General features: G+C 44.9%; 1 protein-coding gene and 1 pseudogene across 1 annotated transcript; both read right to left on the bottom strand.

Annotated features, from left to right (window-relative positions):
- Positions 1 to 22,486: 22,486 nt before the first annotated feature.
- LOC139230615 (nuclear factor 7, brain-like) lies at positions 22,487 to 29,465 on the bottom strand (annotated as a pseudogene).
- A 9,951-nt stretch (positions 29,466 to 39,416) lies between these two features.
- On the bottom strand, positions 39,417 to 58,939 carry LOC139230614 (nuclear factor 7, ovary-like). The gene is made up of 6 exons (XM_070862432.1): positions 58,520 to 58,939; positions 58,339 to 58,434; positions 58,012 to 58,245; positions 43,931 to 43,953; positions 43,727 to 43,842; positions 39,417 to 39,979 (listed from the first exon to the last, which is right to left on the bottom strand). The coding sequence occupies exons 1-6, from the start codon at positions 58,937 to 58,939 to the stop codon at positions 39,417 to 39,419; spliced, it is 1,452 nt and encodes a 483-aa protein (XP_070718533.1).
- Positions 58,940 to 72,089: the final 13,150 nt, after the last annotated feature.

The following is a 72,089-nucleotide window of genomic DNA, read 5'->3' as shown; positions in this document are numbered from 1 at the left end:
CCAGAGCACAGAGGTGAACACCTATCAGGGCTGGGAACTCAACATCCAGGGGTATTCAACATTCAGGAAGGATAGAATAAAAGGAAAAGGAGGTGGGGTAGCATTGCTGGTTAAAGAGGAGATTAATGCAATATTTTGGAAGGACATTAGCTTGGATGATGTGGAATCTATATGGGCAGAGCTGCAGAACACCAAAGGTCAAAAAGGTTAGTGGGAGTTGTGTACAGACCTCCAAACAGTAGTAGTGATGTTGGGGAGGGCATCAAACAGGAAATTAGGGGTGCGTGCCATAAAGATGCAGCAGTTATCATGGGTGACTTTAATATGCACATAGATTGGGCTAACCTAACTGGAAGCAATACGGTGGAGGAGGATTTCCTGGAGTGTATAAGGGATGGTTTTCTTGACCAATATGTCGAGGAACCAACTAGTGGGGAGGCCATCTTAGACTGGGTGTTGTGCAATGAGAGAGCATTAATTAGCAATCTCGTTGTGCGAGGCACCTTGGGGAAGAGTGATCATAATATGGTGGAATTCTACATTAGGATGGAGAATGAAACAATTAATTCAGAGACCATGGTCCAGAACTTAAAGAAGGGTAACTTTGAAGGTATGAGGTGTGAATTGGCTCGGATAGATTGGCGAATGATACTTAAGCAGTTGACAGTGGATGGGCAATGGCAGACATTTAGATACCACATGGATGAACTGCAACAATTGTACATCCCTGTCTGGGGTAAAATTAAAAAAGGGAAGGGGACTCCACCGTGACAATCAAGGAAAATCAGGGATAGTATTAAAACCAAGGAAGTGGCATACAAATTGGCCAGAAATAGCAGCGAACCCGGGGACTGGGAGAAATTTCGAACTCAGCAGAGGAGGACAAAGGGATTGATTAGGGCAGGGAAAATAGAGTACGAGAGGAAGCTTGCAGGGAACATTAAGGCGGACTGCAAAAGCTTCGATAAATATGTAAAGAGAAAAGGGTTAGGAAAGACAAACGTAGGTCCCCTGCAGTCAGAATCAGCGGAAGTCATAATGGGGAACAAATAAATGGCAGACCAATCGAACAAGTACTTTGGTTCGGTATTCACTAAGGAGGACACAAACAATTTTCCGGATACAAAAGGGGTCAGATGGTCCAGTAAGAAGGAGGAACTGAGGGAAATCCTTATTATTCGGTAAATTGTGTTGGGGAAATTGATGGGATTTAAGGCCGATAAATCCCCAGGGCCTGATGGTCTGCATCCCAGAGTACTTAAGGAGGTGGCCTTGGAAATAGCGGATGAATTGACAGTAAATTAAAATATTCCATGGACTCTGGATCAGTTCCTATGGAGTGGAGGGTAGCCAATGTAACCCCACTTTTTAAAAAAGGAGGAAAAGAGAAAACAGGGAATTATAGACCAGTCAGCCTGACATCGGTAGTGGGTAAAATGATGGAATCAATTAGTAAGGATATCATAGCAGCGCATTTGGAAAGAGGTGACATGATAGGTCCAAGTCAGCATGGATTTGTGAAAGGGAAATCATGCTTGACAAATCTTCTGGAATTTTTTGAGGATGTTTTTAGTAGAGTGGAAAAGGGAGAACCAGTTGATGTGGTATATTTGGACCTTCATAAGGCTTTCGACAAGGTCCGACACAAGAGGCTAATGTGCAAAGTTAAAGAACATGGGATTGGGGTAGTGTGCTGACGTGGATTCAGAACTGGTTGGCAGACAGGAAGCAAAGAGTAGGAGTAAATGGGTACTTTTCAGAATGGCAGGCAGTGACTAGTGGGGTACCACAAGGTTCTGTGCTGGGGCCCCAGATGTTTACATTGTACATTAATGATTTAGACGAGGGGATTAAACGTAGTATCTCCAAATTTGGAGATGAAACTAAGTTGGGTGGCAGTGTGAGCTGCGAGGAGGATGCTATGAGGTTCCAGAGTGACTCGAATAGGTTAGGTGTGTGGGCAAATGCATGGCAGATGAAGAATAAAGTGGATAAATGTGAGGTTATCCACTTTGGTGGTAAAAAGAGAGAGACAGACTATTATCTGAATGGTGACAGATTAGGAAAATGGGAGATGCAATGAGAGCTGGGTCTCATGGAACATCAGTCATTGAATGTTGGCATGCAGGTACAGCGGGCGCTTAAGAAAGCAAATGGCATGTTGGCCTTCATAGCGAGGCGATTTGAATACAGGGGCAGGGAGGTGTTACTACAGTTGTACGGGGCCTTGGTGAGGCCACACCTGGTGTATTGTGCACAGTTCTGGTCTCCTAACGTGAGGAAGGGCATTCTTGCTATTGAGGGAGTGCAGCAAAGGTTCACCAGACTGATTCCCGGGATGGCAGGACTGACATATCAAGAAAGACTGGATCAACTGGACTTGTATTCACTGGAGTTCTGAAGAATGAGAGGGGATCTCATAGAAACGTTTAAAATTCTGATGGGTTCAGACAGGTTAGATGCAGGAAGAATGTTCCTAATTTTGGGACAGTCCCGGACCAGGGGTCACAGTCTAAGGATAGGGGGTAAGCAATTTAGGACCGAGATGAGGAGAAACTTCTTCACCCAGAGAGTGGTGAACCTGTGGAACTCTCTACCACAGAAAGTTGTTGAGGCCAATTCAATAAATATATTCAAAAAGGAGTTAGATGTAGTCCTTACTACTAGGGGGATCAAGGGGTATGGCGAGAAAGAAGGAATAGGGTACTGAAGTTGCATGTTCAGCCATGAACTCATTCAATGGCGGTGCAGGCTAGAAGGGCCGAATGGCCTACTCTTGCACCTATTTTCTATGTTTCTACATTCGAACACATGAGAGAAAAGATTGAACTTTGTGTGTGTGTAGATTTCCAATTGTTGGGTCGGTGCTTCTTCTCTTCCCAGAGAACAGTGGACCTGTGAATCAAGGTGGCCACTTATGGTGGGTGCTGATTGATGGTACTCCTTCAGGAGAGAGCTGGACCTGTTTTTGGCTGAGGAGCAGTTTATCTGGTGCCTGAGATAGCTACCCTGATGGCCGGGTCAATGTGAGCTCCTGCATTACTTTCCATGACCTAAAGGAGCCGAAGAGGAGCTTTTCAGATTCTATCACTCCCCCCACCCTCAGGAGATTATGTGACTCCCTGGGGGTTTGGAGTGTCTCTGTGACGACACATGAAGGCATCACAACTGTATGGGGCAGTCTGGAGAGACCCGATGATCTTTTCTGATTTTTTTCTTATGTTTGCAATCCAATATTATATTGTGTTGATGGGAAATGAAAGAATCTGCTCACAGGACAGTATCAGGCAGTATTTAGATTTAATCCGTAAACTGTGGATCTAAAAACAATGTTAAACAGAGAATGAAAGAAAATCTACAAATTTATATAGCGCCTTTCACAACTACTGGACGTCTCCAAGTGCCTTGCAGCCAATGAAGTACTTTTGAATTGTAGTCACTGTTTTAATGAGGGAAACACAGCAGGCAATTCGCGCACAGCAAGCTCCCACAAACAGCAATGTGATAATCACCAGATAATCTGTTTTTACTGATTGAGGGATAAATATTGGCCAGGACACTGTGGATAACTCCACAGATCTTCTTCGAAATTGTGCCAAGGTATTTTTTCCGTCCACCTGAAAGAGCAGAAGGGGCCTCGGTTTAATGTCCCATGCAAAAGACGATATCTCCGACAGTTCCCTCGGTATTGCACTACCTCCATATTGCACTGGAGTGCGAAGCCTCAATTTTTGTATTCAAGTTCCTGGAATCGGTCTTAAACCCACAACCCTCTGACTCAGAGTGTGAGTATGCCACCCACTGAGCCACAGCTTACACTAATAATAATGCACAAGAATAGAAATTGATAGCATTTTGAATGTGGGTTGTTTTAGCAACTGTTTCGCATGGCAAATTGAGTAGAGACAGAGAGCAACAGAGCAAAGAATAGTGTTAAAGGAGCAGGTAGTAAATGGCGAGATAATTCAAAGCAGAGTTATTATATGGTGGCCTCTTATCAACAAGAGCAGACATTGACGACGAGATTCAACACTGCCTCCAGTGCGTCAATGGAGCCTTCCGCCGCCTGAGAAAAAGAATGTTTCAGGACCAGGCCCTCAAAACTGCCACCAAGCTCATGGTCTACAGAGCTATAGTAATAACTGGACTCCTGAATGGCTCAGAGACATGGACCATGTACATTCGACACCTCAAGTCGCTGGAGAAATACCACCAACAATGTCTCCTCAGATCCTACAATCCCCTGAGAGAAAAAGGCACCACCATTAGCGACCTCGGCCTGGACAACATCCCCAGCATTGAAGCACTGACCACACTTGATCAGCTCCGCTGGGCAGGTGACATTGTTTGCATGCCAGACATGAGACTCCCAAAGCACACGCTCTACTCAGAACTCTTCCATGGCAAATGAACGAAAGGTGGGCAGAGGAAATGTTGCAAGGACACCCTCAAAGCCTCTATGATAAAATGTATTATCCCCACTGACACCTGGGAGTCACTGGCCAAAGACCACCCGAAGTGGAAGAAGTGCATCCGGGAGCACACTGAGCACCTCGACTCTTATTGCCAAGAGCATGCAGAAACCAAGCGCAGGTAGCAGAAAGAGCATGCGGCAAACCTGTCCCACCCACCCCTTCCCTCAACGAATATCTGTCCCACCTGTGACAGAGACTGTGGTTATCGTATTGGAGTGTTCATCCAACTAAGAACTCATTTTAAGAGTGGAAGCAAGTCTTCCTCGATTCCGAGGGACTGCCTATGAGTGAGAGTGTAGCAGAGACCTGGCTTAAACATTGGTAGGAATAAGAACTAAACATTTCTGGCTACAATGTATTCAGCAAGGAATGAGAAGAGGAAACGGCAGGAGAGGGGGTGGCAGTATTGAACAAGGTTAATATCACTTCTACAAAGGGGCAATACATTAGAGGTCATCTATTTGTTTAGAGTGAAGGGAAAGAAAAGGTGCTGTTATATTGCTGGGCGTTTAATATAAAATCTCAACTAATGAGATGGAGATAGAGGAGCAACACTATGGGCAAATTTCGGAGAAATCTAAAAGTAATAGAGCAATGATAATAGGGGACTTCAATTACCCTAATATAGACTGGGGAATAAACAGAGTAAAGTGCAAGGTAGGTGAACAGTTACGAAAATAGGTACAGGAGAACTTTCTTTATCAATATTGTAACTCCTTTTAAAGGTTCTTGGTGAAGTCACCAATAGGCAGTAGTCAACGTGTTTGAGCAATAAATCAAAATTTATTAAGCTGAGAGCTTAATATACTTAACAACAGGCGATAGCTCAATGGGTGGTAAGCAGCCCTTGGTCTCTGGAGCCTCTCCGACACAGCTGATGTCGCCTTCAGTCTGTACTTTGTTCTTCCAGTAGGCTCTGTGTGACGTTATTCCTTGAGTATCGATGTTTTAACCTATTTCTTAACAAAAGTTCACTTAGCCTCTGTCCATATATGGTCCTTAACAAAATCACATTGGCTAATATCCATATACGGTCTTTAACAAAATCAACTTTTTTAACTGCTTCTAATTGTCAAAATACCATTGTCGCTCAGACCAGAGGTTATATCTTGGAAAATTAATGGAGGCAGGCATGGCCATCAACCCAACTTTTTCCATGTTATATATTCTTTCACCTCACTGGAATTTGCCTCATCTCTTTTACTCCTTCTCCACCTTCTTCTTAGTTGGTCCCTCGTGTCGAGGATGACGTGCTTCCACACCAAACAGAGATGAGTTCACAGATGTTTCAATGAAGGATCTGATATTTCAGATCCCGAGCTAAATATTGAAGGGTGGAAGATGCCTGTGCGTGGATTGTTTTAACGTGTGGTGAGCGTCGCACATCAGCCACCACACGGGGCTTGACAGAGCTCGGCCTTTATCCAGTGACAAGGGTCAACCAGCATGACTGGAGACCCGCTCTGCTGCACGGATTAGGGCGCTCACATATCGCAGTGTGGGCTGGCCCGTGCTGCCCCTGGGCCTCAGCTCTGCTGGGCCCTGAACTCACGCCTCTCCTGGGTCGATCTGTAATCTCTCGCCTCTCCTTGCTCTGACCTTGCCACTCCTCTGCTGCTTTCATCCTCTTCTGCTGTACCTGTGCACGCTCCAATCAGCAACCTTGATTTTGGTCATGTCCAATCCAGTCATCCTTTGCCAAGTTATTGCCCTCCTGCACCAGCTCGCACTGCTCACTGAAGTGGCATGCCTCTGTGCTGCTCACGCACCACCGCAGCTCTGCTCCTTTTATGGCCCCGACCTGCGGCTGGTGGTTTCTCGCAGGTTGGGGCCGCCACACTTTGCAAACAAGCAGCTCACAGTCTGGTGCTAAAGGCATATCTCAACCTGTCTCTCTAGTCTTGGTTAAGACCAGACTATCTCACTTTAATCTAACAGATGGAGACCCAAACTCCCATGATTATGCCTTATGTTATGTTCAATTATACTAACTATCTTTCAAACATCTTTTTAATTAGTTTTGTTGAACGAACTCTAATTTAGACTTTGCATTATGTGGTATTTACCAATTGGACCTTCACTCACACTCTGTGGCTGCTTGATATCTGAGCTTAGTCAAAACTGCTTTTTGACTACCTTTGCGTACATACGAACTGTCTTTAACATTTCCATGTCCATAGAGAATCATGGGTAAGATGAGTTGGTCAATATCTACAACTAATATATACATACATGATTCGTATCTAACAGCAATCTCTAACACCAGTCTTTCATACAATCCCCTCCTCGAGCATGAAATGCTTTAAACATTGATTCCTCGACTACCTTAATCTACTTTCTGACAAACATCATTGTAAATGTAACTTACGAATATTCATAGCACGCCTAGAAACTTTACAGATTACTCTGCGCAGATAGCATTTCATTATCAATAGGATAAATGTTAATATAATTCGGATAGCTAAGATTACATACATATCATTTTATACAATGGTGTTGTCCCATGTTATTTGTGGTTTTTCACCAACTGAAACTTCCTGGAGTCATAATCTCTCTCTCTGTGTTCTATCATTGCTTTCTCGATTTGGCCATTGTTAGTAGGGAGACTCAGAAATGAAGGTTTCCCCCTTTCTTATAGTCCATTCCTTTGAGGAGGAGGAGCAATCTCTGACCCCTTATTCGAATTCAATTCACTGATCCGGTGCTCCAATACTGCCCCTCCTGTGGTATCATCTGTTTAATCTCTTTTTCCTTTTCTTACCCCATCTGGGGTCACCACTACTTGCTTCGGATCTTTTCCTTCGGTGTGCTTTATTACTTTTTTTAATGCTGGTCAGCAATAGGCATATGTTAAATACACTATCATTGCAAGTTGGAGACCTACCAGAGCGTGCCAAATAACGTGAGACAAATGTTAGGGTGTGCTGAGATATTAAGCCAAATATCCCACCAGTGTGAATGTTGCACCAATTGTGCCACCTAATTGTGAAGCTTAAACTTAAATATGAGCTGGCAACAGCAATCGAAAATTTCAGCAACTGATGCTTTACGAGTGATGGAATTTTTATCTTTACAAAATGGCAAAATACAAAAGAACTTTAGTGAAATCACCGTTCAACACCCTAGCCAAACCACCTCTCCCCTAAAAGCTATTGCAGCTGTTGATCCATCAAATCATTCCACCCACACTAACTCCGAAACCCCAGTCCAGAGAGGCACTCTGTCCCTATTTCCAGGTGCACTCTAGCCCACGTGCAGAGACATTCAACTACTGATCCCAAGCTTATTGAGATACTGGGCGAAATTTCCCCGGACCCTGGCCCAGCAATGAAACCATCTCCAATAGTTGGAATAACGTTCATTCATTACTGGCCTTCTCAGTCTGCAGAGAGGTTTCCCGCTTGATAAACTGAACATACTTTGAATGGATGGATCTGTTATGGCAAGGTCCTGTCTGACTAACTTGATTAAATTTTTCTAGGAGGTCGAGAGGCGGAGCGACAGCGTCCCAGGCCTACTAAAGGCCAACATGAGTCGGAGAGGCCCAGCGGGAGGTCGAGAGGCTGAGTGGCAGCGTCCCAGGCCCAGCTTGTGCAGCTGCAACTGGGAGAGAAAGCATACAGAAGTAGGAAGAAATCGAAAGGTGAAGTCAAAGCCAACGGGGTAAGTGATTGGCTGGTGATTGGTAAGTAGCTTTTCTTTTTCGTTTTATATCAGTAAGTAACCTGTTAACATTGTTGTCGCCAAACTTAGTGTATATAAGGGTTAAGTCATGGCAGGAGAGCTCAGACACGTGATATGCTTCTCCTGTACTATATGGGAACTCAGGGGCACTTCCGGTGTCCCTGACGACTACATCTGCGGGAAGTGTATCCAACTCCAGCTCCTGTCGGACCGCATTGCAGAATTGGAGCTGAAGGTGGATTCACTCTGGAGCATCCACAATGCTGAGAATGACGTGATTAGCACGTGTAGCGAGTGTGGGCTGGCCCGTGCTGCCCCTGGGCCCTCAGCTCTGCTGGGCCCTGAACTCACGCCTCTCCTGGGTCGATCTGTAATCTCTCGCCTCTCCTTGCTCTGACCTTGCCACTCCTCTGCTGCTTTCATCCTCTTCTGCTGTACCTGTGCACGCTCCAATCAGCAACCTTGATTTTGGTGATGTCCAATCCAGTCATCCTTTGCCAAGTTATTGCCCTCCTGCACCAGCTCGCACTGCTCACTGAAGTGGCATGCCTCTGTGCTGCTCACGCACCACCGCAGCTCTGCTCCTTTTATGGCCCCGACCTGCGGCTGGTGGTTTCTCGCAGGTTGGGGCCGCCACACTTTGCAAACAAGCAGCTCACAGTCTGGTGCTAAAGGCATATCTCAACCTGTCTCTCTAGTCTTGGTTAAGACCAGACTATCTCACTTTAATCTAACAGATGGAGACCCAAACTCCCATGATTATGCCTTATGTTATGTTCAATTATACTAACTATCTTTCAAACATCTTTTTAATTAGTTTTGTTGAACGAACTCTAATTTAGACTTTGCATTATGTGGTATTTACCAATTTGACCTTCACTCACACTCTGTGGCTGCTTGATATCTGAGCTTAGTCAAAACTGCTTTTTGACTACCTTTGCGTACATACGAACTGTCTTTAACATTTCCATGTCCATAGAGAATCATGGGTAAGATGAGTTGGTCAATATCTACAACTAATATATACATACATGATTCGTATCTAACAGCAATCTCTAACACCAGTCTTTCATACAATCCCCTCCTCGAGCATGAAATGCTTTAAACATTGATTCCTCGACTACCTTAATCTACTTTCTGACAAACATCATTGTAAATGTAACTTACGAATATTCATAGCACGCCTAGAAACTTTACAGATTACTCTGCGCAGATAGCATTTCATTATCAATAGGATAAATGTTAATATAATTCGGATAGCTAAGATTACATACATATCATTTTATACAATGGTGTTGTCCCATGTTATTTGTGGTTTTTCACCAACTGAAACTTCCTGGAGTCATAATCTCTCTCTCTGTGTTCTATCATTGCTTTCTCGATTTGGCCATTGTTAGTAGGGAGACTCAGAAATGAAGGTTTCCCCCTTTCTTATAGTCCATTCCTTTGAGGAGGAGGAGCAATCTCTGACCCCTTATTCGAATTCAATTCACTGATCCGGTGCTCCAATACTGCCCCTCCTGTGGTATCATCTGTTTAATCTCTTTTTCCTTTTCTTACCCCATCTGGGGTCACCACTACTTGCTTCGGATCTTTTCCTTCGGTGTGCTTTATTACTTTTTTTAATGCTGGTCAGCAATAGGCATATGTTAAATACACTATCATTGCAAGTTGGAGACCTACCAGAGCGTGCCAAATAACGTGAGACAAATGTTAGGGTGTGCTGAGATATTAAGCCAAATATCCCACCAGTGTGAATGTTGCACCAATTGTGCCACCTAATTGTGAAGCTTAAACTTAAATATGAGCTGGCAACAGCAATCGAAAATTTCAGCAACTGATGCTTTACGAGTGATGGAATTTTTATCTTTACAAAATGGCAAAATACAAAAGAACTTTAGTGAAATCACCGTTCAACACCCTAGCCAAACCACCTCTCCCCTAAAAGCTATTGCAGCTGTTGATCCATCAAATCATTCCACCCACACTAACTCCGAAACCCCAGTCCAGAGAGGCACTCTGTCCCTATTTCCAGGTGCACTCTAGCCCACGTGCAGAGACATTCAACTACTGATCCCAAGCTTATTGAGATACTGGGCGAAATTTCCCCGGACCCTGGCCCAGCAATGAAACCATCTCCAATAGTTGGAATAACGTTCATTCATTACTGGCCTTCTCAGTCTGCAGAGAGGTTTCCCGCTTGATAAACTGAACATACTTTGAATGGATGGATCTGTTATGGCAAGGTCCTGTCTGACTAACTTGATTAAATTTTTCTAGGAGGTCGAGAGGCGGAGCGACAGCGTCCCAGGCCTACTAAAGGCCAACATGAGTCGGAGAGGCCCAGCGGGAGGTCGAGAGGCTGAGTGGCAGCGTCCCAGGCCCAGCTTGTGCAGCTGCAACTGGGAGAGAAAGCATACAGAAGTAGGAAGAAATCGAAAGGTGAAGTCAAAGCCAACGGGGTAAGTGATTGGCTGGTGATTGGTAAGTAGCTTTTCTTTTTCGTTTTATATCAGTAAGTAACCTGTTAACATTGTTGTCGCCAAACTTAGTGTATATAAGGGTTAAGTCATGGCAGGAGAGCTCAGACACGTGATATGCTTCTCCTGTACTATATGGGAACTCAGGGGCACTTCCGGTGTCCCTGACGACTACATCTGCGGGAAGTGTATCCAACTCCAGCTCCTGTCGGACCGCATTGCAGAATTGGAGCTGAAGGTGGATTCACTCTGGAGCATCCACAATGCTGAGAATGACGTGATTAGCACGTGTAGCGAGTTGGTCTTGCTGCAGGTAAAGGGTCCACAGCCAGATAGGGAATGGAAGACCAACAGGAAGAGCAGTGCAAGGAAAGTACTGCAGCGGTCCCCTGTGGTCATCCCCCTGCAAAACAGATACACCGCTTTGAGTACTGTTGAGGGGGATAACTCATCTGGGCAGGGCAGCAGCAGCCAAGTTCATGGCACTGTGGCTGGCTCTGCTGCACAGGAGGGCAGAGAAAAGAGTGGGAGAGCGATAGTGATAGGGGATTCAATTGTAAGGGGAATAGATAGGCGATTCTGCGGCCGCAACCGAGACTCCAGGATGGTGGATGGTATGTTGCCTCCCTGGTGCAAGGGTCAAGGATGTCTCGGAGCGGGTGCAGGACATTCTGAAAAGGGAGGGTGAATAGCCAGTTATCATGGTACACATTGGTACCAACGATAGAGGTAAAAAACAGGATGAAGTCCTACGAGACTAATTTAAGGAGCTAAATTAAAAAGTAGGACCTCAAAAGTAGTAATCTCGGGATTGCTACCAGTGCCACGTGCTAGTCAGATTAGGAATAGCAGGATAGCGCAGATGAATATGTGGCTTGAGCAGTGGTGCAGCAGGGAGGGATTCAAATTCCTGGGGCATTGGAACCGGGTCTGGGGGCGGTGGGACCAGTACAAACCGGACGGTCTGCACCTAGGCTGCACCAGAACCAATGTCCGAGGAGGAGTGTTTGCTAATGCTGTTGGGGAGGAGTTGAACTAATATGGCAGGGGAATGGGAACCAACGCAGGGATACAGAGGGAAACAAAATGGAGACAGAAACAAAAGACAGAAAGGAGATGAGTAAAAGTGGAGGGCAGAGAAACCCAAGGCAAAAAACAAAAAGGGCCACTTTGCAGCAAAATTCTAAAGGGTCAAAGTGTGTTAAAAAGGCAAGCCTGAAGGCTCTGTATTCGGAATAAGGTGGACGAATTAACTGTGCAGTTTGCAGTTAACGGATACGATGTGGTTGGCATCACGGAGACATGGCTCCAGGGTGACCAAGGCTGGGAACCCAACATCCAAGGGTATTCAACATTTAGGAAGGATGGACAGAAAAGAAAAGGAGGCGGGGTGGCGTTGCTAGTTAAAGAGGAAATTAATGCAATTGTAAGGAAAGACATTAGCTTGGATGATGTGGAATCGGTATGGGTGGAGCTACGGAATACCAAAGGGCAGAAAACGCTAGTGGGAGTTGTGTACAGACCTCCAAAAACAGTAGTAGTGATGTTGGGGAGGGCATCAAACAGGAAATTAGGGGTGCATGCAATAAAGGTGCACCAGTTATCATGCGTGACTTTAATATGCATATAGATTGGGCTAACCAAACTGGAAACAATATGGTGGAGGAGGATTTCCTGGAGTGCATAAGGGATGGTTTTCTAGACCAAAATGTCGAGGAACCAACGAGGGGGGAGGCCTTCTTAGACTGGGTGTTGTGGAATGAGAGAGGATTAATTAGTAATCTCGTCATGCCAGGCCCTTTGGGGAAGAGTGACCATAATATGGTGGAATTCTACGTTAGGATGGAGAATGAAACAGTTAATTTAGAGCCCATGGTCCAGAAGTTAAAGAAGGGTAACTTTGAAGGTATGAGGAGTGAATTGGCTGGGATAGATTGGCGAATGATACTTAAGGGGTTGACAGTGGATGGGCAATGGCAAACATTTAGAGACCGCATGGATGAATTACAACAATTGTACATTCCTGTCTGGCGTAAAAATAAAAAAGGGAAGGAGGCTCAACTGTGGCTATCAAGGAAATCAGGGATAGTATTAAAGCCAAGGAAGTGGCATAAAAATTGGCCAGAAATAGCAGCGAACCCGGGGACTGGGAGAAATTTAGAACTCAGCAGAGGAGGACAAAGGGTTTGATTAGGGCAGGGAAAATAGAGTACGAGAGGAAGCTTTCAGGGAACATTTAAATATACTGCAAATGTTTCTATAGATATGTAAAGAGAAAAAGGTCTCCTGCAGTCAGAATCAGGGGAAGTCATAACGGGGAACAAAGAAATGGCCGACCAATTGAACAAGTACTTTGGTTCGGTATTCACTAAGGAGGACGCAAACAACCTTCCGGATATAAAAGGAGTCAGAAGGTATGGTAAGAAGGAGGAACTGAGGGAAATCCTTATTAGTCTGGAAATTGTGTTGGGGAAATTGATGAGATTGAAGGCTGATAAATCCCCAGGGCTTGATGGACTGCATCCCAGAGTACTTAAGGAGGTAGCCTTGGCAATAGCGGATTCATTGGCAGTCACTTTCCAACATTCCATAGATTTAGATCATTTCCTATGGAGTGGAACCTAGCCAATGTAACCCCACTTTTTAAAAAAGGAGGAAGAGAGAAAGCAGGGAATTATAGACCGGTCAGCCTGACATCGGTAGTGGGTAAAATGATGGAATCAATTATTAAGGATGTCATAGCAGCGCATTTGGAAAGAGGTGACATGATAGGTCCAAGTCAGCATGGATTTGTGAAAGGGAAATCATGCTTGACAAATCTTCTGGAATTTTTGAGTATGTTTCCAGTAGAGTGGACAAGGGGGAACCAGTTGATGTGGTGTATTTGGATGTTCATAAGGCTTTCGACAAGTTCCCACACAAGAGATTAATGTGCAAAGTTGAAGCACATGGGATTGGGGTTAGTGTGCTGACGTGGATTGAGAACTGGTTGGCAGACAGGAAGCAAAGAGTAGGAGTAAATGGGTACTTTTCAGAATGGCAGGCAGTGACTAGTGGGGTACCACAAGGTTCTGTGCTCGGGTCCCAGCTGTTTTCATTGTGCATTAATGATTTAGACGTGGGGATTAAATGTAGTATCTCCAAATTTGTGGATGACACTAAGTTGTGTGGCAGTGTGAGCTGCAAGGAGGATGCTATCAGGCTGCCAAGTGACTTGGATAGGTTAGGTGAGTGGGCAAATGCATGGCAGATGAAGTATAATGTGGATAAATGTGAGGTTATCCACTTTGGTTGTAAAAACAGAGAGACAGACTATTATCTGAATGGTGACAGATTAGGAAAAGGGGAGGTGCAACGAGACCTGGTTGTCAAGGTACATCAGTCACTGAAGTTTGGCATACAGGTACAGCAGGTGCTTAAGAAAGCAAATGGCATGTTGGCATTCATAGCGAGGGGATTTGAGTACAGGGGCAGAGAGGTGTTACTACAGTTGTACAGAGCCTTGGTGAGGCCATACCTGGAGTATTGTGTACAGTTTTGGTCTCCTAACTTGAGGAAGGACATTCGTGCTATTGAGGGAGTGCAGCGAAGGTTCACCAGACTGAGTTCCGGGATGACGGGACTGACATATCAAGAAAGACTGGATCAACTGTGATTGAATTCACTGGAGTTCAGAAGAATGAGAGGGGATCTCATAGAAACGTTTAAAATTCTGATGGGTTTAGACAGGTTAGATGCAGGAATAATGTTCCCAATGTTGGGGAAGTCCAGAACTAGGGGTCACAGTCTAAGGATAATGAGTAAGCCATTTAGGACCGAGATGAGGAGAAACTTCTTCACCCAGAGAGTGGTGAACCTGTGCAATTCTCTACCACAGAAAGTTGTTGAGGCCAATTCACTAAATATATTCAAAAAGGAGTTAGATGTAGTCCTTACTACTGGGGGGATCAAGGGGTATGGTGAGAAAGCAGAAATGGGGTACTGAAGTTGCATGTTCAGCCATGAACTCATTGAATGGAGGTGCAGGCTAGAAGGGCCGAATGGCCTACTCCTGCACCTATTTTCTACGTTTCTATGTTTTTTGTTTCTATGTTTCTAGGAGGTAACCAGGAGGGTCGATGAGGGCTGTGCTTATGTTGTAGTGTATATGGAATTTAGCAACGCATTTGATAAGGTCCAACATAGCAGACTGGTTTCGAAAATAAAAGCCCATGGGATCCAGGGCAAAGTGGCAAGTTGGATCCAAAATTGGCTCAGAGGCAGGAAACAAAGTGTAATGGTTGATGGATGCTTTTGTGACTGTCAGGCTGTATCTAGTGGGGTTCTGCAGGGCTCCGTGCTGGGTCCCTTGTTTTTTGTGATATAAAGCAATGACTCGGTTTGAATGTTGGGGGTATGATTAGGAAGTTTACAGATGACATCTAAATAGGCTGTGTGGTTGATAATGAAAAGAAAGCAGCGGACTGCAGGAACGTCAGCTGGGTAGATCAGTGGCAAATATAATTCAATCCAGATACGTGTGAGGTAATGCACTTGGGGAGGACTAACAAGGCAAGGGAATACAAATTAAATGGTATGACACTGAAAGTGTAGAAGAACAAAGCGATCTTGGAGTGCAGGCGCACGGCCCTCTGAATGTAGCATGCCAGGTAGATAAGGCGTTTAAGGCGGCATATGGAATACTTACATTTCGTAGTCGAGGCATGGAATTCAACAACAAGGACGTTATACTTGAAGTTTATAAAACACTCGTTCAGCCGCAGCTGAAGTATTGTGCGCAGTTCTGGTCACCACGTTGCAGGAAAGATGTGATTGCATTGGAAAGGGTGCAGAGGAGATTTACAAAAATGTTGGCTGGACTGGAAAATTTTACCTATGAGTAAAGATTGGAGATGCCATGTCTGTTTTCTTTGGAACAAATGAGGCTGAGGGGAGACCAGATTGAGGTGTATAAATTTATGAGGGCCTGGCTATACTGGAGAGGAAGGACCTGTTTCCCTTGGCAGAAGAGTCAACCACCAGGGCACATAGATTTAAAGTAATTGGGGGGGTGGAGATTTAGAGGATATATGAGGGGAGATTTCTTCACCCAGAGTGTAATGGGGGTCTGGACCTTACTATCTGAATGTATTGTAGAGGCAGCAACCCTCACCACATTTAAAAAATACCTGGATGTGCACTTGTTGTTCGGTAACCTACAGGGCTGCGGACCAAGAGCTGGAAAGTGGGATTCGGCTGGATAGCTCTTGGACTGCTGGCGCAGACACGATGGGCCGAAATGGCATCCTTCCGTGCTGTAAATGTCTATGATTCTCTGTTATGTTAGCCTTCGCCTTCGCCCAGATTCTCTGTAGCACAAAGGGCGCAACACATTCACTACTCCTGGATCATGTTTCAATTTTGAACTTGGATGAGATTAGTTCCCTGAAAAAGAACACCACAGTAAGTTATCAACGAGGGAGAACCCTCAATAATGTTCCCAATGTTGGGGTAGTCCAGAACTAGGAATCTTTATGAGACAGAGAACACTCAACCCATCTCACCTTGGAATCTTGAACAATTTTGACCTGCAAGGTATGGACTCGCGTTCTTTAATCAAGCCAGAGAATGTATTGCATATCATAAAGATATACAAATTAATACTCAACAAAGGCAATAGATATACAGCGAGACTTGGGTCCGACGGTTCCAGCTTCCAAGCTCTGTGGGGCACCATCTCCTGTTCTTTCTGTGTTCTATTGACCGTAGTCGATATTCTTGGTGTGCCAACGATTTTCTGTAGCCTCAAGTTTACCCCCCTTGGGGTGCTGGTGCTTCACCACATTAGATCATACATCGATCGGCCGAACTGATTGCATTATAGACGAATGCTGTTCCACGTGTCCTCCTGATGTGTCAGCATGTACACCTCGTACAGGTGGTTCCTGTTTTCTGCTTTTGCTCGCGACTCAAAGTTCAGAATTCGTCTAACTGCCACTCTGCGGTTTCACAACCCTCTGTTCGGATCTTCAATTCTCGCAGACAAGTACAGATTAATTGTATTGCCTCTACCATTGTTATTACACAAAGGTTAACATTGAAAAACATGTCTCTCAGCAACAGTCATGCCCATTACACGTCACCGCACTTCAGCAGATCCTAATTCACCAATGCAAGTGCTTACAGCATATTAGATTAGCCTTTCCATGTTGCTTTGCGGTTACGGTTCCGCCTTAACAAAACAAGTAATAATACAAAGTCCGTATACAAAGCAAGCAATAGCACAACGTCAGTAACGCAGAACTATATTTAAGACAACGGATGTGAATCTATAAAACTCCTACAGCTCCCCATCTCCAGGTTGAATTGCTATTCGCACTGATTCCTCGCACAATGTATTGAGGTATCAGCAATAGGTCACACGCTCCCACTTGCAGTCTTTCGATACCTTCAGCACACGGACTGCAGCGGTTCAAGAAGGCGGCTCACCAGCCCTTCTCAAGGGGCAATTAGGGATGCGCAATAAATGTTGGCCTCGTCAGCGACGCCCACATCGCATGAACGAATTTTTTAAAAAGAGAGAGGGAGACGGACGGGCACGTAGACAGAGGGACGCCTCAAGGTTCAAAATAGGTGCTTTTTGTCTGTTTTTCCCATTGCTGCCTCGTGGTGACGCTGTTGTCTGTTCAGTTACAGCAGACGCTCGGTACTGCCACAGATTCCTGCAGCGGTTCCCAGTAATGTACAATGAAAGTAGTCCTGCCTTCAACCCAGGGACCGGGGGAGGCAAACACGCCCAGAGACAGGTATTTTCAGTTTAGCCCGATGCAAACAAAGGGACATAGGAACCTCAAGCCGAAAAAGACGGATGACCAACAAGTTCCCCTTCTACCATCGCGGCAGTCGCATAATAGAACAATATTATAGATGGTGACAGTCATAGCAAATCTGTCTGCGGACTGAATACATCAAGAATGATTCGGCCCTTTCCTACTTAGAGCCTTGACATTGACCAGCTAACGGAGACCAACCCAACCAACTATCTACAGACTTGTGACTTATTTAGGTTTCCATATGACTCAGGAAGAGCAGGAGACAGATAGTATAATGTTCCTTTTTCTTCCGTTTTTATTATGATTCTGCAATATAGGCTCCTTTACAATTCTCTTACAGTTTTCTTTAATTACAATCAGATCGTGAGTTAATTATTGTATGAAAGCGATGTTCACAACAGGTGCCAGCTGAGGCTCAGTGGACAGCACTCGCGCCTTTGAGCCAGAAGGCTGTGGGTTCATGTCCCACTCCAGAGACTTGAGCAACGCAACATAGAATCATCGACATTTTCAGCATGGAAGGACACCTTTTGGGCCCATCATGTCCGCGTTGGCCGACCAAGAGCTATTCAGCCTAATGTCACTTTCCAGCTCTCAGTCCATAGCCCTGTAGCTTATGGTATTTTAAGTGCACATCCAGGTGAGGTGGTGAGGCTTCTGCCTCAAACACCCTTTCAGGCAGTGAGTTCCAGACCACCAAATCCCTCTGGGTAAAGATTTAGCCCCTCATATACCTCCCCCAATTACTATAAATCCATGTCTCCTGGCTGTTGACCCCTCTGCCAAGAGAAACAGGTCCTTTCCTTTCACTCTGGTTAGGCACCACCTAATTTCATACACCTCAATCAGGTGACCCTCAGCCTCCTCTATTCCAAGGAAAACAGACCCAGCATCTCCAATCTTACCTCATAACCAAATTCTCCAGTTCAGGCAACATACTTGCAAATCTCCTCTGCATCCGTTCCAGTGCAATCACATATTTGCTGTAATGTGGTTACCAGAGCTGAACATAGTACTCGAGCTTCGGGCTAAACAATGTTTCATATAGTTCAAGCATAACATCCTTGCTCTTGTATGCCGTGCATCGACTAATAAAGGCATGTATTCCATAGGCCTTCTTAACCCCCTTATCTACCTGATCTGAAACCTTCAGGGATCTGTGGACCTGCACTCCAAGGTCCCTTTGTTCCTCTACTTTTCAGTGTCATACCATTTAATATACATTCCTTTGCCTTTTTAGATCTCCCCAAATACATTACCTCCCACTTATTCTGATTGAATTTAATTTGCCGCTGTTCTGCCCACCTGACCAGTACATTGATATCTTCCTGCAGTCTGCAGCTTTCATCATCATTTTCAAACACACAGTGCCATCTGCAAACGTTTTAATCATAACCCAAACATTCAAGCTCAAGTCATTGATATATACCACGGAAAGAAAGGGACCCAGCACCGAGCCCTGCGGAACTCCACTGGATACAGCCTTCCAGTCACAAAAACACCCATCAACTATTACACTTTGCTTCCTGCCTCTGGGCCAATTTTGTTTCCAACTTGGCACTTTGCTTTAGATCCCATGGGCTTTAACTTTCTGTGACCAGTCTTCCATGTTGGACCTTATCAAAAGCTTTTCTAAAATCCTGATACACTGCATCATATGCACTTCACTCATCGACTGTTCCAGTTATCTCCTTGTAAATTTCAACCTAGTTAATCAGACACGACTTTACCTTAACAAATCCATGCTGACTCTCCTTGGTTAATCCATGTCTTCCCAAAAGAAGATTTATCCTGTCCTATAATTTTTCCTATAATGTTCCCACCACTGAGGCTAGGCTGACTGGCCTGTAATTATTGGGTCAATCCCTTTCTCCCTTTTTAAACAAAGGTACAACATTAGCAATACTCCAGTCCTCTGGCACTACAGCTGTTGCCAGAGAAAACTGGAAAATGGCGGTCAGACTTCCTGCTTTTTCCATTGTTGCTTCTCTTAACAGCCTGGGATACATTCCATGGAATACTCTCCACTTGCCTGGATGAGCATAGCTCCAACAACATTCAAGAAGTGAATTAACACAGCGAGTAATCAGGAAGGCAAATGGAATGTTGGCAATTATTGCAAGGCAGATGGAGTATAAAAGCAGATAAATCCTGATACAACTATACAGGGCGTTGGTGAGGCCACACCTGGAATACTGCTTACAGTTTTGCTATCTATATTTAAGGAAGGATATGCTTGCATTGGAAACTCGTTCAGAGAACGTTCACTAGGCGATTCCAGAGATGAGGGAGTTGTCTTATGAGGATAGGTTGAGTAGGTTGGGCCGATACACATTGGATTTCAGAAGAATGAGAGGTGATCTTATTGAAACTTATAAGATAATGAGAGGGCTTGACAAGGCGGATGCGGAGAGGATATCTCCACTTATAGGGGAAACTAAAACTAGGGGACATAGCCTTAGAATAATTTAAAACTGAGATGAGGAGAAATTCCTTCTCTCAGAGGGTTGTAAATCTATGGCATTTTCTGCCCCAGAGTGCTGTGGAGGCTGGGTCATTCAATATATTTAAGGCAGTGATAGACAGACTTGTGAGCGATAAGGGAGTAAAGGGTTATAAGGAGCGGGCAGGGAAGTGGAGGTGAGTCCTTGATCAGATCAGCTAGGGGCCAAATGGCCTGCTCCTGCTCCTATTTCTTCTGTCCTTATGTTCTTATGAGAAGCTCGACACCAACCAGGGCAAAGCAGCCCACTTGATTGGCACCGCATCCACCACATTGAACATCCACTCCCTCCTTCAACGGCGCACCGTTGCTGCAGTGCGTACCATCTACAAGATGGACTGCAGCAATGCGCCAAGGCATCTTTGACAGCACCTCCCAATCCGGCAACCTCTACCACCTAGAATGATAAGGACAGCAGTCGCAGAGAAACTCCATCACCTGCAAGTTCCCCTCCAAGTTACACACCATCCTGATATGTAAATATCTTGCCATTTCTTTAACGTCACTGGGTCAACATCCTGGAACTCCCTCCTTCACAGCACTGTGAGAGTACCTTCACCACACGGACTGCAGCGGTTCAAGAAGGTGGCTCAGCGCCAGGTTCTCAAGGGGCAATTAGGGATGGGCAATAAATGCCGGCGTTGCCAGCGACGCCCACATCGAATGAACCAATAAAAAAGAGAGACACGGACAGATGGAGAGGCAGACAGAGGGACTCCTCAAGGATTAAAATAGGTGCTTTTTTTCCGTGTTTATCTTTCTGCCTCGTGGTGATGCTGTTGTCTGTTCAGTTGCAGCAGGCGCTCGGTTCTGCCAGAGATACCTGCAGAGGTTTCCAGTAATGTACAATGAAAGTAGTCCTGCCTTAAACCCGGGGAACGGGGGAGGCAAACTCGCCCAGAGACAGGTATTTTCTGTTTCGCCCGAAGCAAACAAACGGACATAGGAACCGCAACCCGAATAATACTGAGGGCCACCAAGTTCGCCTTCTGCCATCGCGGTCGTCGCATAATAGAACAATATTGGAGATGATGACTCATCATAGCAAACCTGTCTGTGGACTGACAGCCTCAAGAATGATTCGGCCCTTTCCCACTTAGAGCCTTGAAATTAAACAGGTAACGGAGACGAACCCAACCAGCTGTCTACCGACTTGTGACTTATTTAGGTTTCCATGTGACACAGGAAGATCAGAAGACAGGTAGTATAATATTCCATTTACATCCATTTTTATTAAGATTCTGCAATATAGTCTCATTTACAATTATCTTACATTCTCCTTTAATTACAAACAGATAGCGAGTTAATTGTTGTATTAAAGTGAGGTGTACAACAGGTGCCAGCCGAAGCTCAGTGTGCAGCACTCTCGCCTCTGAGTGCGAAGGTTGTGTGTTCATGTCCCACTCCAGAGACTTGAGCTCCTAATCCGGGTGGATACTGAGAGAGCGCTGCACTGTCGGAGGTGCTGACTTTTTGGATTGTAAAATCCATTGTTTTTTTCTCAAGATCACGATATTACTGGAAAGACGATCAGCATTGGTTCGGAATAATCTGAATTCGATCATTCTGAACAATCGTTCTAAATACCGTGACATATTCTTTCACATTTCAATTTCATCAAATTCCGCACAAAATTACCATCCGGTTTTTGCCATGCGGACAGTTAGTGGTTCAAACACAACATTATCAGAGCAGAGGGAATCACATGTAGACAGAACCATGGGTGGTCCCCAGGCCAGAGAGGATGGCAATAGCATAGGCAGTAGGGTGAAAGGAAAGTATAGAGTCTATTTTGGGGTTTTGAATCAGTGGCTGTTCCAGACTCGCTCGATAACTCAGGCTTTGCCTGGAGGGCTGTGAATTTCTGGTCAACGGCTCGCCATTCTGCTTCAAGACGGAAAATTTTCGGGTTCCGTTCGGCAGCAGCCGCTTCCCGAAGCCCAATGGATCGCCCTCCCGATCCAACTCCCCCAATTCCCCAGTTCCACACCAGCTTCATTCAGCCCGAGTTTACATCCGCCTGCTTTCCGCCTCAAAATGCGATCCACCCCAAATTGGCATCCCAATTTGGCAGACACGGGTGCAGGAATTCTGGGCAGAGTGTCTCTCCTCAGAATGAACTCCCCCCGCACTGGGAACGGGGCCTAGTTTGTGATGTTCCCCAGTGAGTGCTGCACAGATTGCACCAACATCCCATACTCTCTGCTCCTTAATGAAGGCCCTGAGCTGTTTATATTCAATGGCTTGACGGTTCCGCTAAAACCGCAGCCAAAGGAAGGTCACAGGGAATAAAGTTAAATGTCTATGTGGTAATATCTCCAGAGGAATGCCAGGCTGTGGTCCCTGGAGGGAGAGACTCTATCCCAGTACAGGTTGGGCGGGGGTGATATGTTGCAGAGTGAGGATGGGAGGGTTATTCAGTGACCCGGCCCTGCTGGGGTTACAGGCAAACACTGATTACAGACTGAGATACAATTGGAAATGTTCATCACACAAATACACCCGGGGAGGGAATGGAGTCAGAAACTGGAATTGGAGGGAAAATGATGGAAACAGACCCATTAATGTTAGTGACCTTTAACCCCGCAGATTATCAGCGGTGCGGAGTTTTTCCCGCCATCATTCGGTCCTGGATTGAAGATGGGAAAGATTCTCTCAGTGAAAGTCTGGGTGAAAGTGTGGAGATGGGACATGTTGTCCGCATTGTAAAATGACACCTGTCCGCCCTCATAGTCCAGGTACACCCCGATCTTCCGGGGCTCCACACTCGGGGTGAGGGGGGTCCGTGAGGGGAGGTGCCGGCGGAATAGACACTTCCAGCCTTCAGCCGCACTGTCCAGTATCCGGTCTCTGGGCTCAGGCCGAATATCCCTTTCCTCCCGGCAGACTCTCGGGTCACTCCCACAACCCACTGAGTCTTGTCCCTCACCTCCACCTCCCAGTAGTGTCTCCCTGATGTGAATCCCTCCGATCCCAGGACAAAGGGCCAGGGATCGAACCTCTCCGGGGTGTCAGGGAGCGGCTGCCGTTTGTCTCCGAGTCTCACACTGGTCCGGTCCTCAGACAGGATGAGCCGGGGACTCGCTGTGTTCGGATCCAGAGTCAGAGAGGCTGGAGCTGGGGGAAAGTTAAAATAACACAGTCAGTGATTTAAGCCGCGATTTCCGCTGTCTCGGCGGGTCGGTGGCGGGCGATGTCGGTGACAGGTCCCGGACTCGCTGCTGGCTCCAGCCCGCTGTCCGAAATGATTCCCCCTGATTACACCTGTTAAGCACCGCTCAGCGGGTTTGCCGGCCAATTGAAGGCAGCGGGTCTGATGACGTCTGGTGACGTTTGACCCATTGAAAAAATGCTATTTTCCCGCACCAAACGCACCCATTGCCCCCTCGAATAATTGCCCGATCATTTCTTGATGAGATAGAATCAAACTGAGTGACATTCCTTTCTAAATCCTCAACCTTGCTGCATATTATTGAAAAATTACTTTGTCTCAGTATTGATCAGCACGTCTGGCCCGCTGAACAAGACAGTAGAAAAATAGATCAAATAAGATGTAAATACATTTAAGATAGAAACGACAAGTTAATGGATAAACTAATTAAATTCACAGAGGATAAAACCCAAGGAGTGCAAGACGAGCATTAAAATAAATGATCAAAGATATGGCACTATTATATATTACAGGTTTTCATATTATAATAATGATATAGAGGCATTGGAGGAGGTGTAAAATAGATTTACAAGGAAATGGTTCACAATGGCGAGAGGTTATCATCATCAGGAAAGATTGAATAGGCTCTAGAAATGGGAAAGCTGAGGGGTGACATGATAGAGGTCGTTAATATTATGAAAGGGTCTGATAGGGTAGATGCAGAGAAAACGTTTCCACTTGTGAGGAGACAAAAACTAGGCACCATAAATACAAAAAAGTAACTAATAACTAACAGGGAATTAAGGAGAAACTTCTTCACCCAGAGAGTGGTGAGAATTTAGAATTCACTACCACAAGTAGCAGTTGAGGCAGATAGCTCAGAAGCATTTAAGGGGAAGCTAGCTTAACACATGAGGGAAGGATATGCTGGTCGGCTTAGATGAAGACGGTTGCGAGGAGTCACGTGTGGTGCATAAACACTGGCTTGGGCCTGTTGGGCCAAATGGCCTGTTTCTGTGCTTTAAATACTTTGTCAAATAAATCATCAGGCTGGGCCATCGAAATATTGTTTGCGAAACAAAGGGGCACACATGGCACCGAGAAGGCGGGGGAAGACCCATAGAGGGAACAGGTTGGGGGAGATGGAGCCCCTCAAAGTCGGGGAGTGCCGTGGGATGGGAGGTGGAGAGTTGTTGCCTGGGGTGGAGGAATCACCAATTCCATTATATTTTGAACCTGTTTTGTGACGAGCAATCTGGGTATTTTTCTAATGCTAGTGTCATCTGTCAGTCTAAAGAATAAGAACATTGTTCTGTGAATGAAATACCATACACTCCTGCATCTTATGTGGGGTCAGAGACATTAACACTGATTTCACAAACCATTTTCAATCTCCTTTTGGAGATTATTTCCTTATATTTTTGTTCTTAATTTAACAAATACTGTAGCTGTATTTCATTATTTCAATGTACTCACGCAACGAGACTGTTGCAAATTCTGAAATTGGGACGATGAAAACTCTTTACCTGGGCTGATGTTCTCTATCATTTCTTTCCATGCTGTGTACTGACCGGGTCCTTTGAATGTTCCCAGCGGCAGATTCCGGCCGTCCAATGAAAGGAGACGATCACCTTCACTGATTCTGAAAATATGAAACATTCAGCTCTAGAATTCTCGCAGTTTGTTCCTTTAATAGATTAAATAACAATTCAGTCGCGAGAACCTCATAACTTCTCTTCCGAGAAGCTGCCTCCTGAAATAAAACAGAAACACAGACCTGAGTTCACAGGGAGCCTCTGGGGGAAGCAGTTCAAAATTCAGCATCATACACTGCACGTGACACCAAGTGTGAAATAGTTCATAAATAAAAACAGAAAATGTTAAAACAAAAATCTCTGTTGGTCAGGCAGCATCTGTGGAACGAAACACAGTCAGCGTTTCGGGTCTGTGACCCTTTTACAGTGGAAACTTTCGGCAGGGGCACTGAAAGGGGATTGAAGGAAAGAACAAAAGGGAAGGTCTGTGAAAGTGTGAAAGGTAGCAGTTATTTGAGACACAAAGGAGATGATGGCAAAATTGAGATTGAAATGGCACAATTTAGGAAAAAATGAGAATCTAGATGGGGTGTGAATGGCAGAATAATTTCCAGTTGCCATAGGAAAGAGAGAACCAATAAAGATAAAAAGGGGGCATGTTGGTTTGTTAAAAATAAACGGAGGAAAGAGAACAAAATATAGGCAGAGGTTCTTTACTGAAATTGTTGAACTCGATGTTGAGTCCAGAAAGTTGTGAAGTGCCTGAACGAAAGTTTGGAAACGAAGAGGCTGAGAGGAGACATTGAGGTGTACAACATTGTGGAGGTCATGGATATAGTGAATAGCAAGGGCTTATTTCCCTTGGTGGAGGGTCACTTACGAGAGGGCATAGTTTTATGGTTGTAGGTTCAGAGGGGATTTGAGGAGCGGCTTCTTCACACAGAGTGTTGTGGGGGGTCTGGAGCTCACTTCCTGTAAGGGTGGTAGATGCAAGAACCCTCACCACATGAAAAAAGTGCTTGGGTGGGCGCTTAAAGTGGCGTAACCTGCAGGGTTACAGACTTAGAGCTGGTAAGTGGGATTAGACTGGATAACCTCTTGTTGGCTGGCGCAGACATGATGGTAAGTACAGCAGGGAATCGAATATGACACGGGTGATCTCCTGGACTAGTTTCGATCGCCTGGATGGGACGGAGAGGAATGCTCATGTTTTTTTTCCCCAATTGGCCTGGGTTTTATCTGGTTTTTGCCTCTCCCAGGAGATCACATGGCTCTGGCTGGGGTGGAGTGTAGAATGTTTCGGTGCAAGGGGTGTCGCAGTTATGTGAGGCGTACTGGTTGGGCTCAGTGCCCTTTACCTTTCTGCCATTGTTCATTGTTCATAGGTTTATATGTAACCTTCAGGGCTGCTGACCGAGGGGCAAGCTCGAGGGGCCATAAGACCTACTCCTGTGTTCTTATGTTCTTATGTGATTGATTGTACTTTCTACATAAACTAATCGAGAGACAGAAGAACCTCCACAGCAATTATTGAACCGGACCTCCAACCACCCGGAGGTACACTCTGCATGTAGCACCGTGAGGGGCGCTTCTCCCTGGGGATCTCACACCGCTTGGATTCAGCGCATTGAGAGTCAGTTTGCTGCCTTCTGGTGCCTGGCCTGGTTGTAAATAATGATCAGGTATATGATCAAACTGTTGGTGCACAACTTATCATTAAGATCAAACTGAAATGGAAACGGTCGAAAGAAAACGAGAATGCAGTGAGGCAGATTTAGGTAAAACGAGTAGCGAGCTAGCTAAGGTGAGGTAATAGAAGATAGACACACAGAAATGAACATCAAAAATGGTATGTTTTAAAAAGTGATTAGAACAATGTAGAATATGTGTATTCTGTTAAAACAGAAGGCAATTGCTAGTAGGTTTAGAGGTCCATGGAAAAATAATAAAGCAAGAAACCTATTTAAATTATTGCCCTGATTTCAAAATAGATGATCTTGTTGGAAATACTTCATAGATATGTTTGAGGATATAATACACATGGTTGATGGGACAATACAGTGAATGCAGTGTACATGGAGTTTAGGAAAGCCTTGATAAGGTATCACACACGCAATGACTAGAGAAGCTCGTGCGATATGGAATTCGGGGAGGATAGCAAATTGGATTGAAATTAGTTAGGTTAAACTCAGAGAGTAGGAATTAAGGGTGGGTTTTCAGGGTGATTATAGTTGCGCAGTGGAGTCCCAAATTGTTTTGTTCTGGGGGTAGATTTAATTTGATACAAGACCAAAAGAAGCAGTGAAGGGTTAATAAGAACATATGAGAATGGGCTAAATTTTGTTGGACAGAATTATCTGCCAGTAAATGTGAGCTGAGACAGGGGAAGTAACAGCAGGAATTCTACTCCAAATGGAAGTTGGCTTGGTGCGGTAGGAGAGCAGCGGGATTTGGGGGTACAGATTCACAGAGCATTAAAGGCAACTCCACGGGTTGATAAGGCTGTTTAACAAAACCTAATAGGATACCAGGTTACATAGGATTACAAAAGATATACGACACTGAAATAGGCCACTCGGCTCAACCAGTCCATGCTGGCGTTTATGCTCAACTCGAGCCTCCTCCTGTCTTTCCTCAGCTAAATCTATCACCATAACAGGTTGTATCACAAGAGATATAGCATATAAAATACAAGAGGCAATGATGCAGTATTAGGCTCCACACCATGGGGACGATAATCTGGTTTGAATGCGGAGACACCACAGATGGTCTCGGATGCTGGCTGGAATCAGGAAATGTAAATATGAAGAAAGAAAAAAAATGGGTTAATTTTCTTTGGAAAAAAAATTAATTTATGGGACAACATGATACAATATCAAGGACTTATTTAAGTGGGACAAGACATGTAGAAACAAACAATGGAGCTACTAAAGAGGTCGCAAAGTTTCGGTTTGAAGAATGGACTCAGTCGAGCACAGGGGTGATGGGTGGACGGGACTGGGTGAAAATTAGGAAATGTGCCTCCGAATTCTGGATGTGTGCAAGTTTATGGAGGGTGTAAAATCGGAGGCTGGCCTGCAGAACATTGGATTAGTCAAGCCCGTAGGTAGCAAAGGCATGGAAGAGGGTTTCAGCAGCTGATGAGCTGAGGCAGAGGCTGAGACGGGCGACGTTACCAGATGGAAATAAGTGGTGTTGATGATGGCATGGATATGTGGTCAGAGTCCCATATCGGGGTCAAATAAGACGCCAACGTTGTGAACAGCCTGGATCAGCCTCAGACAGTGGCCGAGGAGAGGGGTGGAGTTGGTGTCGAAGGAACGGAATTTTTGGCGGGGAATAAAGAAAATGTCTTCGACCGTCCCAATATTTAGTTGGAAGAAATTGTTATTCATCCACTTCTGGATATCGGACAAGCACCGTGACACATCGGAGACATTGCCGGGGTCGCAAAGTAGAGCTGGGTGACGCTAGCATACATGACGTTGAGTTTTCAGATAATGTCACCGAATGGCCAGCATGTATTTAAATAAAACAAGGTGTTACCTTCAGAAATGAGACTGTGTCTTGCTCCGCCATCTGTCTCTGTAACTCGGATATCTCTCGATTAATACCATTTAACTTCTGTTGGATTCCACTGAGGTTTTTTTCCATTGATTCTAGAATATCCCTCTCTTGTTCCCTGAGATCTCTGATCAAACGCTGCTCCTTCTCACTGAGAATCTGGTGCATTTTAGCGAACTCGGATGCGATGTGGGTCTGCAGACTGCTTGACTGTTCCTACCAAATGAATTGTGAAACACAATTAATGTACCGTGAAAAAGGGAACAAAACGAACCCAGATCCCAGAAAACCAGCACAGGGAGACATAGAAACATAGAAAATAGATGCAGGAGCAGGCCATTCGGCCCTTCGAGCTGCACCTACATTGAATATGTTTATGGCTGGTCATGCAACTTCAGTACACCACTCCCGCCTTCTCTTCATACCTGCTGAACCCCTTAGCCGTAAAGGCCACATCAAACTCCCTCTTGAATATATCCAATGAACTGGACTCATCAATTTTCTGTATCAGAGAATTCCACAGGTTCACCAGTCTCTGGAAGAAAAGGTTTCTCCTCATCTCTGTCCTATATGGCTTACCCCTTATCCTTAGACTGTGACCCTGGTTCTGGACTTTCCCCAACATCCGGAACATTCTTGCTGCATCTAACCTGTCCAGTTCCTTACCCTAACTGCGGAAATCTGCTGTTCCTGGCGCCGTGCGGTGTCCAGAGCCGAATCCTTTCTCTTTGTCGCCGATTCCAGGGATGATTTCAGTTTATCCTGGAATTAGAAATTAAATTAGTGTAAAGTTTAAACACAAGATGTTTAAATGATGCCAGAGATTCTACCCTCCATGTTACCCTGTACATCTGTGCAGCCTCCGTCAGTCCCACGAAGTTGTGGGACTTGTGACTCCGCCCCTCTGTCGCGACCAGACACTTCATACAGATCAGTTGCTTGTCAGTTTCACAAAACAGCGTCAGTTCTTCCTGATGTTCCTCACAGCGATGTTTACTGTCTCTATCTTTGCATTCACGGGTATTTTTCGAGCTTTCTCCGCCAGATTCGCCAAGGCCCGATTATCCCTGAAGTTTATTTCCGGAAATTCCTCCCTACATTCCGGACAGGAGTTTGTCTCCTTCTTTTCCCAACACTGTGTGATACAGGAGCGGCAGAAGTTGTGCCCACACTCCAGTATTACCGGGTCGGTGAAAAAATCCAGACAAATGGGACAAATTGCCTCTTCGGTCAATCTCTCCGACTGCAATCCAGAAGCCATTTTTCTCTCAGCATTTCCTGATTCAAACCGCTGTCAGTTTCAATGTTTGTTTAAACGGAGGAGCCAGAGCGAGATTCCGCACTTACTGCTCGACCTGTTCAGCACTGAGATGTTTACCAATACTCAGAGGTAAACGCCGATATTAGAATACATGAGGGAAAAGATTGAGCGTTGTGTGTGTGGAGATTTCCCAATTGGTGGTTAGGCGCTTCTTCCCTTCATAGAGAACAGTAGACCTGCAGATCACGGTGCCCGTTACGTTGGGGGCTGATTGGCGGTATTCCTTCAGGAGAGAGCTGGACCTGTTGCTGGGTGGGAAGGAGTTGGTCTGGTAACTGAGATAGCTGCCTTGATGGCCAGGGACAGTGTGATCTCATACATTACTTTACATCGCCTAAAGGAGACGGAGAGGAATGTTTCAGATGCTATCGCCCCTCATCGCCAATCCCTGGATATTATGTGACTCCCAGTGGGTTTGGAGTGTCTCTGTGATTAGACATTTAGGCAACACAACTGTATGGGACATTCTGCAGAGACCCGGTGCTATTTTCTGTTTGGTGTTTTCGTATGCTCGCAAATCAAAATTATATTCTGTTGATGGGAAATTAAACAATCCACTCACAGTACAGTTTCGGGCAGTATGTAGATTTAATTCGTAAACTGTGGAACTACAATCAAAATAAAGAAAGAAAGACTTGCATCTATATAGCGCCTTTCACGACCACTACATGTCCCAAAGCGGTTTACAGTCAATGAAGAACGTTTTGAAGTGTAGCCACTCTTATAATGTGGGAAACGCTGCAGCCAATTTGCACACAGCAAACGCCCACAAACAGCAATTTGAAAATGATCAGATAATTTGTTGATACAGGTGTATATATTCGCCCTGGATACCGGAGATAACTCCCCAGGTCATTTTCTTAATAGTGCCATAGGATCTTTTATGTCCACCTGAGCACGCGTCTGTTTAACGTCACATCCAAAAGACAGCACTTCTGACATTGAAGCAGTCATAAATAAAACTAAATCTTAAATATTTACGGCACAGAAGGACGCCATTCGACCCATCATGTCAATGTCGTTCAGAAAAGAGTTATCCCGCTCTGTACCTGCCTTGCATACTATGGCATTTCAAGTTCATATCCAAGCACTTTTCAATTATTATGAGGGTTTCTGCCTCTACCATCCTTTCAGTCAGTGTGTTCCAGAACCATAGCACCCTCTGAGCAAAAACATTTATCTTCATCTCCCCTCTAATCCTTCTACCAATTACTTTAAATCCATGTCCCCTGGCTATTGCCCTCTCTGCCCTCTCCAATCTCATAATTTTACACACCTCAATCATGTCTCCCCTCCGCCTCTTTTGTTCCATGGAAAACAACCCCAGTCTATCCAATCTTTCCTCATAGCTAAAATTCTCCAGTCCTGGCAACATCCTCTGTGACCCAGCTAGTGCTTTCTACAGTTCGAGCATAACCTCTCTGCTCTTATATTCTGTGTCACAGGAACTCATCCCATATGCCTTCTGAACCAGATCATCAGCCTATCCTGCTATCTTCAGAGATCTGTGGACATGCACTCCTCCAGGAACCTCTACATTTCTCAGTATCCTACCATTTAATGTGTGTTTCCTGCCATGTTAGGCCTCCCCGATTGCATTACCTCATACTTCTCCAGATTGAATTCCATTTGTCACTTTTCTGCCCTCTTGACCAATCCATTGATATCTTCCTCACTAACAACAATATGGCCACCTATTGTATCATCTGCAAAGCAAACTTCTTAATCATGCTCCTAAATTAAAGTTTAAATCATTGATATTTCCCACGAAAAGCAGGGGAACTAGTACTGAGCCTTGTGGCACCCCACTGGAAATAGCCCTCCATTCAGACCCACCCACCCCTCGCCATACCCCGTCAACACTTACCGTCTGCTTCCTGCCACTGAACCAATTTTGGATCCAATTTCCACTTTTGCTTCGATCCGACGGGCTTTTACTTTTCTGACCAATCTGCCATGTGGGTACTTCTCAAATGCCTTGCTAAAATCCATGTATACCGCAGCCAATACACTACCCTCATCGACCTTCCTCTTTACGTCCTCAGAAAATTCAATCAGGTTTATCAAACACGACCTTCGCTTAACAAATCCATGCTGATTATCCTTGAATTATCTGTGGGTTTCTAACTGACGATTTATACCGTCCCTCTGAATGTTTTCCAATAAATCTCCCCCACCAAGGTTAGGCTAATATAAGAACATAAGAATTAGGAGCAGTTGTAGGTCATTCGGCCCCTCTGGCCTGCTCCGCCATTCAACAAGATCATGGCTGATCTTCTCCCTCAATTCCATTTTCCCATATCCCTTGATTCCCTAATGAATAAATCCCTCAAAGTAAATGTGCTGACTGTAGCACTATGGCGAGTCTGGTTCTAATCTCGATCTGTTTGCTGTTATAAAACCACAAGGATTTTTTTCCCCCCAAGGTCCACCCAGTCACATTATTTTTAGTCGCAAAGTCCAACGCCGCAGACAAAACTGCCTCCTGTAGGTGAAACTTATACATTGCAGCGTCCCATCCCTGTTCCTCTATTGGCCCTCTCCCTGGCATTTGGAGCTGATTGGCTGCCAGATCGGATTTGCTGCTGGAAATCTCGCCACCCGCCGCTGCATTTCTGGCAACGGCCCTAGAGAATTTCAGCAACTGGTTCTTTACAAGTGATGGAATATTCATCTTTTCAAATGGTAAAATAGTAAAGACATTTAGTTGAATCCCCGTTCAACACACCAGCCAACTCATCTCTCCCCTAAAAGCTTCTGCAGCTGGTGAGCCCTCACAACATCCCACCCACTCTCCCTCTGAACCCCAGCCCACAGAGACGCTCTGTCCCTATTTCCAGGCACACTCTATCCCATGTGCAGACACTCGCATTCTGACTCCAAGTTGGTTAATTACAAAACTTAAATCATAAAGTTCGAGGAATTTACGCACAGTTAACCTGATTTTGGGGCATAGATAATTTAGTGTTAAAATAACTTATTCAATGTGACTTCGTAATTTCCCATCACTTTACTCTGGATGATTGCTGACTGTTTCCGGTCTCTGCGAGATTATAACTTTGGGCACGAGATGTGATCACATGCATAAATCAGGAATAATCGATTAGTATTGATCACCAGTCAGGTCAAGTACTCTCTCAGTCGGAGTTCCCTCAGTTTGTTCGGTGTTAGTGAGAAATTATTGATATTTTCAGTCAGAACTTGAACATATCCCGGGGAATACTGAAACGCCTGCGAATTCCACATTGACGTTCTCCGGATACTGACAGAGCCCCGGGATGAACACAACGATCAGCTGCAGCCAGGACCAGCACAAGAGCTGCTGCTGTGAGTGAAGGGGCAACAGTGACCCACCCAGCGGGACTGAGCTGGGCAGAATGGAGAATAAACCGCTGGGGTCCCAGAAACACTCAGAGGGTAATTCCCATTGGGGCAAATAGCTGGCAATCCTTTACTCATACAATCCACCGTCTACAAGGCACAAGTCAGGAGTATGATGGAAAACTCTCCACTTGCCTGGATGAGTGCAGCTCCAACACTCAAGATGCTTGACACCATCCAGGACAAAGCAGCCCGCTTGATTGACACCCCATCCACCACCTTAAACTTTCACACCCTCCACCAACGATGCACCGTGGCTGCAGTGTATACCATCTACAAGATGCACTGCAGCAACTCACCACGTGTTCTTCGACAGCACCTCCCAAACCCGCGACCTCTACCACCTCATCATCATCATCATAGGCAATCTCTCGGAATTGAAGAAGACTTGCTTCCACACTTGAAGTGAGTTCTTTGGTGGCTGAACAGTCCAATGTGAGAGCCACAGGCTCTGTCACAAATGGGACAGATAGTCGTTGAAGGAAGGGGTGGGTGGGACTGGTTTGCCGCACACTCTTTCCGCTGTCTGCGCTTGTTTTCTGCATGTTCTCGGCATTGAGACTCGAGGTGCTCAGCACCCTCTCGGATGCACTTCCTCCAATTAGGGCGGTCTTGGCCCAGGGACTCCCAGGTGTCAGTGGGGATGTTGCACTTTATCAGGGAGGCTTTGACGGGAGCTTGTAGCGTTTCCATTACCCACCTTTGGCTCGCTTGCCATGAAGGAGCTCCGAGTGGAGTACTTGTTTTGGGAGTCTCATGTCCGGCATGTGGGCTATGTAGCCTGCCCAGCAGAGCTGAACAAGTGTGGTCAGTGCTTCAATGCTGGGGATGTTAGCTGAATGAGGATGCTGATGTTGGTGCGCCTCTCCTCCTAGGGGATTTGTAGGATCTTGTGGAGACATTGCTGGTGATATTTCTCCAGCAATTTGAGGTGTCTACTGTACGTGGTCCATGTCTCTGAGCCATACAAGAGGGCGGGTATTACTACAGCTCTGTAGACCATGAGTTTGGTGGTAGATTTGGAGGGCCTGGTCTTCAAATACTCTTTTCCTCAGGCGGCCGAAAGCTGCACTGGTGCACTGGAGGCGGTGTTGAATCTGGTCGTCAATAACTGCTCTTGTTGATAGGAGGCTCCCGAGATAAGGGAAGTGGTCCACAGTGTACAGGGCCGCGCCGTGGATCTTGATGACTGGGGGGCAGTGCTGTGCGGTGTGGACAGGCTGGTGGAGGACCTTTGTCTCACTGATGTTCAGCCCATGCTTTCATATGCCACAGTAAATACGTCGACTATGTCCTGGAATGCAGCCTCTGTATGTGCGCAGACGCAGGCGTCGTCCGCAAACTGTAGCTCGACGACAGAGGTTGGGGTGGTCTTGGACCTGGCCTGGAGATGGCGCAGTTTCAACAGGTTCCCACAGGTTCTATAGTTTAGTTCCACTCCAGCGGGGAGCTTTTGACTGTGAGGTGGAGCATGGTGGTGAGGAAGATTGAGAAGATGGTTGGGGCGATGACACAGCCTTGTTTGACCCCAGTCCGGATATGAATTGGGTCTGTGATGGATCCATTGGTAAGGATCACGACCTGCATGTCATCGTGGAACAGGCGGAGGATGGTGCCGAACTTTTGGGGGCGTCCGAAATGGAGCAGGATGCTCCATAAATCCTCGCGGTTGAGAGTATCAAAGGCCTTTGTAAAGTCGAAGAAGACCATCTATAAGGGCTGGCTCTCTTCCCTGCATTTTTCCTGTAGCTGTCGCGCTGCAAGAATCATGTCCATCGTGTCCTGCAGGGGATGAAATCTGCACTGTGACTGCGGGAGGAGCTCCTCGGCCATGGGAAGAAGTCGGTTGAAGAGGACTCTAGCGACAACTTTCCCAGTGGCTGATAGCAGGGAGATTCCTCTGTAGTTGCCGCAGTCAGATTTGTCCTCTTTATTAAAGATGGTCATGATTACTGCATCTCTGAGATGATCCGGCATGCTCTCCTCCCTCCAGATGAGAGACATGAGGTTGTGTATTCGTGCCAGCAGTACCTCTCCGCCAAACTTCAATGCCTCAGCAGGATTCCGTCCACACCCGTAGCTGTGTTGTTTTTAAGCTGTCTTATGGCTTTTTCTACATCGTGCAGTGTTGAGGTCTCACTGAGCTGGAGGAGGGTAGCATGCTGCGGGATGGAGTCGAGAACATTCGAGTCAAAGACAGAGTCTCGATTGAGGAGATCTTCGAAGTGCTCCTTCCAGTGGGCCCTGACTGCCTCGGTGTCCTTGATGAGTGTTTCCCATTTCTTGGCCAGCAGTGGGGTGGGGCAAAAGAACATAAGAATTAGGAACAAGAGAAGGCCATCTAGCCCCTCGAGCCTATTCTGCCATTCAACAAGATCATGGCTGACCTGGCCGTGGACTCAGCTCCACTTACCCACCCGCTTCCCATAACCCTTAATTCCCTTATTGGTTAAAAATCTATCTATCTGTGATTTGAATACATTTAATGAGCTAGCCTCAACTGCTTCCTTGGGCAGAGAATTCCACAGATTCACAATCCTCTGGGAGAAGAAATTCCTTCTCAACTCTGTTTTAAATTGGCTCCCCCATATTTTGAGGCTGTGCCCCCTAGTTCTAGTCTCCCCGACCAGTGGAAACAACCTCTCTGTTTCTATCTTGTCTATCCTTTTCATTATTTTAAATGTTTCTATAAGATCACCCCCTCATCCTTCTGAACTCCAACGAGTAAAGACCCAGTCTACTCAATCTATCATCATAAGGTAACCCCCTCATCTCCGGAATCAGCCTAGTGAATCATCTCTATACCCCCTCCAAAGCTAGTATATCCTTCCTTAAGTAAGGTGACCAAAACTGCACGCAGTACTCCAGGTGCGGCCTCACCAATACCCTGTACATTTGCAGCAGGACCTCCCTGCTTTTGTACTCCATCCCTCTTGCAATGAAGGCCAACATTCCATTTGCTTTCCTGATTACCTGCTGCACCTGCAAACTAACTTTTTGGGATTCATGCACAAGGACCCTCAGGTCCCTCTGCACCGCAGCATGTTATAATTTCTCCCCATTCAAATAATATTCCCTTTTACTGTTTTTTTTTTCAAGGTGGATGACCTCACATTTTCCGACATTGTATTTCATCTGCCAAACCTTAGCCCATTCACTTAACCTATCTAAATCTCTTTGCAGCCTCTCTGTGCCCTCTACACAACCCGCATTCCCACTAATCTTTGTGTCATCTGCAAATTTTGTTACACTACACTCTGTCCCCTCTTCCAGGTCATCTATGTATATTGTAAACAGTTGTGGTCCCAGCACCGATCCCTGTGGCACACCACTAACCACCAATTTCCAACCTGAAAAGGACCCATTTATCCCGACTCTCTGCTTTCCGTTAGTCAGCCAATTCTCGATCCATGCTAATATATTTCCTCTGACTCCGCGTACCTTTATCTTCTGCAGTAACCATTTGTGTGGCACCTTATCGAATGCCTTTTGGAAAACGGGGCCTTGGGTGCTTGGCCCGTAGGAGGCCTTCACTGCGATGAAGACAAGGGCAGCAGGTGCATGGGAACACCACCGCCTGCATGTTCCCTCCAAGTCACACATCTTCCTGACTTGGATATAAATCGCCGTTCCTCAATCGTCGCTGGGCCAAACATCCTGGAACTCCCTCTCCAGCAGCACTGAGAGAGAACCTTCACAAATAGACTGCAGCGGTTCAATAAAGCGGATCACCCCCAGCTTGTCAAGGGCAATTAGGGATGGTAAATAAATGTTGGCCTTGGCCATGACGCCCACATCACGTTAACGAATAATAGATAGATACAGAGACGGACAGATCGGCAGACTGAGGGACTGCTCAAAGCATTAAAAAGGTGCTTTTTTCTGTGTTTCCAATTGCTGTCTCGTGGTGACGCTGTCGTCTGTTTAATTACAGCAGGCGCTCGGTTCTGCCAGAGATTCCTGCAGCGGTTCCCAGTAATGTACAAAACTCAGGAACCGGGGGAGGCAAACTCGCCCAGAGACAGGTATTTTCTGTTTATCCCGATGCAAACAAAGGGACATAGGAACCGCAAGCCAAAAAGGACTGAGGCCCACCAAGATTCACTTCTACCATCGCGGCTGTCACATACTAGAACAATATTGGGGGTGGTGACAAATCATAGCATCCTGTCTGCGGACTGACATTTTCAAGAATGGTTCGGTCGTTTCCCACTTAGAACCTTGAAATTAAACAGGTAACGGAGACCAACCCAACCAGCTGTCTACTGATTGGTGACTTATTTAGGTTTCCTTATGACTCAGAAAAAGCAGGAGTCAGGTAGTAACCTTTAACTTCCATTTTTATGAAGGCTCTGAAATATAATCTTCTTTACAATTCGCGTTTATTATACTTTAACAAGAATCAGATAGCGAGTTCATCGTTGTATTAAAGCGAGGTGACCAACAGATGCCAGCCGTGGCTCAGTGGGCAGCACTCTCGCCTCTGAGTCAGAAGGTTGTGAGTTCATGTCCCACTCCAGAGAGTTGAGTACCTAATCCAGATGGACATACCCAGTGCAGTACTGAAGAACACCGCACTGTCGGAGGTGCTGCCTTTGGGATTGGCAAATCCACTGTGTCTTTCTTAATATCAAGATATTATTTCAAACACGATCAGCAAGTGGTCAGAATATTCTGTGCTCTTTCATTCTAAGCCATGGTTCTAAATACCATGACACATTCTTTCGCATTTCAGTTTCATCAAATTCTACACAAGATTAACATCCGGTTACAGCCATGTGGACACTTGCTGGTTAATACATAACATTATCACAGCAGCGGAGGATAGAGCAAGTGTCACATGTTGGCAGAGACCATGGGTGGTCCCCAGGCTAGAGAGGGCAGCAATAGCACCATGTAACTTTCTCAGCTTAATCTGACATAAGCGACTTGTTCCTGAACACAACAAACCACGATGGCTACAGGTAGATTGTTTATAAGCATAACAGGTTTATTAAGCACTTTACATCCAGTACAAAGAAGTAATATTTAACAGGGCGATAGTCGACAGCCTGTTTCTTGGAATCTCAGCGGATGCCCTGTCAGTGACTATGCTGCGGTCCCTTGTAGTATTCTATTGACTGTAATTTCTCTTATCTTCCTGTGTGTTTGCGCTGTTTTAGTCTTCCAATGCTACTTCTTTTATACCCTTTTCCCGAACAAACACTCGTGACAGCTTGCCGCTGCCTGGGCTCCCACTTCATCTCATTCCAACACTCCAGTTATTAATTCAAATATTCTCTGACCTTCAATAAGACAGTCTACAGTTATCTTGCTATCCTTCCTGTTACCTCTTTTAAGAATAAGCTATTCTTCTCCAGGTACTACACAAACAACTTCACATAGTTCACTGCCTAGCATGGTCTGCAACTCTAGCGATAAGAAATGATATATGCTGCAGCCACATTATCTTACGTTGTGGCTAATTAATGTCCTGTCCTTGGCTATGTTCTGGTGTTTCTCACGCATTTTAAACTACTTCAGCATATTTATAGCAGTTAATGTTGTATTGACTCAATTTACCATCATGCTTTGCTTCTTGGCCTTGTTCTTTGGCTAAGCCTACACACATTGCAGTTACTTATATCATATACTAGTTAAAAACATTATTACACGTTAAAACCTTGTCACAACATACAGGTGAGTACATCTTACAACATGGGATAGGGTGAAAGGAAAGTATAGAATCTATTTTGGGGGCTTTCAATCAGTGGCTGTTCCAAACTCGCTCGGTGCGGCTGGAGCGTAACTTAGACATTGCCCGGAGGGCAATTTCTGGTCAAAGGCTCGCCATTCTGCTTCAAGAGTGAAGATTATATTTTCGGGTTCCGCTCGGCGGCAGCCACTTCCCTAACCCCAATCGATCGCCCTTCTGATCCAGATCCCCCAATTCCCCGTTCCACACCAGCTTCATTCAGCCCGGCTTTACATCCGCCTGGTTTCCGCCTTAAGATGCGCTTCTCCCCCAATTGATAACACGATTTCGCCCACTCGGGAATTCTGGGCTAATTCTCCCTCCTCAGAATGAACTCCCCCCGTACTAGGAACGGGGCCTAGTTTGTGATGTTCCCCAGTGAGTGCTGCACAGATTGCACCAACACCCCACACTCTCTGCTCCTTAATGAAGGCGCTGAGCTGTTAATATTCAATGAGTTGACGGTTCCGCTAAAACCGCAGTCAAAGGAAGGTCACAGGGAATAAAGTGAAGTGTTGATCTGGGTAATATCTCCAGAGGAATGCCAGGCTGTGTCCCTGGAGGGGAGAGACTCTATCCCAGTACAGGTTGGGCGGGGGTGATATGTTGTAGGGTGAGGATGGGAGGGTTATTGAGTGACCCGGCCCTGCTGGGGTTACAGTCAAACACTGATTACAGACTGAGATACAAATGGAAATGTTCATCACACAAACACACCCGGGGAGGAAATGGAGTCAGAAACTGGAATTGGAGGGAAAATGATGGAAACCGACCCTTTAGCAACCTTTAACCCTGCAGATTGTCAGCGGTGCGGTGTTTTTCCCACCGCCATTCCGTCCGGGGAAGAAGAAGGGAAAGATTCTCTCAGTGAAAGTGTAGGCGAAAGTGTGGGTGAAAGTGTAGAGATGGGACATGTTGTCCGCATTGTAAAATGACACCTGTCCGCCCTCATAGTCCAGGTACACCCCGATCTTCCGAGGCTTCACACTCGGGGTGAGGAGGGTCCATGACGGGGAGCTGGCGGCAACATAGTCTCTTCCGGTTTTCAGCCACACAGTCCAGTATCCGGCTTCAGGCCTGACAGTGAATGCCCCTTTCCTCCCAGCAGGTTCTTCGGTTATTCCCAGACCCCAGTCAGTCTTGTCCCCCACCTCCACCTCCCAGTAGTGTCTCCCTGATGTGAATCCCTCCGATCCCAGCACAAAGGCCCAGTAGTCAAACCTCTCCGGGGTGTCAGGGAGCTGTTGCCGTTTGCCTCCGAATCTCACACTGGTCCGGTCCTCAGACAGGATGAGCTGGGAGTGGGCGGTGTTCGGATCCAGAGTCAGAGAGGCTGGAGCTGGGGGAAAGTTAAAATAACACAGTCAGCGATTTAAGCCGCGATTTCACCTACCCCGGCGGGCCAGTGGCGGGTCCAGACCTCGCTGCTGGCTCCATCCCTATGTCCAAAATGACATCCGCTGATTTTGCATGTTAAGCGACACCCAGCGCGTTTGTCGTCCAATTGAAGGCAGAGGGTCTGATGACGTCATTTGATGACATGACATGCCAGCTCCCCGTCATGGACCCTCCTCACCGTAAGTGTGAAGCCCCGGAAGATCGGGGTGTACCTGGACTATGAGGGCAACAGGTGTCATTTTACAATGCGGACAACATGTCCCATTTCCACACTTTCACCCACACTTTCCCTGAAAGGGACCATGCTCAAATTTATTTTGACATTTGTTCTCTCAGTGTTCTATAGTTTTGAGGTGAGGCAAACATTGGTAACGACTGCACAAAGGTGGAGAGCTTCACCCAGAATCTCCCAGGACTCCGTCAATATACTAACGGATGTAGTCACAGTACGCACTGAGCTTCTTTCTTCTTCCAATGGCGGAAGAGAAAAGCTATAGACCTTTACTCAAATATTATTTGAAAAATATCTCGAAACAGAAAGTATTATAAACTAGTCAGTATGGATAAGAAAATGGATGCCAAACGTATTGAATTATTTGAAGAAATAACAGAAAGAACAGATGAGGATAATGTAGTAGATGTACCATGTACAGTAGACACCTCAAGTCGCTGGAGAAATACCACCAACGCTTCCTCTGCAAGATCCTACAAATCCCCTGGGAGGACAGACGCACTAACATCAGCGTCCACGACCAGTCCAACATCCCCAGCATTGAAGCACTGACCACACTTGCTCAGCTCCGCTGGGATGGGCCATGTTGTCCACGTGCCAGACACGAGACTTCCAAAGCAAGCAGTCTACGCAGAACTCCTTCATGTGCAAACCAAAGGTGGACAGAGGAAATGTTACAGGGACACCCTCAAAGGCTCCCTGGCAAAGTGCAGCATCCCCACCGACACCTGGGAGTCCCTCGACGAAAACCGTCCTGGCTGGAGGAGGTGGATCTGGGAGGGTGCTAAGCGCCTCGAGACCCGTCGGCGAGAGCATGCGGAAGACAAACGCAGGCAGCGGAAGGAACAAGCGGCAGACCAGTCCCATCCTCGCTTACCCTCAACGGCTGTCTGTCCTACCTGTGACAGCGACGATGGCTCTCGCATTGGGCTGTTCAGCCACATAAGGACTCATTCTAAGAGTGGAAGCAAGTCTTCCTCGATTCCGAGGGACTGCCTATGATGATGATGATGATGATAATAAGTAGATGTACTATATTTGGATTTTTGAACCTCCTTAGATAATGGTCCTGAAATTCCGGGTGGAGGCTTCTTTCAGATGAACACCACTGACCGGGGAATTTTTATGAATGTACCCGGTGATCCCAGGGGAGCGTGGGATTCCGATAGGGAGGCCTTTTCTGCCCACGCTTGGAAGCGCGCTCCTGTCCTCGAGGTTTGAATGCAGGAGGTGCAGTCACATTTCACTGAACAGCCAATCAGGTACAGTATTCCACAGCTTTCTCATTAATAGCAATGAGGACTCTGTATCTAGGAGTTCTCATTGTTTTTAATGAGGGGAAAAAACAAACTCACTGAACTCCATAATAATAAATAAAAAACACACCTCACTTAATTAAAATTATAAATGTCTTAGAAAAAACATTTCCGAGTTTTAAAAAGTTTTTTTAAATTATGTTTGAAATAAACTTATAGTAGTGGGCAGAGATTTTAACAATAAAATGTATTTTTAATTTAATATTTTTGTGTTTTTGTATGTTTTAAAATGCTTATACCTGTTAAAGTTGCCTATGAGCCTGCTTTAATCAGGCACAAGAGGTTTGAGGACATTGGCTGGACAATATATGGGTAATTACTGCAATCTTGCCCCTGCAAATGTCCTTGTAATGGAGATGTGGAGGATCTGTCCAGCTGGAGCATTGTGCGCTGAAAACCGGCTTTTGCGATGCCTTTCCGGGTCCGTGCATGCTCCATATGGACCAGTGGAGGCCGGTATTTCCAGGCCATGTATCACATAATAGACTCGTGACTCAGGTCAGACCATGTGGAGTCAGGGGACAAGTAGCAGAATGGATAGCAAGTTAGCTACAAAACAGAAAACAGGGTGAAAGAGTTAAGGGTAGCTACTCAGACTGGCAAAACATTGGGAAGTGGTGTTCCACAAGGATCTATGCTGGGACAACTGCTGTTCATATTTACAGAAACGATTTGGACTCTTGAATAATATGTACAATTGTAGGCGACACTAAATAGGGCTTGTGGGTGCAGTTAGTACAGAGGAGGACTGCGACGCAATACAAGGAGAATGAATGAACTTGCAGAATGTGTATATGATTGTCAAATTAATTTCATTAAATATAAATGTCAGGTGCTGAATTGTAGGAAGTGTAAGGAGGCTACATTCTCCTTGTATATAAGAATGTAAATGGGGTGGAGGAGCAAAGAGGTCTGAGGGTACAGATACACAGCACTATTCACTATCGATGCAGGATAATAAGGTATTAAAAGGCAAATTAATCACTGTGGTTCATTTCCAGAGGGCTAGAATTGAATAGCTAGAGAAGTCATATTAAACGTGTATAGAACTTTGGTTAGACCTCACTTAGAATATTTTGAACAGTTCTGGTTTTTAAATTATAAAATGGATTATAATATGCGTTTGAGAATTTGGAAAATAGATTTACAAGCATGATAGCATCCAAGGGTGAGAGGTTATAAATATCAGGAAATATTGAACAGGCTTGGCATTTTTCTCTAGAAAGGGAAAAGCTGAGGAGTGACATGATAGATTTCATTAAAATTACGAAAGGGTTTGATAGGGTACCTGTAGACAAGATGTTTCTACTTGTGAGGAGCCCAAAACTAGGGATCATAAATATAATAGAGTCACTAATAAATCTAACACGGAATTCAGGAGAAACTACAGAGTGATGAGACTGTGGAACTCTCTACCACATCAAACAGTTGAGGCAAATAGCATAGATGCATTTAAAGGGAAGCTAGGTAAACACGCGAGGGAGCAAGGAATAGAAGGACATGCTGATAGGGTTAGATGAAGAGGGGTGCAAGGAAGCTCGTGTGGCACATAAACACTACCGTGGATCTGTTGGGTTGAATGGCCTGGTTCTTGCTGTAAATTCTGCGCAATAATAAAACATCAGGCTGTGGCATCGAAGCATTGTTAAGGAATCAAAGGAGCAAAACAGGGTGCCACGAAGGCGGGGGTGGATCCCAGGAGGGAACAGGATGCGGCGTGGTGGGAGGATGGTTGGGGTATAGGATGGAGTCCCTAAAAGGCGGTGTAGGGTCCTGGTGTGGGGGTGGGGAGTTACTGCCAGGGGAAGAGGTATCACTGATTCCCTTATATACTGAAGCTGTTTTGTGTCTCACAATCTGGGTATTTTTCTGATACTACAGTCACCCGTCAGTCTGAAGGGTGAGAACATTGTTCTGTGTCAGAAATAATATACACTGCTTCTGTACAGCACCCTCACTCCTGGATCTGATGTGGGGTGAAAGACATTAACACTGATTTCACAAAACAGTTTCAAAGTCTTTGTGGAGATTATTTCATGATTTTTTTGTCTGAATACTGTAGCTGTATTTCATTATATTGATGCGTTCACACAACGAGGCTTTTACAAAGTCTGAAACAGGGGCGATGAAAACGTTTTACCTGGGCTGATGTTCTCTAACATTTCTTTCCACACTGTGTACTGTCGGGGGCCTTTGAATATTCCCAGCGGCAGTTTCTGGCTGTCCAATGAAAGGACACTTTTCTCTTCACTCATCCTGAAAATAGCAAACATTCAGCTCTAGAATTCTCACCGTTTGTTTCTTTAACAGATTAAATAACACTTCAGTAGAGAGAACCTCATACCTTCTCTTCCGGGAAACTGCCTCCTGAAATAAAACAGAAACACAGACCTAAGTTCACACCGAGGGTCTGGGAGCAGAAGTTCAGAATTCAGCGGCACACATTGCAACACGATACCAAGTGTGAAATATTTCAGCTGTGTCAGTGGGAGGAACAGCCCAGAAGAAAGAGTGAGGTGTTCGCATACACACTTGGTAAAGGAACATTACCAGCTACTATTTCAGGAAATGCACAACCTAAAACTTGAAGTCAGATAGGTTATACTTCTCAGTAAAGATGTGTTGTTGTCATGAACAGTTTATTGATTCATTCCTTAGGCGGCAGCGCTGTGACAACTGAATCTCGACAGCTGATGGAGTCGTGGAAAACTGTGAGTGAGGTGGTTGTCCCCAAACTTGAGAAGAATAAATATATTGAATAATGTTGAAATCCTGGCTGTGTGACTATATATTATTTAACAGCCATGTACGGTTTCTGGGACTTACAGGTTTGAATGTGGCAATAACCAGACCCTAACTGTGATATTTCAACTTGTTGCACAGTGACTTCATGATAATTTGAAGAGTTATGAGGATGCACTGCCTTACTTCAACCCCCATTTTACCGTCATTTTGTGTGCATTTTGACACTTCTATGATGATTTGCTACGCCTATAGGTACAGTAAAAGCTATGCAACTATTTTTAAGTTGCAACAATAATCAAGTGCCCCCTTATTAAAGCGGCACTAAAACCGACAAATGTAAACTAATTCAACTTTAGGTATTAAAGGATCAAATTATACCTACAGTCTGTCATGCTGTCGTTACACAGTCACCCACTGCTGGTGCCAAAGTGCCTCCACTGGTAGTTGTATCTAATTGCATCATAAGAACATAAGATTTAGGAGCAGGAGTAGGCCATTCGGCCCATCGAGTCTGCTCTGCCATTCAATAAGCTCATGATTGATCTTCTACCTCAACTCCACTTTCCTGCACTATCCCCATATCCCTTGATTCCATTATTATCCAAAAATCTAACTATCTCTATTTTGAATTTACTCAAAGACTGAGCCTCCACAGCCTTCTGGAGTAGAGAATTCCAGAGATACAACACCTTCTGAGTGAAGAATGTATTCCTCATCTATGTCCTTATTCTGAGACTGTGACCCGTGGTTCTATACTCCTCGGCTAGAGGAGTATACCCTGTCAAGCACTGTAATAATGTTGTATTTTTCAATGTGATCACCTCTCATTCTTCTAAACTCTAGAGAATATAGTCTTAGGTTAGTCAATCTCTCCTCACAGGACAATCATTCCATCCCACGAATCAGTCTGGTGAACCTTCGCTGCACTCCCTCTATGGCAAGTATATCCTTCCTGAGCTAAGGAGACCAAAACTGTACACAATATTCCAGGTGCACTCTCACCATGGCCCTATATAAATGTAGTAAAATATATTTACTCGTATACTCAAATCCTTTTATAATAAAGGCCAACATACCATTTGATTTCTTAATTTCTTGCTGTACTTGCATGTTAACTTTCAGTGATTTGCATACAAGGACAGCCGGGTCCCTCTGAACACCAACATTTCCCAATCTCACACCATTTAAAAAATACTCTGCATTCTATTTTTCCTAACAAAGTAGATAACTTCACATTTCTCCACATTATATTCCATTTGTCAAGTCCTTGCCCACTTACTTAGCCTTGAAGCCTCTTTGCATTCTCCTCACCACTTACATTCTGACCTAGTGTGGTATGACCAGCAAGCTTGGATATATTACATTTGCTCTCCTAATTCAAATCATTGATATAGATTGTGAATAGCTGGGGCCCAAGCACTGATCCTTGCGGCACTCTACTAGTTACAGCCTGCCAACCTGAAAATTATCCATTTATTCCAACTCTTTGTTTTCTGTCCATTAACCAATCCTCAATCCATGCTAGTTTCTTACCCCCAATCCCATGAGCCCTAATGTTGTTCAAGGACCTCTTGTGTGGCATCTTATCGAATGCCTTCTGAAAATCGAAAAACACCACATCCACTCTTCACTCCTTATCTATTCTGCTAGTTGCAATCTCAAAAAGCACTAACAGATTTGTAAAACATGATTTCCCTTCCCTACATCTATGTTGACTTGGCCCAATCAGATTGTTATTGTTTTCTAAGTGCCCTGTTACCACGTCCTGAATAATAGATTCTAGCATGTTCCCTATTACTGATGTCAGGCTAACTGATCTGCGGTTCCCTGTTTTCTATCTCTCCCCTTTCTTCAATACCAGGGTTATATTAGCTATCTTCAATCTGCGGAACCGTTGTAGAATATATGGAATTTTGGAACATGTCAACTAATGCATCCACTATCTCTGTAACCACCTATTTCAAAACTTAGGATGTCAGCCATCAGGTCCAAGGGATCTATCGGCTGTCAGTCTAATTAAATTCCCCAATGCTATTTTTTACTAATAATAATTTCTTTCAGTTCCTCATTCTCGCTAGACCCTTGGTACTTCATTATTTCCAGGAGTTTATTTGTGTCTTACCCCATGAAGATAGACACAAAGTATTTGTTTAATTTCTCTGCCATTCCCCATTATAATTTCTTCTGTCTCAGCCTGCGGGGGAACCAGGTTTACTTTTGCTAATCTTTTCCTGTTTAACATGCCTTTAGAAGCTTTTAAAGTCTGTTTTTATGTCTCTCGCTAGTTTACTCTCATATTCTATTTCCCATTTCTTTGTCAATTTCTTGGTCCTCCTTTGCTTAATTCTAATTTCCTCCACATCCTCAGGTTTACTGCTCTTCTTGGCAATATTATAAGCCCCTTTCATTCATGTAACACCATCTTTAACTTCTCTTTTTAGCCATGGTTGGACCACTTTTCCTGTGAAAGAAATGTATCTTTGTTGTACATTATGTAACATTTCTTTAAATGCTAGTCATTGCTTGTCTACCATCATAGCATTTAATATCGTTTTCCAATTCTCCCCTCATATGTAAAAAAGTAGGCAGACAAGAAGCAGGAAACTATAGACCAGTTAGCCTAACATCTCTATTTGGGAAAATGTTGGAGTCCATTATTAAGAAGCAGACGCAGGACATTTGGAAAAGTATAATCCAGTCAGGTAGAGTCAGCATGGATTTATGAAGGGGAATTCATGTTTGACAAATTTGCTGGAATTTTTGAGGATGTAATGATGGATAACGGTGGATAAAGGGGAACCAGTGGATGTGTATTTGGACTTCCAGAAGACATTTGACAAGGTCCCACATAAAAGTTTACTCACAAGATAAAGGTTCACAGGGTTAGTGATAATATATTAGCATGGATAGAGGATTGACTAACAGAAAACATAGAAACATAGAATATAGATGCAGGAGTAGGCCATTTGGTCCTTCGAGCCTGCACCACCATTCAATAATATCATGGCTGATCATTCTCTCAGTGCCCCTTTCCTGCTTTCTCTCCATACCCCTTGATCCCCTTAGCCGTAAGGGTCATATCTAACTCCCTCTTGAATATATCCACTGAACTGGCATCAACATCTCTGCAGCAAGGAATTCCACAGGTTAACAACTCTGAACGAAGAAGTTTCTCCTCATCTCAGTCATAAATGGCCTACTGCTTATCCTTAGACTGTGTCCCCTGGTTCTGGACTTCACCAACATCAGGAACAATCTACCCACATCTAACCTGTCCCTTCCGGTCAGAATCTTATATATTTCTATGAGATCCCCTCTCATCCTTCTAAACTCCAATGTATAAAGGCCCAGTTGATCCAGTCTCTCCTCATATGTCAGTCCAGTCATCCCGGGAATCAGTCTGGTGAACCTTCACTGCACTCCCTCAATAGCAACAACGTCCTTCCTCAGATTAGGAGAACAAAACTGTACACAATATTCCACGTGAGGCCTCACCAAGGCCCTGTACATTTGCAGTAAGAACTCCCTGCTCCTATACTCAAATCCCCTAGCTATGAAGGCCAACATATCATTTGTCTTCTTTATCGCCTGCCGTGCCTGTATGCCAACGTTCAATGACTGATGAACCATAACACCCAGGTCTCGTTGCACCTCCCCTTTTCCTAATCTGCACCATTCAGGTAATATTCTGTCTTCGCGTTTTTTCCCCCAAAGTGGATAACCCTCACATTTATCCACATTATAATGCATCTGCCATGCATTTACTCACTTACCTAACCTGTCCAAGTCACCCTGCAGCCTCTTAGCATCCCCCTCACAGCTCACACCGCCACCCAGTTTAGTGTCATCTGAAAACTTGGAGATATTACACTCAATTCCTTCATCCAAATCATTGATGTATATTGTAAAGAGCTGGGGTCCCAGCACTGAGCCCTGCGGCACTCCACTAGTCACTGCCTGCCATTCTGAAAAGGACCCGTTTATCCTGACTCTCTGCTTCCTGTCTGCCAACCAGTTCTCTATCCACGTCAGTACATTACCCCTAATACCATGTGCTTTGATTTTTCACACCAATCTCTTGTGTGGGACCTTGTCAAAAGCTTTTTGAAAGTCCAATGCACCACATTCACTGGTTCTTCCTTGTCCACTCTACCAGTTACATCCTCAAATAATTCCACAAGATTTGTCAAGCATGATTTCCCTTTCATAAATCCATGCTGACTTCGACCGACCCTGTGACTGCTTTCCAAATACGCTGCTATTTCATCCTTAATAATTGATTCCAACAGTTTCCCCACCACTGATGTCAGGCTAACCGGTATATAATTTCCCGCTTTATCTGTCCCACCCGCTTTTACATTAGCTACCCTCCAGTCCATAGGAACTGATCCAGAGTCGATAGACTGTTGGAAAATGATCACCAATGCTTCCACTATTTCTAGGGTCACTTCCTTAAGTACTCTGGGATGCAGACTATCAGGCCCCCGGGATTTATCGGCCTTCAATCCCATCAATTTCCCGAACACAATTTCCCACGTAATAAGGATAGCCTTCAGTTCCTCCTTCTCACTCGACCCACTGTCCCATAGAACATTCGGAAGGTTATTTGTGTCTTCCTTCATGAAGACAGAACCAAAGTATTTGTTCAATTGGCCTGGCATTTCTTTGTTCCCCATTATAAATTCACCTGGATCTGACTGCTAGGGACCTACGTTTGTGTTCACTAATCTTTTTCTCTTCACATCTCCCTAGAAGCTCTTGCAGTCAGTTTTTATGTTCCTGGCAAGCTTCTTCTCGTATTCTATTTCCCCCCTCTTAATTAAACCCTTTGTCCTCCGCTGCCGAATTCTAAATTTCTCCCAGTTCTCAGGTTTACTGCTTTTTTGGCCAATTTATATGCCTCTTCATTGGATTTAACACTATCCTTAATTTCGACTCACAGAGTCGGGATAAATGGTTCATTCTCGGGTTGGCAATCAGTAACTAGTGGGGTGCTGCAGGGATCAGTGCTGGGACACCATCTATTTAAAATCTGTATTAACGACCTGGATGAAGCCAAGTTTGCTGATGATACAAAGAAGGGAGGAAAAGGAATGTGTGAGGAGGACTCAAAAAACCTGCAAAAGGACACAGATAGGCTAAGTGACTGGGCAAGGATTTGGCAGATGGAATATAATGTTGGAAAGTATGAGGTTATGCACTTTGGCAGAAAAAAAATCGAAGAGCAAGTTATTATTTAAATGGAGAAAAATTGCATAGTGCTGCAGTACAGCGGGACTTGGGGGTCCTCGTGCATGAAACACAAAAGATTATTATGCAGTATGAAAGCAGGGAAGTCTTGCTACAGTTATACAATGAATTGGTGAAGCCACACCTGGAATACTGCGTAAAGTTTTGGGTTCCATATTTAAGAAAGGATATGCCTGCTTTGGACGCAGTTCAGAGAAGTTTCTCTAGGTTGATTCCAGAGATGAGGAGGTTGACTTATGAGGAAGGCTGAGAAGTTTGGGCCTCTACTCATTGGAATTCAGAAGAATGAGCAGTGATCTTATGGCAGTGTATATGATTATGAAGGGCTCGAAAAGGTGGATGCAGAGAGGATGCTTCCACTGATAGGAGAGACGAGAACTAGGGGGCATAATGTTAGAATAAGGGGCCGCCCATTTAAAACTGAGATGAGGAGGAATTTGTTCCCTCAGAGGGTTGTAAATCTGTGGAATTCCCTGCCTCAGAGAGCTGTGGAAGTTGGGTCATTTAATACATTTAAGACAGAGATAGACCGTTTCTTAACCGATTGGGAGCAGGCAGGGAAGTAGACCTGAGTCCAGGATCACATCAGCCATGATCGTATTAAATGGCAAAGCAGGCTCGAGGGGCCATATGGCCTACTTCTGCTTTATTTCTTATGTTCTTATGTTCATATATAGTTTCAAGTGTTTAGATTTAAGACCCTAGTTTCGGATTTAACTAAATCATTTTCAAACGTTATGTAAAATTCTATTCTATTATTATCACTCTTCCCTAAGTGCCCCTCTACAAGAAGGTTTTTAATTAACCCTTTATCATTGCACAATACTAGATCTAAAATAACCTGTTCTCCAATTGGATTCTCAGCATGCAGATCTAGAAAACCATCTTTTATACATTACATGAATTCGTCCTCCACAATATTACTGTAAATTTACTATGCCCAGTCTATATGTAGAATAAAGTCCCCCATGAGTTTGTTACACACACCTCTAATTTGCTGATTTATGCTGTGCCATATATTACCACTACTGTTTACAGGCCTATAAACAAACCTCACCAATGTTTTACAGTTTCTTAGTTCCAGTCAAACTTATTCGACCTCTTGATTTTCTGAACTAACATCCTTTCTCTACTTTCTTTATCCCATCCTTCATTATCAGAGATACCACTCCTCCTTTTCCAGTTTGCCTATCTCTTCTAAAGAGTTATCTATGCTGGAATATTTATTTCCCAACAGTGGTCAATTTGGAACCACGTCTCCATGGTTGCTATTGTATCAAACATATTAATATCTAGCTCCGCTGTTAATTCATCTAATTTGTTGTGAATGTTTTGTGCATTCAGATATAGTCCACTTAGCTTTGACTTCTTTCTATTTTTCCCTGATGTCACCTTCGTCAGTTATGGTCTATTATCTTTGATACTCTCTCTGTCACTTCCTGATCCACTCCGCTTATTTTTACCTAAAACACGGCTCTGCTCTGCTCTGCTCAACCTGACATGTCTACCTAATACAATGCCAATATAGGTGTGAACACAGCAATTTATAATGGTAGATAGAGCAGAACATTTTAAATATCTTACATAGTAGAAGATAGAATGATGCAAGCAGAGAGCTTGCATGCATGCCGCCTCTCGCCTGGTTTTATAAGGCAACCTATCAACAGCATAGTTTTGTGCATGTGTGCTCTATCCCTGTACAATGTGGGGTTAGCAGTCAGCAGCTTCACAACTGCAGTCGGCCAGCTGTGGACTGTAATATAATGGGACTCCACACCAAAGCACGATTACTTCTCTGTCCATACACATACAAATTGTCTCAGGTGCAGTGAGATAACATCACGGTATCTAGAAAGTGATGGATTGTACTTGCTACACAAACTAACCAAGAGATGGAAGAACCTCCTCAGCAATTTTTGATCTGGACCACCAGAAGTTACACTTTGCAGGTAGCACCGAGAGAGTAACTTCTCCCTGGGGATCGCACACTGCTTTGATTCAGTGTGTTGAAAGTCAGTTTGTTGCCATTTTTCCTGCTCTGGTTGTAAGAACTGACCAGGTATATGAGCCAAAGGTTGGTGCACAACTTATCATTAGGTGCAATTTCGAACCATAAACATAAACCATAACATCCACGATGCTGAGTATGACGTGAGTGTCACGTGTAGTGAGTTGGTCTTACCGCAGGAGAAGAGTCCACAGCCAGATAGGACATGGAAGACCAGCAGGAAGAGTAGTGCAAGAAAGATAGTGCAGGGGTCCCCTGTGGTCATCCCCCTGCAAAACAGATACACTGCTTTGAGTACTGTTGGGGGGGATGACTCATCAGGGGAGGGCAGCAGCAGCCAAGTTCATGGCACTGTGGCTGGCTCTGCTGCACAGAAGGGCAGGAAAAAGATTGGGAGCGCGATAGTGATAGGGGATTCGATGGTGAGGAGAATAGATAGGCGTTTCTGCGGCCGCAACTGAGACTCCAGGATGGTATGTTGCCTCCCTGGTGCAAGGGTCAAGGATGTCTCGGAGCGGGTGCAGGACATTCTGAAATGGGAGGGAGAACAGCCAGTTGTCGTGGTGCACATTGGTACCAACGACATAGGTAAAAAAAGGGATGAGGTCCTACGAAAAGAATTTAAGGAGCTAGGAGCTAAATTAAAAAGTAGGACCTCAAAAGTAGTAATCTCGGGATTGCTACCAGTGCCACGTGCTAGTCTGAGTAGGAATCACAGGATAGCGCAGATGAATACGTGGCTTGAGCAGTGGTGCAGCAGGGAGGGATTCAAATTCCTGGGGCATTGGAACCGGTTCTGGGGGAGGTGGGACCAGTACAAACCGGACGGTCTGCACCTGGCCAGGACCGGAACCAATGTCCTAGGGGGAGTGTTTGCTAGTGCTGTTGGGGAGGAGTTAAACTAATATTGCAGGGGGATGGGAACCTATGCAGGGAGACAGAGGGAGACAAAAATGAGGCAAAAGCAAAAGACAGAAAGGAGATGAGGAAAAGTGGAGGGCAGAGAAACCCAAGGCAAAGAACAAAAAGGGCCACTGTACAGCAAAATTCTAAAAGGACAAAGGGTGTTAAAAAAGCAAGCCTGAAGGCTTTGTGTCTTAATGCAAGGAGTATCCGCAATAAGGTGGATGAATTAAGTGTGCAAATAGATGTTAACAAATATGATGTGATTGGGATTACGGAGACGTGGCTCCAGGATGATCAGGGCTGGAAACTCAACATCCAGGGGTATTCAACATTCAGGAAGGATAGAAAAAAAGGAAAAGGAGGTGGGTAGCATTGCTGGTTAAAGAGGAGATTAATGCAATCGTTAGGAAAGACATTAGCTTGGATGATGTGGAATCTATATGGGTAGAGCTGCAGAACACTAAAGGGCAAAAAACGTTAGTGGGAGTTGTGTACAGACCTCCAAACAGTAGTAGTGATGTTGGGGAGGGCATCAAACAGGAAATTAAGAGTGCATGCAATAAAGGTGCAGCAGTTATAATGAGTGACTTTAATATGTACATAGATTGGGCTAGCCAAACTGGAAGCAATACGGTGGAGGAGGATTTCCTGGAGTGCATAAGGGATGGTTTTCGAGACCAATATGTCGAGGAACCAACTAGGGGGGAGGCCATCTTGGACTGGGTGTTGTGTAATGAGAGAGGATTAATTAACAATCTCATTGTGCATAGCCCCTTGGGGAAGAGTGACCATAATATGGTGGAATTCTGCATTAGGATGGAGAATGAAACAGTTAATTCAGAGACCATGGTCCAGAACTTAAAGAAGGGTAACTTTGAAGGTATGAGGCGTGAATTGGCTAAGATAGATTGGCGAATGATACTTAAGGGGTTGACTGTGGATGGGCAATGGCAGACATTTAGAGACCGCATGGATGAATTACAACAATTGTACATTCCTGTCTGGCGTAAAAATAAAAAAGGGAAGATGGCTCAACCGTGGCTATCTAGGGAAATCAGGGATAGTATTAAAGCCAAGGAAGTGGCATACAAATTGGCCAGAAATAGCAACGAACCTGGGGACTGGGAGAAATTTAGAACTCAGCAGAGGAGGACAAAGGGTTTGATTAGGGCAGGGAAAATGGAGTACGAGAAGAAGCTTGCAGGGAACATTAAGGCGGATTGCAAAAGTTTCTATAGGTATGTAAAGAGAAAAAGGTTAGTAAAGACAAACGTTGGTTCCCTGCAGTCAGAATCAGGGGAAGTCATAACGGAGAACAAAGAAATGGCAGACCAATTGAACAAGTACTTTGGTTCGGTATTCACTAAGGAGGACACAAACAACCTTCCGGATATAAAAGGGGTCAGAGGGTCTAGTAAGGAGGAGGAGGAACTGAGGGAAATCTTTATTAGTCGGGAAATTGTGTTGGGGAAATTGATGAGATTGAAGGCCGATAATTCCCCAGGGCCTGATGGACTGCATCCCAGAGTACTTAAGGAGGTGGCCTTGGAAATAGCGGATGCATTGACAGTCATTTTCCAACATTCCATTGACTCTGGATCAGTTCCTATCGAGTGGAGGGTAGCCAATGTAACCCCACTTTTTAAAAAAGGAGGGAGAGAGAAAGCAGGGAATTATAGACCAGTCAGCCTGACCTCAGTAGTGGGTAAAATGATGGAATCAATTATTAAGGATGTCATAGCAGCACATTTGGAAAATGGTGACATGATAGGTCCAAGTCAGCATGGATTTGTGAAAGGGAGATCATGCTTGACACATCTTCTGGAATTTTTTGAGGATGTTTCCAGTAAAGTGTACAAAGGAGAACCAGTTGATGTGGTATATTTGGACTTTCAGAAGGCTTTCGACAAGGTCCCACACAGGAGATTAATGTGCAAAGTTAAAGAACATGGGGTTGGAGGTAGTGTGCTGACGTGGATTGAGAACTGGTTGTCAGACAGGAAGCAAAGAGTAGGAGTAAATGGGTACTTTTCAGAATGGCAGGCAGTGACTAGTGGGGTACCGCAAGGTTCTGTGCTGGGGCCCCAGCTGTTTACATTGTACATTAATGATTTAGATGAGGGGATTAAATGTAGTATCTCCAAATTTGCGGATGACACTAAGTTGGGTGGCAGTGTGAGCTGCGAGTAGGATGCTATGAGGCTGCAGAGTGACTTGGATAGGTTAGGTGAGTGGGCAAATGCGTGGCAGATGAAGTATAATGTGGATAAATGTGAGGTTATCTACGTTGGTGGTAAAAACAGAGAGACAGACTATTATCTGAATGGTGACAGATTAGGAAGGGGAAAGGTGCAGCGAGACCTGGGTGTCATGGTACATCAGTCATTGAACGTTGGCATGCAGGTACAGTAGGCGGTTAAGAAAGCAAATGGCATGTTGGCCTTCATAGCGAGAGGATTTGAGTACAGGGGCAGGGAGGTGTTGCTACAGTTGTACAGGGCCTTGGTGAGGCCACACCTGGAGTATTGTGTACAGTTTTGGTCTCCTAACTTGCTATTGAGGGAGTGCAGCGAAGATTCACCAGACTGATTCCCGGGATGGTGGGACTGACCTATCAAGAAAGACTGGATCAACTGGGCTTGTATTCACTGGAGTTCAGAAGAGTGAGAGGGGACCTCATAGAAATGTTTAAAATTCTGACGGGTTTGGACAGGTTGGATGCAGGAAGAATGTTCCCAATGTTGGGGAAGTCCAGAAACATAGAAACATAGAAACATAGAAAATAGGTGCAGGAATAGGCCATTCGGCCCTTCTAGCCTGCACCGCCATTCAATGAGTTCATGGCTGAACAGGGGTCACAGTCTAAGGATAAGGGGTAAGCCATTTAGGACCAAGATGAGGAGAAACTTTTTTCACCCAGAGAGTGGTGAACCTGTGGAATTCTCTACCACAGAAAGTAGTTGAGGCCAATTCACTAAATATATTCAAAAGGGAGTTAGATGAAGTCCTTACTACTCGGGGGATCAAGGGGTATGGCGAGAAAGCAGGAAGGGGGTACTGAAGTTTCATCTTCAGCCATGAACTCATTGAATGGCGGTGCAGGCTTGAGGGCTGAATGGCCTGCTCCTGCACCTATTTTCTATGTTTCTATGTTTCTAAGGTCAGTAATAAATGAGAATGGAGTAAGGCAGATTTTAGTGAAATGAGGTTCAATCTAACCAAGGTGAGGTGATAGAAGACATTAATACACAGGATAGAAGAGCATCATATTTAATTATGTATTTAACAAGGGATTCCGAATATATAGGATAAGTATATTTTGGTAAAAAGAAGGAAACTGCTTGTAGTTTTAAGAAGGTATAGTAGTTTTAGAAGGTTAGTTTTGGAACAATAATGAAGCAAGAAACCAAATGACATTAAAGCACAGTTTAAAAAAATGTGATCTTGCTGGAAATATATCAGAGATTTGTTTGAGGGGAAAATAGGCATGGTAGATGGGACAATGCAGTGTACGTGGATTTACTAAAGCCTTGATAAGGTACCACACAGGCGATTACTAAAGGAGCTCATGCGGTGTGGAATTCGGGGAGGATAACAAACTGATTTAGAAATTAGTTAGAAGGATGAAATCAGAGATAAGGGATTAAGGATTGGTTTTCAGGGTGATTAGAGGTAGGTAGTAGGGTCCCACAGGGTTCCGTTCTGGAGGTTAACTGACCACGGTCGACCAGCTCCATTGGACAGACCACATCGTCCGCATGCCCCAATCAAGACTCCCGAAGCAGGCGCTCTACTTGGATCTCCGACATGGCAATCGGGCACCAGGTGGGCATCCCTGGACAAAGACTGCCCCAAGTGGAAGAAGAGCATCCGATAGGGCAGTGAGCACCTCGAGTCGCATCGCCCAGAGCATGCAGAAATCAAGCGCAGGCAGCGGAAAGAGCGTGTGGCAAACCAGGCTCCACACCCAACCTTTCCTTCAACCACTGTTTGCCCCTTCTGTGACATAGACTGTAATTCCCGCACTGGACTGTACAGTCACCTGAGAACTCACTTTTGAGTGGTCGCCCTCGAGTTCGAGGGACTGCCTATGTTAAAAATGATTTTTTGGAAGACCAAAGGAAGCGATAAAGGGATATTAATAAGATGAGGGGATGGGCTAAATCTTGGTCGACAGAATTATCTACGAGTAAGTGTGGGCTGAGACAGGGGGACTAACAGCAGGAATTCTACTCCAAATGGCTCGGTGCGGTAGAAGAGCAGAGGGATTTGGGGGTAAAGGTTCACAGAGCATTAAAAGCAGCTCCACAGGTTGATAAGGTTGTTTAAAGAAACTGATAGGCTTCTTGTTTAAATAGGATTACATTGATTGTATGATACAGAAATAGGCCATTCGGCCCAACCAATCCATGCCGGCGTTTATACTCCACTCGAGCCTTCTCCCATCTTTCGTTATCTAAAACTATCAACATAATAGTTTGTATGACAAGATGTATAGAATGTAAAATCCCAGAATGAATGGGGCAGTATTGGGCTCCACGCTAGAGCGACGATATTGTGGGTTTACAGAGGATATTGCTATTAGGAAATGCAAATATGAAGACAGATTAAAAATATGGGGCAATTTTCTTTTGAAAAATATATAATTATGGGACAATATGATGGCACATCATTGACTATTTAAATCTTGACAAGATTGTAGAAACAAACAATGGATGAGCTGAAGGCACGCCCGCCAATGGTGGAGCGATTCAAATTGGGGATGTGCAAGAGGCCAGAATTGGAGGAGCGCAGCCATCTTGCTGGGTTGTAGGAATGGAGGATGTTGCAGAGATGGGGAGGGGCGAGGCCAAGGAGGGTCTTGAAAACAAGGATGAGAATGTTAAAATTGAGATGTTGCTTATCCTGGAGCCAATGAACGTCAGTGAGTGCCGGGGTGATGGGTGAGCAGAAGTCGGTCAAAGTTCAAATATGGGCAGCAGCCTTTTGCCTGACCTCTAGATCACGGAGATTGGTATGGAGGTTGGAAAATAGAAGGCCGGCCAGGAGAGCATTGCAATAGTCAAGTCCATAGGTAGCAAAGGCATGGATGACAGTTTCAACAGCTGATGAGCTGAGGCAGGAGCTGAGACAGGTGATGTTATGGAGGTGGAAGGAGGCGGTTTTGGGCCTGGCACAGATATTGGTACAGAGCTCAACTCAGGGTCAAATAGGTTGTGAATGGTCTGGATCTGCCTCAGACAGCAGCCAAGGAGACGGATGGAGTCGGAGTCTAGGGAACGAGGTTTGTGGCGGGGACTAAAGACAATGGTTTCGGGCTTCCCGAAAGTTAGTTGAAGGAAATTTCTGCTCATCCAATACGGATGTTGGACAAGCAAAGTGACATATCAGAGACAGTGCAGGGGTCGCAAGAGGTGGTGATAAGGTAGAGCTGGGTGTCGTCAGCACACATAACGTTGTGTTTTCGGATGATGTCACCGAGGGCAAGAATGTGTTTAAATAAAACAAGGTATTACCTTCATAAATGAGACTGTGTCTTGCTCCTCCATCTGTCTCATTAACTCTGATATCTCTCGATTAATGCAATCTAACTCCTGTTGGATTCCACGGACATTTTCCTCCATTGATTTTAGAATCTTCACCTCTTGTTCCCTGAGGTCGCTGATCAAACGCTGCTCTTTCTCAGCGAGAATCTGGTGCATTTTAGCGAACTCGGATGTGATGTGGGTCTGCAGACTGTTCGACTGTTTCTATCAAATGAAATGTGAAACATAATTAATGTACCGCGATAGAGGGAACAAAACTAACCGAGATCCCCGAAAATCAGCTCACGGAAATCTTACCCGAACTCCGGAAATCTGCTGTTTCTGCCGCAGTGCGGTGTCCAGAGCCGAATCCTTTCTCTTTGTAGCCGATTCCAGGGATAATGTCAATTTATCCTGGAATTAGAAATTAACTGAATGTAAAGTTTAAACACAAAACAGAATTTAAAAATGTTGCCAGAGATTGTACCCTCTATGTTACCCTGTACATCTGCGCAGCCTTGTCTATCGGCATGAAGTTGTGGGTCTTGTGACTCCGTCCCTCTGTCGCGACCAGACACCTCAAACAGATCAGTTTCTTGTCAGTTTCACTAAATTGCGTCAGTTTTTTCTGAAGTTCCTCACTACTAGGTTTACATTTCTTCTCTTCCGGATTCATGGTTAGTTTTTGAGTTTTCTCGGTCAGAGTCGCTAAGGCCCGATTATCCCTGAGGTTTATTTCCGGAAACTCCTCTCTACATTCCGGGCAGGAGTTTGTCTCCTTCTTTTCCCAACACTGTGTGATACAGGAGCGGCAGAAGTTGTGCCCACACTCCAGTATTACCGGGTCAGTGAAGAAATCCAGACAAATGAGACAAATTGCCTCCTCGGCCAAACTCTCCGACTGCCGTTTGGAAGCCATGTTCACTCCCAGCACTTCCTCATTCGAACTGAGTTTCGATGTTTGTTAAAGGGTGGATCCCGAGCGAGTTTCGGCACGTACCTCTTCAGCACTGAGATGTTTATCAGTGCACAAGTGTAAACTCCCACATTCGAACACATGAGGGAAAAGATTGAGCATTGTGTGTGTGGAGATTTCCCAATTGGAGGTTAAGCGTTTCTTTCCTTCCCAGAGAACGTAGACCTGTGAATTAAGGTGCCCGCTTACGGTGGGCGCTGATTAGTGGTATTCCTTCAGGAGAGAGCTGCGCATGTTTCTAGGTGGGGAGGGGACAGTCGCGTATCAGAGATAGCTACCCTGAAGGTCAGGAACAGTGTGAGCTCCTAGGTTACTTTACATCACCGAAAGGAACTGAAGAGGAATTTTTCTGGTGCTCTCACCCCTATTCCCTCTCACAGGAGATTATGTGATTCCCTGTGGGTTGCAGTGTCTCTGTAAAGCAGAGATTAGGGAAAAATCGGTCATTTTCAGGTTGGCAAACTGTAACTATTGGGGTGCCACAGGGATCAGTGCTGGGGTCTCAACTACTTACAATCTAGATTAATGAGTTTGATGGAGGGACCGAATGTATTGTAGCCTAATTTGCTGAAGTTACATTGATGGGTGGAAAAGCAAGTTGTGAGAAGGACGCAAATATTCCAATAAGGGATATAGACAGGCTAAGTGACTGGGCAAAAACTTGGCAGATGCACTATAATGTGGGAAAATGTGAGGTTATCCACTTTGGTAGGAAAAATAAAAAAGCAAATTATTATTTCAATGGGGAGAAATTACAAAATGCTGAGGTCCAGAGCGATCTGGGGGACCTTGTACATGAAACACAAACAGTTAGCATGCAGGTACAGCAATTTATTAGGAAGGCAAATGGAGTGTTGGACTTTATTGCAAGGAGGATGGAGTATAAAAGTAGGGAAGTCCTACTACAACTGTACAGGGCATTGGTAAGACCACACCTGGAGTACTGTGTACAGTTTTGGTCTCCTTATTTAAGGAGAGTTAGACTTGCATTGGGGGCTGTTCATAGAAGGTTTACGATGTTGAATACTGATAAAGAAATATTGAGCAGGTTGGGAGTATAATACCTAGAGTTTAAAAGAATGAGAGGTGATCTTATTGAAACGTATAAGATTCTGAGGGTGCTTCACAGGGTAGATGCACAGAGGATGTTTCCCCTCGTGGGGGAATCTAGAACTAGGAGGCACAGTTTCAGAATACGGGGTCGCCCATTTAAAAGGAGGAATTTCTTCTCTCTGAGGGTCGTGAATTTTTAGAATTTGCTGGCCCAGAGAGCTGTGGAGGCTGGGTCATTGAATATATTTAAGTTGGAGATGGACAGATTTTTGTACGATAAGGGAGTCAAGCGTTATGGGGAGTGAGCAGGGAAATGGAGTTGAGGCCATGATCAGATCAGCCATGATTTTATAGAATGGCGGAGCAGGCTCGAGGGGCCAAATGACCTACACCTGCTCCTACTTCTTATGTTCTCATGTGATGGAAACTTTAGGAACCAAAACGGCATGGATATGTGTGGAAAGGCGTGACAATCTTTTCTGTTTGGTGATCTCATATGTTCGCAATCCAATAGTATATTCTGTCGAGGGAAAATGATACAATCCACTCACAGGATAGTATCAGTAAACTGTGGAAATACAAACAATGATAGGAAAGAATGACTTGCATTGACATAGCGCCTTTCACGACCACTGGATGTCCCAAAGAGCTTTACTGACAATGAAGTGATTTTTAAAATGAAGAAACCTTTGGAGTGTGGGAAACGCAACAGTCAATTTGCACACAGCAAGCTCCCACAAACGGCAATGTGATAATGACCAGATAATCTGTTTTTATTTATGTTGATTGAGGAATAAATATTTTCCATGACTTCAGCGATATCTCCCCTGCTCTTCTTCGAAATCGTGCCATGGGATCTTTTACATCTTAGAATAAGAGGCCGTTCATTTAACACTGAAATGAGGAGGAATTTCTTCTCTCACAGGTTTGTAAATCTGGGGAATTGGCTGCCTCACAGAGCTGTAGATGCTTGGACATTGAATGAATTTAAGACAGAGATAGACAGTTTCTTAACTGATAAGTGAATAACGCGTTATGGGGAGTGGGCAGGGAAGTGGACCTGAGTCCATAATCGATCCAGGCATGATCGTATTAAATGGTGGAGCAGGCTCGAGGGTCCGAATGGCCTACTCCTGCTCCTATTTCTTATGTTCTTATAACATTCCTTTTAATCTTACAATATTAGCTGACATTTCTGTTACCACCTTATTTTAGATAACAGACATTAGGCAGTTGCAGTTAGCATTATATATCAGTTATTCAGTCACTTTTCATACAGTTGTTGTCAGCACAGTTGACCTAACCGTTGGCCCACATGTGTTGCATTCAACTATTATACGATATTGGCAGTGAGATCAGTATATCTAACAATAACACGTTTTGCTTTACTTCTTGTAGCCTTGCTCCCTGTTTTTGCCACACAAGCCCAAACTATTACTGCACACAAGCTATTGCCCAAACTAAGGCAGGCCTATGGTTTCTTGTAGCTTAATTTCTCCGTCTCTCTTCTACTCCCCTTTCATCCTGTCTGAGATAAAATGGGAGTGGATGCTGAGATCTAAAGTTGCAAAACTCAGTGTTAAGGCCAGAAGCTGGAATGTGCCGAATCGATGGATGGTGTTCCTCGAGCTTGCATTGAGCTGCATTGGAAGAGTTTAGGAACACCAGGTCAGGGAGTACAGAGTGGGTGTGCGATGTGCAATTAAAGCAGGAAGCGACCAGAAGCCTAGGGTCACATATTTAGACTGAATGGAGATGATTAGCAGAGTGATCAGCAATCTGCATTTGGTCTCCTCAATGTCGAGCAGATCACATTGTGAGCAGCGAATACAGTATAACAGGTTGGAAGAAGTACAAGGAAATTGCTGTTTCACCTGGAAGGAATGTTTGGGGCCCTGGATAGTGGGAAGGGAGGAGGTGAAAGGGCAGGTGCTGCATCTCCTGCACTTACATGGGAAGGTGACGGGGAACGGGAGGGTATGTTGGGTGTGATAGCAGAGTGGACCAAGGTGTCACAGAAAAAGCGGTCCTTTCTGAATGCTGAAAGGGGAGGGGTGGGGAATATATATTCAGTGATTGCATCATGATATACATGGAGGAAATGCTGGAGGATGATCCACTGAATATAAAGCTTGGTGGTGTGGAAGGTGAGGATAAGGGGAGTCATAGAAATATTGGGTAGACCAATGCCATTGTCTTCATTTCCCACCAAAGTTTCCATTCCCTATCTACCAACCAAATCCTGACATCAGTAGCAGAGAAAATGCTAGGATCTTTTATTAAAGACCTGGAAAAAGGGCACTTGGAAAATCATGATATGACTTGGCAGAGTCAACACAGATTTATGAATTGGAAATCTTGTTTGATATATCTGTTAGAGGATTTCGTTTGTAACTAGCAGGGTAGATAAGGAGGAACCAGTAACGTTGGTGTATTTGTATTTTCATAAAGTATCGAAAAGGGGAGGGGGCGGAATATATATTCAGTGATGGCATCATGGTATTCATGGAAGAAATGCAGTTCGGGAGATCGAAGCCCTGGTAGAAGGGCACGGAGCTCGGGAGTAGGAGCAGCAGTTCGGGAGATCGAAGCTCTCACAGAAGGGCACAGAGCTCGAGAGGAGGAGCACCTGTTCGAGAGCGGGAGATCAAGGCCGAAGGTAAAACAAAGAAGTAAAAAGAAATCAAAAAGTGTGACATCACAGTCAAGAGGGTAAGCGATTGGCTGATTGATTCGTGAGTAGTTTGTCTTTTTTCTTTTAGTATCAGTAAGAAATCTTTGGTATTATTGCCAAATCGTGTTAATTTAAGGATTAAGTCATGGCAGAAGAGCCCAGATCACCTTCAGCATTCAGAAAAGACTACTTTTTCTGTGACACCTTGGTCCACTCTTCTTTCACACCCAACACACTCTCACCTTCCTCCTGTGCTATGTGGGAAATCAGGGACATTTCCAGTGTCTCTGATGACTACATGTGCGGGAAGTGTATCCAGCTGCAGCTCATGTCAGACCGCATTGTGGCTCTGGAGATGCGCATGGATTCACTCTGGAGCATCCGCGATGCTGAGGATGTCATAAATAGCATGTTTAGTGAGTTGGTCACACCACAGGCAAAGGTTACAAATGCAAATAGGAAATGGGTGACCATCAGGCAGAGCAGGAGTAGGAAGGTACTGCAGGGGTCACCTGCGGTCATCTCCATACAAAACAGATATACCACTTTGGATACAGTTGGGGGAGGTAGTTCATCAGGGCAAGGCAGCAGCAGCCAAGTTCATGGCACCATGGGTGGCTCTGCTGCACAGGAGGGCAGGAATAAGAGTGGGAGCACTCGAGTGGTAGGAGATTCCTTTGTAAGGGGAATAGATAGACGTTTCTGCAGCTGCAATCAAGACGCCAGGATAGTATGTTGCCTCCCTGGTGCAAGGGTCAAGGAAGTCTCAGAGCAGCTGCAGGGCATTCTGAAGGGGGAGGGTGAATAGCCAGTTGCCGTGGTGCATATAGGTACCAACGATGTAGGAAAAAACTTGATGAGGTCCTACAAGCTGAATTTAGGGAGCTAGGAGTTAAATTCAAAAGTAAGACCTCAAAGGTAGTAATCTCAGGATTTCTACCAGTGCCACGTGCTAGTCAGAGTAGAAATAGCAGGATTGAGGAATGGAGCAAGAGGGAGGGATTCAAATTCCTGGGACATTGGAACCGGTTCTGGGGGAGGTGGGACCAGTACAAACCGGACAGTCTGCACCTAGGCAGGATCGGAACCAACTTCCTGGGTGGAGTGTTTGCTGGTGCTGTTGGGGAGGGTTTAAACAAATCTGGTAGGGGGATGGGAATCTATGCAGGGATACAGAGGGAAGTAAATGGGTGCAGAAGTAAAAGGTAGAAAGGAGATAAGGAAAAGTGGAGGGCAGAGAAATCAAAAGCAAAAGTCAAAAAGGGCCACATTACAACATAATTCTAAAAGGAAAAAGAGTGTTAAAAAACAAGCCTGAAGACTCTGTGGCTCAATGCGAGGAACATTTGTAATAAGATGGATGAATTAACTGCGCAAATAGCTGTTAATGGATATAATGTAATTGGGATTACGGAGACATCGCTCCAGGGTGACCAAGGCTGGGAACTCAACAGCCAGGGGTATTCAATATTCAGGAAGGATAGTCAGAAAGGAAAAGGAGGTGAGGTAGCATTACTGGTGAAAGAGGAGATTAACGCAAGAGTAAGGAAGGACATTAGCTTGGATGAAGTGGAATATGTATGGCTAGAGCTGCAGAACGCTAAAGAGCAGAAAACGCAAGTGAGAGTTAAGTACAGATCACCAAACAGTAGTATTGCTATGTTTCTGTGAACTGCACAAGAGGCTAATGTACAGAATTAGAAACATAGAAACATAGAAAATAGGTGCAGGAGCTAAATTAAAAAGTAGGACCTCAAAAGTAGTAATCTCGGGATTGCTACCAGTGCCACGTGCTAGTCAGAGTAGGAATCGCAGGATAGCACAGATGAATGCGTGGCTTGAGCAGTGGTGCAGAAGGGAGGGATTCAAATGCCTGGGGGAGGTGGGACCAGTACAAACTGGACGGTCTGCACCTGGGCAGGACCGGAACCAATGTCCTAGGGGGAGTGTTTGCTAGTGCTGTTGGGGAGGAGTTAAACTAATATGGCAGGGGGATGGGAACCAATGCAGGGAGACAGAGGGAAACAAAAAGGAGGCAAAAGCAAAAGACAGAAAGGAGTTGAGGATAAGTGGAGGGCAGAGAAATCCAAGGCAAAGAACAAAAAGGGCCATTGTACAGCAAAATTCTAAAAGGACAAAGGGTGTTAAAAAAAACAAGCCTGAAGGCTTTGTGTCTTAATGCAAGGAGTATCCGCAATAAGGTGGATGAATTAACTGTGCAAATAGATGTTAACAAATATGATGTGATTGAGATTACGGAGACATGGCTCCAGGATGATCAGGGCTGGGAACTCAACATCCAGGGGTATTCAACATTCAGGAAAGATAGAATAAAAGGAAAAGGAGGTGGAGTAGCATTGCTGGTTAAGGAGGAGATTAAGTCAATAGTTAGGAAGGACATTGGCTTGGATGATGTGGAATCTATATGGGTAGAGCTGCAGAACAACAAATGGCAAAAACGTTAGTGGGAGTTATGTACAGACCTCCAAACAGTAGTAGTGATGTTGGGGAGGGCATCAAACAGGAAATTAGGGGTGCATGCAATAAAGGTGCAGCAGTTATAATGGGTGACTTTAATATGCACATAGATTGGGTTAACCAAACTGGGAGCAATACGGTGGAGGAGGATTTCCTGGAGTGCATAAGGGATGGTTTTTTAGACCAATATGTCGAGGAACCAACTAGGGGGGAGGCCATCTTGGACTGGGTGTTGTGTAATGAGAGAGGATTAATTAACAATCTCATTGTGCGAGGCCCCTTGGGGAAGAGTGACCATAATATGGTGGAATTCTGCATTAAGATGGAGAATGAAACAGTTAATTCAGAGACCATGGTCCAGAACTTAAAGAAGGCTAACTTTGAAGGTATGAGGCAAGAATTGGCTCGGATAGATTGGCGAATGATACTTAAGGGGTTGACTGTGGATGGGCAATGGCAGACCTTTAGAGACCGCATGGATGAACTACAACAATTGTACATTCCTGTCTGGCGTAAAAATAAAAAAGGGAAGGTGGCTCAACCGTGGCTATCAAGGGAAATCAGAGATAGTATTAAAGCCAAGGAAGTGGCATACAAATTGGCCAGAAATAGCAGCGAACTCGGGGACTGGGAGAAATTTAGAACTCAGCAGAGGAGGACAAAGGGTTTGATTAGGGCAGGGAAAATGGAGTACGAGAAGAAGCTTGCAGGGAACATTAAGACGGATTGCAAAAGTTTCTATAGATATGTAAAGAGAAAAAGGTTAGTAAAGACAAACGTAGGTCCCCTGCAGTCAGAATCAGGGGAAGTCATAACGGGGAACAAAGAAATGGCCGACCAATTGAAAAAGTACTTTGGTTCGGTATTCACTAAGGAGGACACAAACAACCTTCCGGATATAAAAGGGGTCGGAGGGTCTAGTAAGGAGGAGGAACTGAGGGAAATCCTTATTAGTCGGGAAATTGTGTTGGGGAAATTGATGGGATTGAAAGCCGATAAATCCCCAGGGCCTGATGGACTGCATCCCAGAGTACTTAAGGAGGTGGCCTTGGAAATAGTGGATGCATTGACAGTCATTTTCCAACATTCCATTGACTCTGGATCAGTTCCTATGGAGTGGTGGGTAGCCAATGTAACCCCACTTTTTAAAAAAGGAGGGAGAGAGATAATAGAGAATTATAGACCGGTCAGCCTGACATCGGTAGTGGGTAAAATGATGGAATCAATTATTAAGGATGTCATAGCAGTGCATTTGGAAAGAGGTAACATGATAGGTCCAAGTCAGCATGGATTTGTGAAAGGGAAATCATGCTTGACAAATCTTCTGGAATTTTTTGAGGATGTTTCCAGTAGAGTGGACAATGGAGAAGCAGTTGATGTGGTATATTTGGACTTTCAGAAGGCTTTCGACAAGGTCCCACACAAGAGATTAATGTGCAAAGTTAAAGCACATGGGATTGGGGGTAGTGTGCTGACATGGATTGAGAACTGGTTGTCAGACAGGAAGCAAAGAGTAGGAGAAAATGGGGACTTTTCAGAATGGCAGGCAGTGACTAGTGGGGTACCGCAAGCTTCTGTGCTGGGGCCCCAGTTTTTTACACTGTACATTAATGATTTAGACGAGGGGATTAAATGTAGTATCTCCAAATTTGCAGATGACACTAAGTTGGGTGGCAGTGTGAGCTGCGAGGAGGATGCTATGAGGCTGCAGAGCGACTTGGATAGGTTAGGTGAGTGGGCAAATGCATGGCAGATGAAGTATAATGTGGATAAATGTGAGGTTATCAACTTTGGTGGTAAAAACAGAGAGACAGACTATTATCTGAATGGTGACAGATTAGGAAAAGGGGAGGTGCAAAGAGACCTGGGTGTCATGGTACATCAGTCATTGAAGGTTGGCATGCAGGTACAGCAGGCGGTTAAGAAAGCAAATGGCATGTTGGCCTTCATAGCGAGGGGATTTGAGTACAGTGGCAGGGAGGTGTTGCTACAGTTGTACAGGGCCTTGGTGAGGCCACACCTGGAGTATTCTGTACATTTGCCTTCTTCACCACCTGCTGTACCTGCATGCCAACTTTCAATGACTGATGTATCATGGCACCCAGGTCTCGCTGCACCTTCCCTTTTCCTAATTGCCGCCATTCAGATAATATTCTGCCTTCGTGTTCCTGCCACCAAAGTGGATAACCTCACATTTATCCACGTTATACTGCATCTGCCATGCATTTGCCCACTCACCTAACCTGTCCAATTCACCCTGCAGATATTTAGTGTCCTCCTCACAGCTCACACCGCCACCCAGCTTCGTGTCATCTGCAAACTTGGAGATATTACACTAAATTCCTTCATCTAAATCATTAATGCATATTCTAAATAGCTGGGGTCCCAGCACTGAACCCTGCGGCTCCTCACTAGTCACTGCCTGCCATTCTGGCCCATTTATCCCGACTCTCTGCTTCCTGTCTGCCAACCAGTTCTCTATTCACGTCAGTATATTACCCCCAATACCATGTGCTTTAAATTTGCACACCAATCTCTTGTGTAGGACCTTGTCAAAAGCCTTTTGAAAGTCCAAATACACCACATCCACTGGTTCTCCCTTGCCCACTCTAATAGTTACATCCTCAAAAAATTCCAGAAGATTTGTCAAACTTGATTTACACTTCATAGATCCATGCTGACCTGGACCGATCCTGTCACTGCTTTCTAAATGCGCTGCTATTTCATCTTTAATAATTGATTCCAACATTTTCCCCACTACTGATGTCAGGCTAGCCGGTCTATAATTACTTGTTTTCTCTCTCCCTCCTTTTTTAAAAAGTGGTGTTACATTAGCTATCCTCCAGTCATAGGAACCGATCCAGTGTCGATAGACTCTTGGTAAATGATCACCAATGCATCCACTATTTCTAGGGCCACTTCCTTAAGTACTCTGGGATGCAGACTATCAGGCCCCAGCGATTTATCGGCCTTCAATCCCATCAATTTCCCTAACACAATTTCCCGCCTAATAAGGATTTCCTTCAGTTTCTCCTCACTAGACCCTCGGTCCCCAGTATTTCTAGAATGTTATTTGTGTCTTCCTTAGTGAAGACAGAACCAAAGTATTCATTCAACTGGTCTGCCATTTCTTTGTTCCCATTATAAATTCACCTAAATCTGACTGCAAGGGACCTACGTTTGTCTTTACTAATATTTTTCTCTTCACATATATATAGAAGCTTTTGCAGTCAGTTTTTATGTTCCTGGAAAGCTTGCTATCATACTCTATTTTCCCCCACCTAATGAAATCCTTTGTCCTCCTCTGCTGAATTCTAAATTTCTCCCAGTCCTCAGGCTTGCTGCTTTTTCTGGCCAATTGATATGCCTCTTCCTTGGTTTTAACACTATCCTTAATTAGATCTCGTGTGATTGTGGCTAATATATTAGCATGGATTGACGATTGCTTAACGAACAGAAAATAGACCCTTGGAATAAACGGATCATCTTCTGGTTGGAAGGCTGTAACTAGTATGGTAACTTAAGAATCATTGCTTGGGATTAGCTATTCACAATGTATATCAATGACTTAGATGAGGTGACCGAGTGTAATGCATCCAAGTTTGTTGTCAATAGAAAGCTGGGTGGGAAAGTAAGTTGTGAGGAGGACGCAAAGAGGCTGCACCTGGGTACAGACACTTTAAGTGAACGGACAAGAACATGGCCGGTGGAATAAAATGTGAAGTTGTCCAATATTGTAGGAAAAATAGAAAAGCAGAATATGTGTTGAAAGATGGGAGATTGGGAAATCTTGTTATTCAGAGAGATTTCAGAGTTTTTCTACACGAATCAATCACAAAGTTAAACAATTAGAAAGCAAATAGTATGTTAGACTTTATTACAAAAGACTTGGGGTATAAGCCTAAAGATGGCTTACTGCGATTATGCAGGGCATTTCTGAGACCACACCTGGAGTACTGAGTACTCCTTTCCTAAGGAAGTATGTATTTCATTACATACTATCACTCAGATAAACCATTCGAAGATATGACATTAGGTTCCACGTGTATGCTGACGACAGCATTAATGCTCTCGACGCCTCCACTACCTGTGAGTTGGTAATCTGCTTGACAATATCCAGTCCTGGATAAGCAGAAATCTGCTCCAATTCACCTCTTCAAATTACCCCTTGTTCCGTTCACTTAAACTCTATGGGTCCATGCGCAGCCTCTTTGCGTCCTCCTCACAACAATAAAAGACATTGCCTTGGCCTCCCACTACAAACTGTGTTGCCGAACTATTAATTTCATCCCGCTCCCTGGCCACTCTCTCAGGCTCTACCAATTTGTTCTCAGACTTCGCATTCTATTTCACGCTGCGCGGAGCTTCCGACCCCATATCCAGCCCATCACTAAGACCACCTACTTCCACCTCCATAACATCGACTCCTCTGCCTCTGCCCACCTGCGGCTGAAAACCTCGCCCTTGCCTTTGTTGCCTCTATACTTGAGTATTTCAACGTGTTCTTGACCAGCCTCCCCATCTTCCCCACTCCGTAAATTTGCGCGCGTCCCAAACGCTGCTGCCCCTTTGCCAACTCGCACGGTTTACTCATCACCCGTGTGCTCGCTGACCGATTTTATCCCCCGGTACCGCAAAACGTCGTTTTTAAAATTCACATTCACTTGCTCAAATCTTTCCATCACCTTACCACTCCCTATCTTTATACCCTCCTCCAGGTGTGGTCTCAGCAATGCCCTACATAATCGCAGTAAGCCATCTTTAGACTTACACCCCAAATCTTTTGTAATAAAGTCTAAGATCCCATTTGCTTTTCTAATTGTGCAACACTCAGAGAAATCTGTGTCTCACAAATTATGGCCTCTTGCCCATCCTCCATTTCCTTCACCCCACCAGTGGCGGCCATGCCTTCAGCTGCCTGGGTGCTAAGCTCCGGCATTTCCTCCCCCTGAACCTCTCCCCTCTCCACGTGCCTTTCCTCCTGCACGACGCTCCTTAAAAGTTACCGCTTTGAGCAAATATTTCGTCACCCTTCCTAATGTCTCCTTTTGTGGCTTTAAATCAATATTTGTCTAATTACACTTCTGTCACGAGCGTTGGAAGTTATCCTGCTTTGAAGGCGCCTGTATCAATATAAGTTGTTGTTGTTGTCGAGAACAAATAATAAAATCTTTAGAGTAAATGTAGTGATTTCAGCAGTGCGGGGGCCGGGGGGTCCAATGCTCATTTCAGTCGGTTTGCTGTAATAAAACGACAAGGAAGTTTTCCCAGGACCACCCAGTTATATTATTTTTAGTCCCAAAGTCCCGGGCGACTGACGGAATGGCCCCCTGTGGATGAAACACTGACACTGCGGGTTCCCATCCCTGTTCTACTATTGGCCCTCTCCCTGGCATTTGGAGCCGGTTGGCCGTCAGATCAGACTGGCTGCAGGAAGTCTCGAGCCACTCCGCCGCATTTCTGGCAAGTGCACACGAGAATTTCAGCATCTGGTTCTTCACAAGCGATGGAGTTTTCATCTTTACAAATGGCAAAACAGAAAAGACGTTTCTTTGAATCCCTGTACAACACACTAGCCAACCCGTCTCTCGCCTAACAGCTGCTGCAGCTGGTGAGCCCTCAGAACATCCCACCCTCTCTCCCTCCGAACCCCCAGCTCACAGAGACACTCTGTCCCTATTTCCAGCCACACTCTATCCCACGTGCAGAGACACTCGCCTCCTGACCCCAAGTTGATTGAGACACTGGGCGATATTCCCGGGACCCTGGCCCAGCAGTGAGGCCGTGTTCAACAGTTGGAAGAACTTTCAATCATTACTGACCTTGTCAGTCCACAGAGAGGTTTAACTCTTGGTAAGTCGAACATACCTTTTTATGTGTTAGCCTGCCCCTTGGCCCAGATTCTCTGTAGCACAAAGGGCGCAACACATTCACTACCCCTGGACGTTGTTGCAATTTTGAACTTGGATGAGGTTAGTTCCCTGAATAACAACACAATTCTAAGTTATCACCGCTGGAGAACACTCAATATACTAACCTTTATGATACAGAGGACACCCAACTGTCTCACCTAGGATTCTTGCCCAATTATGACCTGCAAGGTACGGACTCGCGTTCTTTAATCAAGCCAGAGAATCGACTGAGTATCACAAAGTTATACAAAGTTAATATTCAACAAAGGCAATAGATATACAGCGAGACTTGAGTCCGACGGTTCCAGCTTCCAAACTCTCTGGGTCACCATCTCCTGTTCTTGTTGTGTTCTGTTGACCGTAGTCGATATTCTTCCTCTTGGTGTGCCACCAATTTTCTGTAGCCTCAAGTACACCCCACTCGAGGTGCTGGTGCCTCACCATATTAGGTCATGGATCGTTTAGGTCGAATTGATTGTATTATAAATGCATGCTGTTCGTTCCTGTTCTTCTGATGTCCCAGCATGTACACCTCGTACAGCTGGTTCCTGTTTTCTGATCTTGCTAGCGACTCAAAGTTCAGAATTCGTCTAACTGCCACTCTGCGGTTTCACAACCCTCTGTTCGGATCTTCAGTTCTCGCAGACAAGTACAGGTGAATTATATTGCCTCTACCATTGTTATTACACAAATGTTAACATTGAAAAACATGTCTCTCAGCAACAGTCATGCACATTCCACGTCACCACACTGCAGCAGAACCTTATTCACCAATGCAAGTGCATACAGTATATTAGATTAGCCTTTCCATCTTGCCTTGCGGTTACGGTTCCGCCTCATCAAACAAGTAATAATACAAAGTCAGTGTACAAAGCAAGTAATAACACAACGTCAGCAACGCAGAGTTATAGTTAAGATAACATATGTGAATCTATCAAACCCTACAGTTCTCTACCTCCAGGTTGAAGTGCTATTC

Source organism: Pristiophorus japonicus, chromosome 19, assembly GCF_044704955.1.
Source record: "Pristiophorus japonicus isolate sPriJap1 chromosome 19, sPriJap1.hap1, whole genome shotgun sequence".
Classification (NCBI taxonomy): Eukaryota; Metazoa; Chordata; class Chondrichthyes; family Pristiophoridae; genus Pristiophorus; species Pristiophorus japonicus.
This window is presented reverse-complemented; position numbering and strand designations above follow the sequence as displayed.

Bases quoted from the DNA above. Each gene is read 5' to 3' on its own strand.
- LOC139230614 (XM_070862432.1), bottom strand. From the start codon at position 58,939: ATGGCTTCCAAACGGCAGTCGGAGAGTTTGGCCGAGGAGGCAATTTGT. The intron at 43,843-43,930 runs GTATGAGGTTCT...TGCTATTTTCAG, and splicing joins GCAGTTTCCCGGAAGAGAAG to GATGAGTGAAGAGAAAAGTG. The intron at 39,980-43,726 runs GTAAAACGTTTT...ACTTTCCCCCAG, and splicing joins GTTAGAGAACATCAGCCCAG to CTCCAGCCTCTCTGACTCTG.